At 38.5% G+C, this 58,183-nt stretch overlaps 4 protein-coding genes across 12 annotated transcripts; 2 read left to right on the forward strand and 2 right to left on the reverse strand.

Annotated features, from left to right (window-relative positions):
• The first annotated feature begins 6,717 nt into the window (after positions 1 to 6,717).
• LOC141908930 (uncharacterized) lies at positions 6,718 to 9,209 on the forward strand. The gene is made up of 2 exons (XM_074799225.1): positions 6,718 to 6,808; positions 7,203 to 9,209. Exons 1-2 carry the CDS (start codon positions 6,806 to 6,808, stop codon positions 8,865 to 8,867), a joined length of 1,668 nt encoding a protein of 555 aa, XP_074655326.1. The 5' UTR covers positions 6,718 to 6,805; the 3' UTR covers positions 8,868 to 9,209.
• An 882-nt stretch (positions 9,210 to 10,091) lies between these two features.
• On the reverse strand, positions 10,092 to 33,013 carry LOC141909344 (band 7 protein AGAP004871-like). 6 transcript variants are annotated; one of them, XM_074799759.1, is made up of 8 exons: positions 32,811 to 33,013; positions 27,378 to 27,660; positions 16,019 to 16,119; positions 15,380 to 15,535; positions 14,514 to 14,717; positions 14,004 to 14,059; positions 12,825 to 12,903; positions 10,092 to 12,521 (listed from the first exon to the last, which is right to left on the reverse strand). In XM_074799759.1, exons 2-8 carry the CDS (start codon positions 27,628 to 27,630, stop codon positions 12,330 to 12,332), a joined length of 1,041 nt encoding a protein of 346 aa, XP_074655860.1. In that variant the 5' UTR covers positions 27,631 to 27,660; positions 32,811 to 33,013; the 3' UTR covers positions 10,092 to 12,329. The 6 variants fall into 6 exon arrangements, with proteins under 6 accessions (XP_074655860.1, XP_074655861.1, XP_074655865.1 ...); XM_074799760.1 differs by lacking the exon at positions 32,811 to 33,013 and adding an exon at positions 28,612 to 28,711; XM_074799764.1 differs by lacking the exons at positions 27,378 to 27,660; positions 32,811 to 33,013 and adding exons at positions 19,113 to 19,357; positions 19,465 to 19,634.
• Positions 33,014 to 34,274: 1,261 nt separating this feature from the next.
• Positions 34,275 to 56,764, reverse strand: LOC141908406 (coiled-coil domain-containing protein 180-like). The gene is made up of 33 exons (XM_074798446.1): positions 56,690 to 56,764; positions 55,638 to 55,924; positions 55,100 to 55,188; positions 54,487 to 54,544; positions 54,351 to 54,402; positions 54,010 to 54,114; positions 53,749 to 53,883; positions 53,477 to 53,572; positions 53,164 to 53,327; positions 52,653 to 52,772; positions 52,190 to 52,358; positions 51,990 to 52,112; positions 51,522 to 51,695; positions 51,074 to 51,189; positions 50,826 to 50,949; positions 50,349 to 50,468; positions 41,357 to 41,604; positions 40,810 to 40,985; positions 39,979 to 40,159; positions 39,704 to 39,850; positions 39,195 to 39,371; positions 38,932 to 39,115; positions 38,428 to 38,566; positions 38,225 to 38,324; positions 37,910 to 37,977; positions 37,645 to 37,774; positions 37,327 to 37,474; positions 36,962 to 37,106; positions 36,233 to 36,393; positions 36,014 to 36,151; positions 35,685 to 35,796; positions 35,171 to 35,287; positions 34,275 to 34,756 (listed from the first exon to the last, which is right to left on the reverse strand). The coding sequence occupies exons 2-33, from the start codon at positions 55,901 to 55,903 to the stop codon at positions 34,500 to 34,502; spliced, it is 4,539 nt and encodes a 1,512-aa protein (XP_074654547.1). The 5' UTR covers positions 55,904 to 55,924; positions 56,690 to 56,764; the 3' UTR covers positions 34,275 to 34,499.
• LOC141908407 (arrestin domain-containing protein 3-like) lies at positions 43,726 to 49,355 on the forward strand. Of its 4 annotated transcripts, none has more exons than XM_074798451.1 (2): positions 43,726 to 43,783; positions 47,101 to 49,355. In XM_074798451.1, the coding sequence occupies exon 2, from the start codon at positions 47,166 to 47,168 to the stop codon at positions 48,330 to 48,332; it is 1,167 nt and encodes a 388-aa protein (XP_074654552.1). In that variant the 5' UTR covers positions 43,726 to 43,783; positions 47,101 to 47,165; the 3' UTR covers positions 48,333 to 49,355. The 4 variants fall into 4 exon arrangements, with proteins under 4 accessions (XP_074654552.1, XP_074654550.1, XP_074654548.1 ...); XM_074798449.1 differs by lacking the exon at positions 43,726 to 43,783 and adding an exon at positions 44,457 to 44,530; XM_074798447.1 differs by lacking the exon at positions 43,726 to 43,783 and adding an exon at positions 45,220 to 45,359.
• Positions 56,765 to 58,183: the final 1,419 nt, after the last annotated feature.

Below are 58,183 nucleotides of genomic sequence, written 5' to 3' on the forward strand. Positions count from 1 at the left end.
AAAATGCCAGGATTGCTCGAGGAATTATAACGTAAGCTCCTCAAACACGTGGACTTTTAAAAAAAACAACTACTCCAACCACCATAGGCGTATAAACTGTAAATGAGTGTTTATACGCCCCTTGGTCCAAACATACTCTCTAAAACAAAAAAGTCTATGGCCCAACCATGCACTCAATTGTCCATGGCCCCCGCACTAAAACCAGAGATAAACCTGGCCAAATACTATGGAAAGCGTAGGATTAATCACTCTGATTTACATTCTTTACATCATTTTATTTTCACATATCAAATTATTAACTTTTAGCTTATTTTCTCAAATTTTGATAGCAATTTTATTTCTATTACTATGTATGAAATTGTACTAACTTTAAAATCACAAAAGTTACATGTAGGGTATTTATAAGTCTTTATATATGATACATTTCCACTACAGTTGATTCATACAAAATGCATCAATGGGAAAATAACAAAAATACACAAAGAGTTGTAAACTTTGATCCATAAAACACCGAAAAAAGGACTAGTCTGAAAGTCTAAGATTATGAATTTGACAATTCATGAGGTCAATATAACCGACACTTTGTTATATTTCATGAAATATGAATCTATCATCGTCAACTTTTCAAATGACATCTAGATTGAGGACATCTTAATTATCAAGAAAAAACATTAAACCTACAAATTCACTCACTCTGGAAAGCGTAAGGTCAACTAATTAATCTTAATTATTACAAGAAAACTAAAAACATTGCCAAATTTTCCTCTTTAAGAGATTTCTTCAAACATTATCAACTACTTTTTTCACAAATTTTACATTTGTAACAAAGCAGGGTCTGATTTAAGCACTAGTCGAATTGCCCGGGACAAGTATATTTTCATTAGGGCATGAAGGTTATCATAATCACTCATCCACCGGGCTTGTGTAATTCTATGTCTCAAAGCTTTTATACCACTCGATGCAAGGGATTATTGTGTCACAATCAGACTATTCATGTAGAGCAAGTTGATTTTTGAGGGGGCAAGTGATATTACATATATGCTTGCCCCAAGGTCAAGTGGCATTTATTCCTCAGATCAAACCCTGCAAACTATTATAAAGGTTTTTCTTCGTGATAATTTAAGATAAATCAAGTATTTTCAAATAAATATGGTTTGATTGACGAAGCTGCGGTAACTTCAATTGTTTTATTCAACTTGATAGTAGATATAAATACAACTCTATATAAAGATCAGAAATTCTTCTTGTCCAGATATTACAGGCCCCACACAGACGCGGTTAAACTGATAATCAAAACAAAGCTAGGACAATTATTCTATGCTCTCGCTATTTTCGACAGGGCCTTGATTAGATCAGTATTTTATGAACCACTGAAAAGCACCAAAGTGAAATTTTTGCTATAAGACTTAACAATGAAAAGTTTTAACATGTATTATATATACTCCTCTATCTACAACTGCAGGCATTTTTTCACTGTAATGTTCTGGGCCCATTTTAAGAAAGCGCTACTGATTCACTGTCACTCCTTAATAATCATTATACACCCCATTTGAAGCTAAGTGATTATTCACGAGAGCCATCTCGTGATATGGATTTACCCATTACAATAAAAGAAGTTCAAACAGTTATAAACAATGTTAAAACGTTAAAAATTAGTCCTAGCTATAACTTTATGCCTTGTTATTCCTAGCTTTACCTCTCAAATGTAAATAATGGTCTCCTTTCAGATTAAGCTTTCTAAGTTTTCAAGTACGTAGATATGATCATCAAACAGATTGATGGAGGCTTAAATCGAAATCTACGATTCGTTTAAAATTTTTCAAATTGGTAACCTTCGAAAATATCAATGCCATCAAATTTGTACATCTACAATTCAGCAAATAGTTAATATTTGTACATCAACACTGGTCTAATGTTATGTTCTATGTTTCCTAACTATGTGATATCTACACGGACAAATAGCCATAGTTGACTATGTTTAACTATGGTAAGTTGGAAGATTAAACTCACAATTCATGTTGAAACTATATCTCAGTTTAGGAGTTAACTCAACGACCTACGAGTCAAAACTAGGCACTCAACACGACCATTTACCCTAGTGACTAACTTAACTTATCTATCAACCATGGATCGAAGACCAATATCGTGAATTAATGGAGCTTAGCTTTTATTAGACTCTCACATTGCATAAACATTATCAAATAGTTTCCTCGAAAACACTATATCATTCATCAGATTGGTTTGAAAAAAGTGATAAGCGAAAAAAACAATACTTTACTACAGAAGTCCGCTATTGTCTTCGCCACTCCTGGATTTCAGTGTTTATAACATGCACTATTATCTATGCTGCTGCTAATAAGATACACTATAGTCTTTGCTGCTTTTAAAACAGTGTTTATCCTGAATCAGTATTTATGAGATAATCCATTAGCTTTGTCCCTTGAATCAGTGTTTTTAAGATTCACTATTGTCTCTGCTGCTCCTGATATTTAATGTTTTATAGAAATCAACCGCCGATTGTAGAAGAATCCATCATTGAGTGATTAATCCGTTGCTGGTTCCTCAACTTTTCATCTGGGCTTCTGCAGTTTTCATCAGCAAATGGGTCGATCAGTATTCATCTACTTGTGAGTGTCTTCTTCAGGCCAATTTTTCCGAGATGTAGTTTGGCTGAAACAAAGTGAAGAAAGCAAAACATTTCAGACAGATTTATCATAATTTACGTGTCATTTCAAATTACCACCAATTTCAAAGCCACCCTGTTTTTCACAAAGTAAAATTCATTGACATCAATTGCTGATTTAAACCCCAATAATTAATTGCAGTAGTAGGACTAGTTCATCACTGTTTAAGACTAGTGAAGATAAAAGTTCAGCCATGTGGACCGGTAAATAGATTTTTATGATAGCCACTTATGGAATGATATTCATATGAGGACTGAAATGTCTATATACAGGTAATTTCATGTATATCAATTTACCTTTAAAGATTGCTGGGTTCAGTTCTGGCTTTTTCTGTGCACCGTTCCAGTTTGTAGATTTTGGACGAGTAGTTGATCTCAAGCTGGGCTTTTTCTTATAGTTGAAATTCAGCTGCAATGATTGAAAGAAGATATCCTGTAATGACAAAATATTTCACTCAGAATTTATCATAATAATTTCCATAAAAAATCAACTTACATTTCAAGTTTGCTGGGTTCAGTATCGGTTAAAACAATTGGTTGATGCATTTGATTCAATTTGACTATCTATATTACAAGATTAACTTTTTTTCTGCCTAATTTAATACATTAAGATTTTGGATATCTATATTACAAGCTAAACTTTTTTTCTGCCTGATTTATTACATCGAAATTTTGGATATCTATATTACAAGGTTAATTTTTTTTTTCTGGCTTATTTTATTACATTAGGATTTTGGATATCTATATAACAAGGTTAACTTTTTTTCTGCCTAATTTATTACATCGAGATTTTGGATATTCATATTACATGTTACCTATCAGTCTGGTTTGTAAAAAGGTAATACGCAAAATAAGTCAATACTTTACATTTTCTATTGTCTCTGCTGCTCCTGAATAAGTGTTTATAAGATACGCATTGTCTCTGCTGCTCCTGAATAATGTTTATAAGATACACATTGTCTCGGCTGCTCCTGAATAAGTGTTAATAAGATACGCACTGTCTCTGCTGCTCCTGAATAAATGTTTTTAAGATACGCATTGTCTCTGCTGCTTAAAAATAACTGTACATAATATACACTTGGTCTCAGTTGCTGCTGATTAGTTGTTTATACATCTGGATATACCGTATCTATATTATAAGGTTAACTTTTTTCTGCCTAATTCATTACAAAGATTTTGGATATCTATATTACAAGATTAAATTCTTTTCCGCCTATTTTAATGCCGGTACATCAAGATTTTGGATATTTATATTACAAGGTTAACTTTTTTTTCTGCCTAATTTATTACATCGAGATTTTGGATATCTATATTACAAGATTAACTTTTTTCTGCCTATTTTAATACCGGTACATCAAGATTTTGGATATCTACATTACAAGGTTAACTTTTTTTTCTGCCTAACTTATTCCATCGAGATTTTGGATATCTATATTACAAGATTAACTTTTTTTCTGCCTAATTTATTACATCAAGATTTTGGATATCTATATTACAAGATTAACTTTTTTTCTGCCTATTTTGATACCGGTACATCAAGATTTTGGATATCTATATTACAAGGTTAACTTTTTTTCTCCCTATTTATTACATCAAGATTTTGGATATTTATATTACAAGATTAACTTTTTTTACTCCTATTTTGATACCAGTACATCAAGATTTTGGATATCTATATTATAACGTATTATAAGTAGTTTAGCTGAAAAAAAGAAAATCCTTTCTAATATCATGGATCATAATTAACATATAAAAGATCAGCAATGTGGACCGATACGCAGATTTTGATAATAGTCAATTATTAAACGATATGAATCAGAAACGACAGAAGTATGATGATTATTGGGTTGAAAGGAGAGAGAACTCGGGAGGGGGCGTTAGATCTTTTAGACTCCAGTGTTTGGTGTAGACAGTTACTACAAACCCACCACACCAATTGAGAGTGAAACGAGGTTTGACTTCGAAAAATCGGAAATCGAAGTACAGATATAGTTGTGTGATAGGCGGTCGATTTTAAATAAATTTTTTTTTCTTTAAATCCAAGCACATAATTGGGAATTTTGGTTCCGGTTCATTCAATTAATCTTCCAACCAGTTTGAACCGGCAAGCGACTGATTGGGGTCAATTAAGTTGACTGCCTATTTTAATACATCGAGATTTGGAATATATATATTACAAGGTTGAAGAACAGGTGGGTAGATTTTAGATTTTAGGTTTATATCAAGCTGGGCCTTTCCGGATTAAGCTTAGCTGAAATGAATAACGGAACGATATTCTGTAGTTACACAATCCTTTCTGTATCATAGATCGTAATTTACATGTATATCAACTTAACTTTCAACATTGCCAAGTTCAGTGGCGACTAGGATTTTCTTGACGGCTGTACATCTTTGTCTTCGTGAGTTTTGTCGAAGCTGAAATTGAGTAAAAGAAAAACATTTAGTAGTCACACATTTCTTCATCATTAATCCTAATTTACATGTGAATCAACTTAACTTTAAAGATTGCGGACTTCACTATTCTTTTTTCGGCATCATCTGTAGTCGCCTTCTACCATCTTCTTCTTCAACTTCTTGGGAGTCCTGAAATGAAAAAAAGAGAAGAGCGATGAAAACCTGGTACGGAACAAAACTAATGTTCGAAAGCTTTTCAGCTCTCCGTCGCCGGTCACATGCCAAGAACACCAGACAATGAGCCAGCCAGGAATATACTGCCCTCTACACGCCCTCACACAGAACACGAAAACCAGAATGACAACCCCTCACATTCCCCATCTAACTGCAGGATGCACTTGGCGACGTCAGTAACTGACACACCTGTAAAATTGCTCGAAACACAAATAGCGCAGTACAACCAGCTTGACCGGGATTCAGGATCCCAACTAGCACTCAAAGGCGTGACAAGAGACTTCATCCACTGCCCGAGGTAGTCACAAGGACTCAATGAAACTAGCACTCACAAGCCGACTAGAGACTTCATCTCTGCCCGAGGTTGTCACAAGGACACAATGAAAACTAGCACTCAAACTAGAAATCAAAGGGCGTGACAGTAGAATCATCCCTCAGCCGACTCAGAATACCAGAAACAAAGGGCGTGACAGTAGAATCATCCCTCATCCGGGTGGTCACAAGGACCAATGAATGCTAGTGGCGTGACAATCCAGTATAACCACTCCATTTGTATCCCGCGCAATCCCACAGATATGCCCGTCATTGACATCACCCAGCACACTTTGTAGATAGGTGGGGGCAGTGAGGCCTCGTCATCCTAGTTTTCGTGTTCCGTATGAGGGCGTGTAGAGGGCAGAATTTCCTGACCGACTCTTTGTCTGACATCCTCGACACATAACCGGCGAAGTAGAGCTGACGCTTTCGGACATTAGTTTTGTTCCAGCAAACGTTGAAATTCGACAGAGAAATTGGCCCTGAAAAATAAAACGGGTTAATTGCTGAAAAATAGAACGGATTAATAAACACGGAACAGTACAGGACAGCACGGAGACGAACAGTAACACATAAAACATAAAGACGTCGTTCCTCAGGAAGCAGGAACAGAAGCAGGAGCGGGAGCGCAGTGAAAATCGCCAGGAGGAGAATCCACGGTAGCAATTTCGTGTTAATTAAGTCGAATTTCGACTTAATAAGTCGAAATTCGACATCGAAAATAAAACTCGAAATTCGACTTAATTAACACGAAATTCAACTTATTATGTCGAAATTGGACTTAATTAACACGAAATTCGACTAAAAACTGTGAAAAAATTTTCTCGTATGTCACCTAGGGGCTTCCGTAGAAATAAGTCATTTTACACATAAATATTTTCTTCTTATAAATCAACCTTTCAAATGAATTAATAGTCAGAACATTTCCCTTATCGTTATTGTTGAATCATTTTCGATATTTACGACGGATCAGAATATTCATTCAACTCAAAATGTTCTTCCATTCGTCTAGCACATGCCTAGATATTTCGCCGTTTCGTCAAACATTGTTGTGAGTTTGGGTTATTTTCGGGACCTGACATGACAGGTTCTGGAAACTCTGCTGACAGACATCGTTCAATGTGGTGATGGTTGACGACATTTTCACGGACAGTGTGTGTGATTTTTGGCATTGAGATAATGGTAAGTATTGATGGTTTAATATAGGGATAAATGTGAAATATCCAATTTGTGAAACCTATCACCCGCATTTCGCTCATGAAGTTGGCGCAACATTCTCTACGGATCAAATCGGACGTTCATCTTTCTTTCTTACACAGTACACAGCGTCCATTTATTTTCAATCAAAGGGCCAACGCGTTTACCCAACTCGCCCAAAATACTCCAACGCTTTGATTAGCTTTACAAGATAGCGCCTGTGACTGTGTGACAATAGCGATCGTCGATGGATTAAAAAGAAAATGGTGGCATTTTTAACTGGAGATAGGGCCTAATTCAGATTCTGGGTTCTAGAGGGCATCATTCATTGTTTTTTTTTTTGAAAACCTTTCATGTTCAACTTTCATTCATTTTTCAGGCTGACCATGACTACTATCACACGTCGAAAAAACCGAAAAAGGCGAAAAAATGTATCGGTCGACGAAACTGTTGCGTGCCATACTGTACGAAATCCGGCTACTACGAGATCGAAGGGCACGGTACCGTATCGTATTTCAAGTTTCCCTCGGACCCCGTTCTGCGTCGGAGCTGGCTGTCGAACGTACGCCGAGAGGAGGGCGAGTTCTTCAAAATAACGGAACATACAAGAGTTTGTTCGCAGCATTTCGTCGACGCGGACTACCGCGACGTATCGAACTACTCCGGGCGTCGGTATCTAAAACCGGACGCCGTGCCGTCGGTGTTTCAGTGCTTCGAAGGTAAAGATTTCGCGTCGACGAGAAAAACCGGACAAACGTCGCTTAAAAACGGCGGCCCGAAGGTGGGGTCGGCGATCGCGTCGGAAACTAGAGGACGTACCGTACAAAATGAACGGCCGGAGAATGAAGTAAGCGTTGAACCGTTTTCGGAAAATGATGTCGTGTCTCCGATACTAAACGGAGCTGCCGATGGAAGCTACGAAGGTAAACTCGAACAATCGACATCGACGGACGTTCGAAATCGTCGCGAACTTTTACGAAAAGTAACCGAACTCGAAAGAGAAAACCGCGACCTAAAGTATCGGTTAAAGAATTGTCGTTGCGAAAGTTCGTTCTGCGCGGATGGATTATCCGAAGATTCGGACGTGTACTTGTACACGGGTTTTCCCGACAAAAAGGTTTTCGAATCGGTTTTGAGTTTTTTGAATCCCGGATCGAGCGGCGAGAATCTGATGGCCGGTTGTAGCGGCGCGTCGACCGACGGCGGTAAACACGGCGGTTTATCCCCGCGCGATCAGTTCTTAGCGTTTCTATGCCGAGTCCACCTCGGCTTATCGGAGCTTGACCTAGCCGGTCGGTTCGGCGTGTCGGTATCGAGCGTCACTTCGATCGTTGTAACCTGGGCGAATTTTATTTCTTTCCGATTGGGCGGCTTGTCGATATGGCCGACGAAGCAGCAAGTTGTCGATTCCATGCCGCGCGCGTTTAGAGAAAATCTCCCGAACGCGCGGGTTATAATCAACTGTAAGGAGATTGCGTGCGAGTTGCCGCCGTCTCTCATTCAGAAATCGAAGAGTTACTCGAATTCCGACGACAATTCGAACGCGTTAAAGGGTCTCGTCGGTTTGACGCCGTCGGGTAATGTCTGTTTCGTATCGCAGCTCTACATCGGCGGGATCAGCGACCGAGAAATTACCGAACGCTGCGGTATTCTACAGCGACAGCATTTCGATCGCGGAGACGATGTCGTCGCTCGCGACAGTTTCGATATACAGTCATTACTCGACCCTCTCAGCCTTCGTCATATCACGATCTCGTCTGATGATCAGATCATACCCGTCGATCTAGCTTCCGGTGCTACAACGCGATCGGTCGCTTCTCGACGAATTTGCGTCGAGAGGCTCGTTAGTAAAATGGAACGTTTTCGCATTTTCGACCAGGTCATCCCGATCGCGTTACTTGGGTCGGTGAACGAAATCTGGACCTCTTGCGCGTTGCTAACGTTGTTTCAAAGCCCGATCGACCCTAAACGAGATTCTATTAACCGTAGCGATACCGAAGTCGAAGTAGGCCCACCGCGTGGTTCAACTGCAGCCACGATATGAATAGATGGATGAATTTTCTGCATTTATGAACTTCGATTTCAATCCATGACGATAATCATTTAAATCCATGACGATAATCATTTCTGTTTTTAGTCAGTTTTATTCCGGTGATTTTTGGAATACAGTAAATCTGTTAAATCATGTGTTCATTAGAAATACTGTAATCGTACTAGGCTCCCAAGTTTGGAGGTTTATCAGATATGTGTAAAATTTCGACAATGTGATTAATTTCCGACTATAGATCGAAACCTGATCTCTAGTCTGTTGTGACATGCAGAATGATATTTTGTATGTGTATTTAGTTGTATTTAGCGGTAAAATAAATGATTTATGAAATTAAAAGCCGAGTTTTGAGTCTGCTGGTAATCGATCTGGACGTATCGGCCCCACTCCACGCCGGATTTACGCGAAGCAGCATGTTTTGCAGACGAAACATGAAGCCTTAACGGCCGTTTAAAAAGAATTATACCAATCGCAATTGTGAAATAAAAATGAGATAGAACCTAAGTTAAAATTCTGGCCATTTCTAAAATTTTATTACTAATTTTTAGTCTGTGCGGAACGTTTAGTTTTCCAACAATAATGAGGGGTGGTAGGTAGTCATGCAATTCAAGCCATCATTTATTACACGTTACTTCCCTGTTGTTGAAAATCTTGCCAGTCCTGGACCAAACCCCAATGAACGATGTGATCTGTGTGCTGGCCACAAATGCACACAGATCGCTCTACACTACCCATTACACACCCCAGTACCCACAGCTAGCTTTCATATATCCATCCAAATATTTAGTGTCTTTCTTCCTGGATTGGTGTTACCTGTCACACGTACAGTTCTATCCAGTTGTACCTCGTATTTCCAGCATTCCCAGTTAACTTATTAGTATCAATCAAGAATCGTAAATTGAACTGTTAAGACATTTCATTTCAACACCAAATTACGGGATGGATGATCATAACTACATTGGTGCAGGCCCTATGCTTATATCGTAATAAAACCTCAACATCAACCAAAGAGTCACTAAAAAGTTGCTTGGTTGATTAGTCGCAGTATATGATGATTGATTTGAGGAGGAATAGGAAACAAGTTTCCGATCAGATAGAACCGCATGTCAGATCGACTATCCTGGTGTTGGTGAAAGTTCTGTGGCCTCTCCTTGAACTGTAATGTCCTGAGGCTAAAGCGTTCAGAGGGATAAAAATAATTCAATGAACTCGTTTTCTATGACAATTCATTTTATTTTCGAAATTCATGTTGTTTTTTTTTCACCAGCCAGAGTTTCAGCTATATATGAATAACTTTTGGTCAAACATTAATATTGGGTATCAATATATACATGCTACTAGTACAGCAAATAAACATTGAAAAACGCTAAGTGAAAAACAAAACATGAGAAACTTGATTTTTGAACATATGAAGCTTTACTAATATGTGCAAAAGATACATAATAAAGTAATTTCAAGGTACGCCATGTTCTTCCTTCAAATATCTATGATCTATTCTTCTAAAACTTAACAAACAAACCTATAAATTCAAGGCCACACTCATACATAAGAACAAATCAAAATCAACAATATAAAATTAACTTTCGAGGTTCAATGTTTCAACAAAACCACTGTCTTGACTACGTAAAGTGGAACCTGGTCTATGACGAACTGAATTTTGCCCTAAGTCGGACAATTTAATCAATTTCCCACTCTCGATACAAAGAACTATCGGTTAGAGCGAATAGCTTTTCTGGTCCCCTGAAGTTGGTTGTAACAAGGTTCCACCGTATGTATGTCTGCTTAACCAGAAGCGGATCTAGGAGGCAAATTTCGAAAGACTTGTTGCATCCCATAAGGACACCTTGTCCACTAGGGGCACTACTGCACCGAAATGCACCAATTATCTTTGTTGACAATAGAAAAGGGCACTCCAAAAAATTTGCTGGACTTGTACAAGTCTCACAAGCTCCCCCGGATCTGCCCCTGTTAACTGATCTGAGGCATTTTTCAAAAGGTTACACAAGACCGAGAGAAATAGCGAAATTAAAAAGAAATTACAATCCGTTATAAAAATTGTAATACTTTAAGGTCTAGGCTTTAGATTTACATACATCTAACAATCATTAGAAAAATCCTTTGGGTGAATATTTTATGATCAGTCAAGACCAAAATTTAGTCCTTGTATGAAGCGTACAGCAATTTGGCACAAAAATGATTATCTAAGATATTTTCCCATCATCATCATGGATACTTATCATGAGCATTTTTCGATAAATGCACATAGGTAAAATTACATTTTTCAAACCTCCCCAAAGGATCTTTTTTTTTTCTTGGAGAATTTTTTCGAACGTTTTCTTTCTAATCTTTTTCGTAAAAAATCTTCAAAGCATGAAAAGCGACGTGAAAAATTTAATTTCATTTCATGATCGAGTTGTTCATAAATATACCGATTATGTATTTACGAGATGTGATATAGATGACACATAAATATACAGTAAACCGATTCATTTTAGCTGCTCTGAAATATCTGCTGTCCAGAAAGTGTATTTCCATTTGCTTGTCTCTTTTATTGAAACAATTTTCTGTCTTTCCTCCGTGCCATAATCTTCACCTCAAAATGATGCATATATTCTCATGCATGTAAGATGATCGTGCAGAAAAATCTCTGCACAACCAAAAATGTATTTTCAGTATGACATATCTACCAGCATGTCATCCAGACCTGGAACCTCTCATTTTTGTACTAAAGACTAATAAAATTGATCTCAGCAATGCGGTCTTCAATTGCTCATAGCACCTTTCAATATGCGTCGTAGACCAAAGAGTTGTAACTCTAATTTAGCTTATTAGTCAATTAAGGGGTGAATAGTGCATTTGGTCTATCAAACCTACCCCAGATTTTACAAACAAGTTTCAAGTTTAACACTGGGGTTATTCAAATCACTTTCAATTGAGTTACTTCCAGGTTTCGGATAACCATTATCTGAACAATTTGCATCATTTTGAGATGAAGTCCGAAATCAAGCTTTTTATTCGTCATCAGCACCATCAGTGATTAAACCTTTCTTACCATTATGTCAATTTTGAATTTGGTAATTACAAATCTTCGTATTAAAAATATTTAAATTTCTATATAATCCATACAGGCAAGTCCATCACATCAACAACTCACGCAATTAAGTACACGTAGCTTCAGATGCCAGTCCCTTTTTAACGCTAACGATATTCAAGGTTTTTTCATGCGCTTCGCTAACGCCAAAATGTCGCGGTTTAAAGCGACGCGTTTCGTTGCTAGTGCAAATCACAAAAAGTTTCGTCCACTCGAAATAAATCGATCGTGCGTTCCGGTTTGTGACGTTCATTATTTTTTCAAACATGTTGTTAAGTCGTGACATCGATTATAGACGGTTATAAATAGGTATTTGATGATTAATTTCTTGGCGGCGGCGGCGGCGAAGAAGCGACCGGTCGATGAGATCACTTCTTATCGATGAAAGCTCTGACCAGGTCAATCGGCAGCGGGAATACGATCGTAGAATTCTTCTCAGCGGAGATAGTGTTGAGGGTTTGCAGGTAACGCAGTTGTAAGGCGGCCGGCGATTCGGCGATGACGTCGGCGGCTTCTTTCAGCGCGCGCGATGCTTTCTGTTCACCTTCGGCAGCGATAACCTACAAATTAATCGTCGACGATATACTAGAAAGAACCTCAGGGCACTTTCTTAATGAGGTGAGGGTTCACTCCTCGTAAAAAATATTTCTTTTTTATGACCGGTAAACTGAATCTCGGCATTCAGAGTTGAAACCCACAGTCCATGATTAAAACATTTTTTGGCTGTTAGTTTCGGAGTTAACACTACACTCCACCATCAGAGAAACCGAGTAACATGATTAATTATGAAACCGTCAGAAAATAAATGGTTTAACCATGGACTGCGGGTTTTTCTTTTTTTTTTTAATGCAAGATATACTGACCTTAGCGCGAGCTTCTCTGGCAGCTTCAGCTTCTGCAGCCATAGCTCTCTGTAACTGTACCGGCAAGCGGACATCTTTACTATAAAATAGAATTCAGCCGTTAATATACAAAGAATGTCATCATAATATCTTCGATCAAATAAGGCAGACAACACAATTTCTGTTTCAAGTTTCTATTGGTATTGACATGTTTTCGAGATGGAAAATTCCAGAAGCTTTACAACAGCTCTGGGCTACACCTACCCAAGTTTGAAAAAAAAAAATCTTGCACATTTTCGTTTTGTCATGCGATGATATATATTGATTTGGAAGCCTTAAGTTGATCAAAAATGAATGAATGACTGAGCGCTCATCATGCCTGCACTATGGCTCGCGATTGAAAAAATGTTCCCGCAGAAAATACCTATTGTCTCTCTATTTTAGAACATGACGGTATATTTTCGACAGAATTTCATAACAACTGCTCACGCTCAGCTTGGCAAAATGACAAACTGGATAAACAAACGACATTCCGAGCTTGTAAAAGAATACAAACATCAATACTAATCAATACAGATGAATGTGCGTCAACTGCGATGTTGATCTCTCGCCACATTGATGTGATGTGCTCTTCTGCTCGAGGGCTGAAAATATTGAGCTTTGAAGTGTCGGAAACACATAGACAAAATAAAGGGTTAGTGGCGCCTATACGCTATATTTGATCTAACCCTGAAGTAAAACTCCTCACTTCAGCTGTGGTTATTAATGATTTGGTAACTATTTATTACTCCACAGAGTTAATCTGTGTCTTGTTTCCAGATTTTTTAAGGTGGCCATTTTTATTTTACTATTCCTTGACGTGCATGTTGTTTTCTTTGACTTGAGTTGCTAAGAATCCGATCAATTTACACAGTCAAATACGTAAGACATAGGTGGTAACTATTTTTGGGCGGTACCAATGTCAACAGATTTCCCTGATTTTAGCTTTTTTACAAAATTCCCTGATTTAAAAAAAAAAGAAGAAAATTTCCTGACATTCCCTGATTTCCAAGTAAGTCGCCCCCCCCGTTTTTCTAGCTGTGTACACTAAAAGCTTAAAGCATGATGCCAATACGTATGTGTAATGGTTAACGCCAGGGATCTCAAGTTTATTATTGCCTAAGAATGTCAACGTAAAGATTTTGTCATAATTTCACTTACATTTCGACACGTTCAACCTTCACTCCCCAGTTATCCGTAGCTTCATCAAGATTCGACTGTGGAATAAATATTAAAAAATCAAATGAATATTGGTTACACTTTATATTCAATCCTGAAGGCTAGATTAGATTCCGAAAACAAACATTGATGATAGGAAAAAGAAGCCTATAACTTTGTGGATGTGGGAAAGACTGTTATAACGCCATCTCTTGAATGCTTAAATCATCTCTTCGTCTCTTTATTACCTTAATATAGTCAACCACCGATATACCGCCCTCCCATATACCACCACCCCACCTACCGCACCCCACCTACTGCCAGGTGGTATATCAGGGGTTGACTGTACATGTATATACATGTGTGATGCCAAAATTTCTTGAATAAGCCAAATCTCATTCATATTCAATGAAAATAGCATTTTTCATCTATAAAGCCATGTATTGCTGCTTGGTCCCGGTGCTTGAACAGACTTTTGGCCATAACATGTCATTTTCAGGTGATCACACTGACCTGCATCTGGTGGCTGATGTTTTCACGGTCGGACAACAGTTCACTGAGGTTCTTCATACCGAGCACGTTACGTAATGTAGTCGCCGATAATAATCGCGTCGATCGACTCGCGTCTTCCACATTCGTTACGGACATAGTTGCGTTATAAATACGATAATAAACAACAGCATCGACGGCGACTGTCACAGAATCTTTAGACAGAATCTGAATTTCGAATGGAATATTCGTTAACATCTCATTACTGAGGCCCAACGCGGGCAACGAAACAGGAGACGGAAACATGTTTCGGAGTGTTTCCCTGCGTTGTCTGTATTTACGACAAGAAACCTGGTTTTGGGAAACAATGTTTCTAACATCAACCATATCTGATTCAGTGTTTCTGTTTTCATAGTGCTAACAGGGGTGGATCAAGTTTTTGGAAAGAGGGGTGAACATGAAATATTGGGACACTATTTACATAAGTTTTTGGCCCATAAAGGGTCCTCCACCAGACTAATTAGAAAAATTTGATGCATTAAGGTGGATTCTGAGCACTTTCCTGGTTGAAATTAGGAATGAAATATGGGCACAATTTTACCAGTTTCTAAATAACTTGGGGAGGAAATTCCAAGGTCACTCCGCCGAAAAAAGGGGTGCACCCGTAGATCTGCCACTGTTTTGATACAACTTACTTGCCTCCCAGATGCTCTAGAAGTCTTTTACTAATTTCTTCAGTATTCGTAGATTAGATAGAATTGGAAGGCAACAGAGGTAAAGGTTTCTGACCGAATGAAAAGAGCATCCGTGCTACAACCTGGCACAATTTGCTTTTTATAGATTTCTCAAAAAACCATTGGTAATTCCCATAATCTTCAAATCAGACTTACCTCTTGTGGAGGTACGTCGAATGAAACGGTCCTGAGGTCGATCTTAAAGTATTGATCGGTACACGGTATGATGAAAAAGAGACCGGGTCCTTTAGCGCCTCCCGACAGCAAACGACCGAGACGGAATATGACAGCTCTTTCGTATTCTTGTACAACCTAAAAACGACATATGTAGGCGATTGCTTGGGCAGTCGGAAGTATAGTCCGGAAATAGTTCGGAAATTAAGCGCATTCGGTTATTAGTTCCGACCAGTCGACTAGATAAGAAAACCGAATTCGGCACTGGCTGCGATCAGGGGTGAGTCCAGGGGCAGACTTTGACAAGAGCACTCAGAAATTATTAAAAGGGTATATATACTGAAAAAGGGAAGTTAAGTATCCAAGCAGCCAAAACAAGGGTCTGAAAAATTTTAAAATTTCAGTGCATTTTCATACAATTTCTAGGCACTCAAGGGATATTCAAGAGAGAATATAGGCTATATCTTGCGCTGCAGACTGCTGTCTTATTAGTTGTCGATGGAAAAAGTGCACTGAAAAATATTGCATCTTCAAAATGAGCTCGGAAAATTGCGACGGGAGCACTATGCTCCTTGTGCTCCTGTCCGGATCTGACCCTGAGGCTGGAATACATATACATACCTTCAAACAGAAGGCTAAAGAGAATGGTATAGTACACAGGATGAGCAACCACGACAACGCTGTCAGGAAGTAACTACAGCATCCCATCTTTTCGTCCGTGGCTGAAATGAAAACATCGAAACATTTAGAATAACATCGTCAGGACAGCGATGATTCCGGTATAGTACACAGGATGAGCAACCACGACAACGCTGTCAGGAAGTAACTACAGCATCCCATCTTTTCGTCCGTGGCTGAAATGAAAACATCGAAACATTTAGAATAACATCGTCAGGACAGCGATGATTCCAGCGCTCTTAACTTCCGCGCGGCCGTGAGTGGAGAGTGAAGCTATAAATAGCACATTGTAATAGCATGCTAATCAATAGATTCACACAGCGAAGCGCTAATACTGGAAGGATTGGGTGACATTACACATTGCCAACTGCTTTTCCATTTGATGCGATAATCAAAACTACTAAACAGTAGTTTAACAAAATCAGATTAAGTTTAACGCAGCTGTAAGCCGCGATCACACGAGCATTTTTGTCCCGTGCCGAATTAAGCCAGGAACAACCATTCACACAGGTGTCAAATAGGCGTACATTGCCAATTAGGCTGATAAAAAATATAGGACCAGGCCCGAGCCAAACTTATTGAATTGCAACTGGTTCCACAAGTGATTCACTTCGCTATGTCGTGGCCGTTTAGTATATGGTTTACATGTGAACTCGCTCCCAAGTAAGCCATGGGCCAAATTTGACTTGAGCCTGATCTGGGTTAAATTGTCCTGCGTGATCAAAGGCTCGATGTAATTTTTTCATTTTCTATGTTGTATTATTACCCGCTAGCTGAATTTAGTTTTATATCCATATCCTCATGTGCATGATACGCAGGCAGCGCTGGTCGCGGATTTGAAAACAAAATGTTATAAGCAAATTTTCATTGTAAGCTGAATTACGTTAATCCCATCAAACTTCGATTCAGAGATACCTACATCATCTGATAGAATCTGCCGGACAAAAAGCGGACCGGCATAGCACTAGCTTACCTTTGAGAAATATTTCAAGTCAAATAAAAAAAAAACTGTTTTACATTCCTACGGACTGAAAAGCATTCCTTTTACAAATCGATGTGATCATTTTTTTCGAACTCAGTATAGATAGATAATGAAACAGTTCTAACAATAAACCCAATTTACCGGAACTCCCGTATGTCGCCTCAGAGCTGGAATGTCAAATCCCGGATGTCAACTCTATACCGTGTAACTAATATTGGTCGCGTTACAGAGCAGGCGTAAATTTACCTACAAAACATTGACTACCTCCATCTAAACACCATCGTCACTTTGTTTGAGAAAAATTTCAACTGTCATCAAGCAAAATTAGTGAAATGATCTTTTCTATCTTAACCCATAAACATTGATCTCTAATGTAATGATTGATCTCAGTGCATCACCCCTGCCATCAGTATCCACCATACTATGCATTATTGACCGGCTACGATGATATCTACTCGTCCTTCTCATTCACTTTCACAATTCATACCTTCTATCGACAAACTGTTACTCGGACGATCGGCGATTTTTGAATGCGAACTTTCATCATCATCGCGCTGCTGCTGCTGTGTATATATCATATTCCTGCTACCGTTTTCGATCACAGACGCTTGCATGATTACAAATCGGCGCACACACTGCCGAGCAGTGACAGTGTATCGGTTACGCCGATGCTATACATACCCATACGACGATGACGGAGAGGCAGAGAGAGTGTGAGGAGAGAGAGGCAGAGCAGAAAGAGACGTTAAGAGACCTGCCACCATCCACTCTACATGCATATTCCCGATAATGAGAGTGGATGGCGTTAACCAACGCTATTCGGAATAACAGATTTGGAATAACGGATAGCTGGGGATGCTGCAGAAATCGATGCTAAATTTCTAGATACTGTCCATAGTTATCAGGTTTACTTTTGACTAGGAATTAGGAATTATGAATTCACTTACGCTCCAACCCTTTCCATGGTATATAGAGCGAGACTATATACAATATTTACAAAACAACAGAAAATATAAACTCTTAACAAAATATAACAAAGTTATTAACAATACATAGATACACTATCTAAAATATAATAATTCAATGATCTATACAAATCTAAGCCTATTTTGATGAATTTAGCTAACCGGGTTGTTAGAGTTCAAGACTATCAAGGTTTCCAAAAGTAAAGTACAAGCTAATAAAACTAATTCATCACCTAAAATATTACAAAATGATTCTATCTAACTGAAGGTTTGATAATCTATTCGCAGGTAAAAGATAAGACTCAATCCAAAAATTTGAATTAACTGATTACTTAATCATCTGATTGTGTCATGCAACGCCCCCTGATGAACATACTCAGAAACAGATGACATTGAAACGCGGCACGAGTTACACGTCAACGTGTAACAGCTGAGCAATTTTTAGCTGAAAAGCGAAGTGAAAATACGCTTTTGCCACTCAACTATTCAATATGAAAATTCTAAAAAATAACCATATGAAATGAGATGGGAAACAGTCAGATATTTCAATACGTACGAAAATTGCGTAAGGTTCTACCATACATGTACTTCAAACGTTGGCACTTTTACAAATTTGATCTCGTGGGCGGACTATTGTATTCGCTATGGGCTCGAATTCTACTGTCTCAAGATGAATTAGTAGATCGCAATATGCATGACGAAATGACAAATGTAAATTCCAACAATTGTTGCCGGGCTTTTTTAGACTGAAGAAAGGTAGTTCCCCGAAATAATTCTAGTATTTTCAGATAAACTTATTAAACTCAACAGTTGTGGGATTTGACATTTCTTTTCCAAGTCTAAAATTGACGCCTAGATTTTGTTGATTTGGATGTTTTGACTACCGTATGATACAACAGTTATCAAAAGCAAACAGTTAGGATAATAAAACAGCCCGTAAACTACATAAAAATCCGATAAAATGTAAAAATTGTATCTATCCAGAACGAACTTCCTACAAAGTATTTTTTATCACGATTCAGTCGTTCTCGTGAAAAAAAGACAATCAAAACACTTCAAAAATTTAAAAAAAAAATACCAACAAACCTACCATCTTCTAAATCATCTTTATTTTTTGACTTGAACGTCGTTGATGGGCCCGGATCGGCGTAGCCACCATCATCTCGATTATTATGATAAGCGGGACCGACTTTTGATTCCATGTCGATGAATTCGCGATCACGACAACGATATCCTCAAAAATACGACGCGGTTTTTTAAATATTCTATCGCTCTTTCCGAACGCCAATGCTCGTCCCCGAGACCGACCGACGAGGAGCTCCGTCGTTACACTAACTATATAAAACAACAGGGAACTCCATATATGTATAATTCTAATTATCCAATGAGGCTTTAATCCACGTAGGTACAAATGATACACAACCTGTTGTGGTCATTATTACCTCTACATCATCAATTATCATACACAACAATAGCGCACTGTATCATCAACTGCTGGTTACCAGCAATCAATGGAATAGTTTGTGCATAGCTTAACAGTGGTGTCGCAATAATGCGCAGACCGTATCCGTTGTGGTGCTGTAACCAGTATGGACATCTATATACTCGCGTGCCATATTTTCTAAAAGATGGATTCATCAAGCGGAATGAGCTCGATGAGAGAAAAGATAAATTAGGGGCCATCCGATGAAGTTTGTGCCTAAGAAGATTTGTACGGAAGTCTATGAAAAAGCTTGGGAAGGAGGAGAGGTCGATGGACCTAGAGACTTAGTCGAACTGGACCAAGACCCACCCCCCACCCCCCCCACCGGGGCTGGCTGAGGGACAGTGTGTACTAATAATGATAATATATAAGTGTAGTTTAAGTATATTACGAAAAAGTTTATGTTTGCTTATGGAGAAAGGTGAGGTTGATGGACATTGAGACTACATTGAGAAAATCACAGAAATTACAAACAGTTTGGGGAATGAACATGAGCCCCCTCCCTAGACCAGGCTGGGGACAGCGTACTAATTTATCAAGTAGGATTGTCTTTATTTTTATGAACTCTAAATAAACACATCACACATTTGTGCTTGAATATAATCTAAAATTCAGAATTACGCCACAGGATTTTTCGAAAGTTGAAATGAGATCATATTCAAAAAATAAAACGTTCGTTTGATGAAGGCATCATTTGAAGGTTTGTATCGGAAAGTCTAAATCGCGAACGGAACATACAGCAGTATGAAAAATGTCTAATGAAAACATACTGAACTTTTAAAACATTTATTACTACCGGTACGCAACTGGAATGTCTTACGGAAATTGCATCTAAACATTTCATGTTAGATCGGTCGAGTTTTAAATGTCCCTAATCCCCACAAGGAAAAATAAATATGCGCCATTTTGTTAGCAAGTTATCTGCAGATTTCAGATATAAGATTTTTCTGAACGTTGAATGCAATAAATAACCATATTGTTGTTCTCATAATCTATAATGAATGACTCAATGGAATACCAGGGATGCCCATACATCTACATACTTGCGTGCCATATTTTCTAAAAGATTGATTCATCAAGCGGAATGAGCTTGATGAGAGATGAAGAGAAATTAGGGGCAATTCGATGAAGTTTGATACTTAATAAATGCAACATCAGATGAGAATACAGAACTAATAGTGACCACACCCGATTAAACATCAGTACTTGACACAAGACTTACGTTTCTACTAATCAAACTCCAGACACCCATCAAGATCTGCATGGGTGAGTTGGGTGTAACTATGATAGGTTATGAAATTTATAATACGCGCTCGAGAAAGCAGCTTCTTAAACCTAGTTCTGTGAAATATTCATATTCAGTGCACATAATTTAGCAAACAATTCCAGACAATTTTAAATAAACCTTTTTCAAATTTTTGATAACAAAAACTGCGCAAAGAAATTCAGAAACGCGAGAAAACAAACACTACCACCATAAAATGAAAATTTTGCTAAATACTTTTATTCGCACCGGCACCAAAACAAAAACAAAAACGTTCCTTCTAATTTCCCCACCAAAACATATATCAACGCAACGAAACAAATATTGAGGGTGAGAAAACAAAAATTTGTTTTCTCAAAATAAAATTTTTTTTTGCGGTCAAAAAAATCCGGCATGGCCCGAATGAGCCACCATAAATAATCAATTGTCTATGGAAATATTTGGCTTTGCAGGTTTAACCAAGCATTGACAATGGGAATGTCCTTAACATAAATGAATTGACATACTTTATAGGATCATAAACTTAACTAAGCTTCCTTTATTTTCAATGACTAGGTTCGTACATCAATATAATTTAGGTTCCTGCTTATAATAATGAAAGCAAATTTTTCTCTTTCAAAACTTAACGATTCCACATGGAAGTAATCTATTTTCTCCCTCCCCTGAGCATAAAAGGACAGTTCTGCCGAGACTATATAACATATAAATAATTTACTGATTTTATGTAACGAGCTATGAATGAATAAACTAGGTTTAGCCGAATGAATGCCTCTTGAATATAGGACAAACTGTATCAGTTTGCTTTAGTTGTTCTTAGTTCCGATAGCTGAACGAGAAATCGATAACGACAGAACTGTTTATTCATTTGTCCGCGAGATAACATATGATTCGATTGATCGACCGACCGATCGTAACAATGATCATCGTCGCCGTATCAACATCCATTTATTATTCGCGCGACGACGAATAAAATACGTACGTAAGGAAAGTAAGGAAAATCGATTTCGTTTCGGATAACGATTAGATCAGGTCACGAAAATAGTTCACAGACGCGAAACCAATAGATATCCAAATGACAATACAGTCAACCCCCGATATACCACTTACATCGGTGCAGAACGATTTTGGCGGTATACAAAGTGTGGCTGTATATCGGGGGTATTTTTGCTACGTATTTGTATAGATTTGCTACGTATTTGTATAGAGATGTATGTTGAGAAAACCTGGCGGTAGGCGGCAGTGGCGGTATATGGAAGGGCGGTATATCGGGGGTTGACTGTATATAGGCATATAGGCTCTACTACTTGAGGCAGATCCATTTGAATTGGATATCTATTAAACAACAACATTTTCAATGCCATATTTGAAGTCATCAGTGGAGATATTCATATCTTTAATCTCTTATTTATTTGACTGGTAATTATCAAAACTGTTGCGATTAGATTTCGTTTCGATTCGTTTTGATTACGAACCCACCACACCTGCCGGGTACGAAACGGAGCGCTAGATTTGGAAATCGGAAACCGAAGTACAAAATCTATATTCTTGACCCAAAAAAAGGATCAGACACCTTGCACTGAATTTCATGATTCCCTTTTAGGAACATGCCACCCCCTCCACCCAACAAGTGATGAATTCTGGTAACGCCAACAAATTACTAGTACTGAATAGATATTACACTGATAATTATAAGGATTTGTAGGAGCTTACATACTGCATGTATGGCGTATACAACAATGATCCCGATAAAGAATTGGCAAAATATTTGTCGTTATTATTGATTTTCCGTTTATGCAATAACACGAACAGGATATTTCTATTTGAGTTCGGAGCGTATCAATACACCACCCGTGTGGAGGCATCGGTACTACCACTCCGCCTACCTGTACCAAAACTAAACCCACTTCTTGCCCTAACAAAGGAACATAATTTCTGAACGCTCCCCTACAATTCCTATATACTACAAAGAGAAAGCCTTACTTCGAGATGCATCGTCGATGTGATCTCCCGTATAATGAGAAGTCGAAGTGGAAGTCTTCACTGGTTACTCCTGTACCAAAATCTAAACCCAACTCCCTCCCCTAACAGTTCCGAACGCCCTCTAACATGAATTCAAATATACTACGAATAGAAAGCCTTACTTCGAGTTGCATCGTCGATGTGATCTCCCGTATAATGAGAAGTTGAAGTAGAAGGCTTCACTGGGTTCCCTTGCTTATCCATCGGGTAAATACGTTCTCTACTGTCTGACATGACGCACTAAAATTGCCGGTGCTCGAATATCACACTCTATTCGTACGCTATTTACGACCTGTTTACCGGCAGCCCTTAGCGCGTTATCTGTCATATGACTTTTAATCATATGCAAATGCGTCGTTATGCTGCATATTTCAATCGAACACACGTAAAATCATTTAGCATGAAGGCAAACTAATACCATGAATAACGGTCGGTTTATTTTTGTTTCTGCGTGTGATCAACACGACTGAACACTCTGATTGGCTACGCGTCTGTCACTACATATCCTGTTTTAGTCCTGTATAGAATAGCAATAGGCCGTTGATATATACCGGTTATGCAATTTGTCAGAAAACCGAAAAAATATATGGAGGCAAATAACAATTGTCGTTCACTTACATTTCAATAGGTCATCGTCCTTATTATCATCGAGCATTAATACATCGTCACGGCCAGAATTGACCGCCGTTAAGCCGAAATCTGCATCCGTATTTTCCATAGTCTCCTTAAAATTCTGGAGTTTACTTCCTTTACTCTTTAAGACTTTACGTCGCGTTTTTAAACTTATCTTACATATCACATGACTAGGGTAGCATATTTCGATTGAAGTCGATGACTTATCTACAGTTTGATTTCGCTTTTTTTTAACCTGACACTACAGTGCTTGCAACACAATCTAAGTGTGGACCAGCTCACAAAGCTGAGTTTTCAGGTTAGTTTTCGCGTGGTTACCCCCTTATCCCGGAAAGGTAGATCCGATTTTTTCGGGACGCTATAGGCGTATAGGCGGGTGCACCGGCAACTAGTGAAGCCCCTCGATCTGACCCTGCCGCATACTTTACAGCATCTAAAGCCTAGCGCACATCGACACTGCGATTGGAGACAACTAGTTGCCAGGTAGTTTTCGGCGCATGAGAGCAACTGGCTGGATACAATCAGTTGCTCGAATTTGTCGATGTGAGCGAGCTTACGACTGGTTAGCGTCCATCTATCTCCAGTTCCACCCAGTTGCTCATGTTCTACTTTTGAGCAACTAGTTGTACTCAGTTGCTCTCATATCCGTCGATGTGAGCGCTCCATATTCAAAAACACATGGTTGTAACTGACTAAAACAAAGCGATTTGTCACGTGACTTGTGATACCCTCAAGAATATTTGCTAAACCACATCTCAGTTGCTGTCGATGTGTGCGCTATGGACCTAGCGACTGGCATGAGCCACGCAGTTGCTGGTTTTTACTAAATTTTCGATGTGCGCGGGGTACTCGCTCACTAACAACTAGTTGTCTCCAGTCGCTTTGTCGATGTGCGCTAGGCTTAACTCATCAGTTGTCTCTCCAGAATACCGATGATACTTGTTAGAGGATTGCCATCGATTCGATCAATAACACCAAGCACGGATCTATAGGCATGGACATATTTCTATTCCACGCTGTATATTTCATCTGTGCGCGTGCTAGAACAAAAACCCCTCCAGATTAAGAAGCAATGAACGAGTCCCAGAGTCAATCTCAAGAGGTAAAGAAATACCAAAGAACAGTCAGTCGAAGATCAAAGATTTGAACCGATGAACCCATAATCGATGGCCGACGAGTGACCGCTTGACTACTGGTTAAAAAACGTTTTTACTCACATTTCTGCAGATCGTCATAATTGCTTTTTGAGTTCGACACAATATTTGACATTTCCATGATGATTTGATTCGATGTATCGAGAACATAGATCTACGTTATATTCAACATTTGCCGAACAGAACTTCCTGTTCATTTTTTATCGTTATATGATTTCATTCCTTTAATCTTCAATTCAGTTTTAGGACATGAATTAATACATGTCAACAAATAAATCAATATCAATGGGCACAATTTAATTCATTTAATCTCCATATCAGTCCTATGATACATTTAATGAGTCGTTAAATGTCTGAAATAAATCAATATCAATGGGCATTGAAATGGGTTTTTCTGTGGCATCTGGGATTCCTCCCGGAGAAGACAGGTTCCCTTTTGTAGTTAACGCTTCAAATTCGCTTACGAGAAATCAAAATTTATCCCCACGCATATTTGATAAGTGTAAGAGACGATTTAGGCAATAATAAATATATTTCGTCATGATTTACCGGTATTTAGAAATGCTTGTAAAACTTTAACGCATAAGCATCTGCCAACATACGCATGATCAGCCATGAATCCTGGTTATCGAATTCAAATTCTAAAGCAATCAAATCAGAATTTAGCTAAACAGATTTTGTCGAATTCAAATATGCGATCAGAAGATTTTGCAAGATCAAAACTCAACATTTCGATTCCGTTTTCCATTTAAGCCGCTTTAGGGCTCCTAATGAAGGGTCCAGATGTCTCATGCGTGGAACTACCTTTCGAAAGGAGACAATCATACATTTCTACTCATTCAGACTATCAAAATATTACGACTTAGGTGATTTTCCTAATTGAGAAAATCTTTTCTCTGAACATTTCCTTTAAATTAAGCATCTATCCAACTTATGGATACTGACTGAGAAATCGGCGACTGGTTGCCGACTCCTTACGACGCTCGGTTGGACCTTACGCGACCCGAATCAGGCTTTAACCCTTTCAGTGCTGACTAATTAATACCCTATAGTGCTGGAGATAATTTGAAAATTTTTAAAAATTCCACTCTAGTGTGTTGAATAACGGGAATACCACTATAATGGATCTACACCACGGCGCGGTGTATCATTAGTTACTAGTATTTCACTATGTCTGACAAGTGCTGCCATCTTTCAAGGGAGATAATTACTAATTACATTAATACACATAGTGCGGTGTACTAGCAAAATCTATCACTGATTTATACACCGCACTGCGGTGTAGATGCACTGAAAGGGATAAGCCGATAGCCAAACACAGCAAGAAACAACAACGAAACGCGAAAAACATTAGTGTTTCAACGATTCATTCGGCCGCCAAATTTTACAAAATGAGAGGACAACGTTATACACATTATAGCCTACCATCGTGAGCGTCGTCTACGGCTCGTTTGCCGTCGGCGGACGCGCGTTGGCGCGATAAATCAGCCGTCGGAGCGCCTCCGTTCACCGCGCTCGCGTCCGGAACGTTCGAATCGGTTTCGCTCATCTTTAATCTAAGGTGTTTTACTCGCCGGAATAACGAACGACGATCTCGTCTCACGTACAACGCGTTATATAATGGTGTCTAGCGAGAGCGCGTGCGATGTGAACTCAAGGATGTTCGGTACCAGAGGCAGCTGCGACTGATTCTACGGTGATCTGGGTGTGGTGTCGTATATACGCGCCCCACCCCTTTTCAATTACGCCCGCCGGCAATTAAAGCGAGCAGAAACACGAACGATCAATCGCTCGAGTCTCGAAATCGACAATTCATCTATTATGACGGTTTTCCATTTAAATTTTAAATATTAATTGCAAAATTATTATTATTACCATTTTTACGTTCTCTGTCTCCCACGAGAGAGAGTTGTCTAATCATGTACGAGGCCAGTTAGCAGCAGTAGCAGCGACGGCGGTGACGTGCCTCGTTTGAAATTTTCAACTGCCACGCCCGGTTAAAATTAGAAAATTACCTCATTTCATAAATTTCGTCTCAGCCTACTGAATATGCAACAAAAATATTTACTTATCGGCTTATTTCTTTTAAAGAACGCATACGCCCTCCAGTTACAGCTCTGAGGGCCCAGAGAAAGGGGGGCGGGGGTTTGTCTTCCTCAAATATGTGAATTTTCAATTAACATGTAATTGATCATTATTATTTTTTTGACGCTGTATAAACTGTTATAATAATCTTCATATACATTTATTACTACGTGTTATTTAAGGGAGTTTGGTGTGAGGCGATGTGCACTTCATCAAGATTGGCTAACATAACTTTAATGATCCTTCATATCATATAATTTATATCATAATAATTATCGTCAACAATATTAAGCAATATATGTATTATTTTTGAGGCGTCAACAAACTTTCAAGTTAGTTTTTTTGTTTATATATATTTATATATATAGTTATGTTTATATATTTGAGAAATAAATAAATCAATCGATCAATCAATTCATTGATTCATTCATTGTTGTTATAACTAGTTGTTATAACCGAAGTGTTTTTAACGAATGAAGTTCAACTGTATCATCAGGGAGAGAGGTATCCTCCCCATCATCTAAATAAAAGTGAAATAGCCCTGGCAATAATGGCCCACGTAACTTTCGAGCCCACCACTACCAATTTTCTAACATGAAAAAACCCTAAAATAAACTGTACTTCTTATTTCGATCAAAATCAGGCCATTCAGACTATTAAATATTTTTCTGTCGATTAAGCGCTTGGTTAAAAAAACCTAAAACAGTTAAGACGTACTATCAGCCGCGTCGTCTTTATGGCGTGGTCTTTCGTTGGTTGACTCGTATTCCGGAGGAGGCTGTTGCGGGGGAGGCCGCTTCGGAGGATCCGCGTCCGAATTCGCTGATGTTTCGGGTCGACCCGACGAATTCGTATTCAAATCGGTACGCTGTCTCCATTGACCCGGCGTCTCGTAATGGGCGGGATTACCCGCCGTCCCGTCTGGTTGAAACTGTTCCATGTCTTCGTGTCCGATCTTATGTCCGTACATTTAACGCGATGACGATAACTAGTCCCAGATCTACGGTGGAAAATGAAAAAAAAGAAAGAAATAGACATTCGTTACCCGTCTGACGCGCGAATCAATAGCAGCGATCACACGGAGACGATTTTGCCCGGGCAAACTTGGCACGGATCAGGCTCGGGCCAAATTTGGCCCGCGCCTAATTAGAGAGCGCATTCACACGCAAACCATTCCCTCGATACTCAGCAATGCTAAAACAAAGCGAAGTGGATCATTTCCGGTGCCAGTCAAACGCAATCATTTGTCTGGTGCTAAAATTTGGCTTGGGCCCATTTGGCACCCGTGTGAACATTTGTTCCGGGCCAAATTTGGCCTGGGCCAAAAACGCTTGTGTGATCGCGGCTAATATTAATAGCATCATGCGACTATCCACTGACTAGATTTTCAGACAAGTCTACGAAATGGAATATGTTCTTAGAAGCCTGATACAAAATAAGCCATCTTCGCATGAGTTCCGGTGGAGAAAAATTTTCAAGGCCTTCGCCCAGAGTGGTCTCCAAAATTGCAATGTCGTGTTATTTGTTTTTGATTGATTAATGATTAATTTCTTCAAAAATCTTTTGATTTTTATTTTCTGAACTTATCATCGATCCTCCACGTCGTGTCTGAAGTGGAGCTATTCTACCAATGTCCCAGCTATTCGAGTAGGTGAAAAAATAAACAATTCATTTACAAGTTATTATAAAAAACAGTTATTATTCATCATAATATTTTATGCCACAATTAGACCCTATTAACGAATTATTTCAATTCTACTATTTCCAAAAATGATCGGTTGCTAGGGTGTTAGGTAGATAAATGAAAGGTAATCTTACTACACAAAATCTTTTCAAGCCAATTAAAGACTTAGGTATTTGAAAATGAAAATTTTCTAAAGAATCAAAAATTTCGAAAAACAAATCTAAGCGCGACTTTGGAAATATTCACTAATTTCAAAGATAGCCTTACCAGTTGAGGTGATCGATTCCCCGCGCAGAATGAGTATAGAAGTATACTGCGAGTGCACGTATTCAAACCGGCAAACCAGTTGGCATTACCAGTACGTAGTATAAAAACATATACACAGCGCAATGGGACATTGTGTGACGACTGAGCTAGACAACAGCACCGTCACAATACGACAGAATAAGCGTCCGAGTCCAATCATAATGCCATTAGAACGAAATAATGCGTATTTATTGATATTCATTATGTTGGCGTTGGTTTTGGTTGATTGAATTTTAAAAACCGGGTTGCCATTAGCGTCGCTAAAAACAAGAAATCTAATTTGAACTATTTACTGGTTCGAGTTCTACTTATAAATACGAAGAATACACTAGGGCTAAAAAAGGATACAAATATTATAGCACCTTCTTTATGAACTCGAATCGCTATTGAGTGATTTTAGACTTATATAATATATATATATATCTTTCATTCAGGTCAAATCCTATGATTAATGGAAATATCATAAACAGTAAAAACTCTCTGTATAGTGAACGCCAGTGGTACCGAGCTAAAAGTGTTTACTATTCTGTGTGTTCACTGTTCACTACTATAGGGAGGTACTGATGTATGTTTTTTAGATATAGCTTTCCATAGCCATAGCTTTTCCTAGGCCAGGAAAAAATTCATATGGAATGACTATTTCCATTAGTAAACGTGACAACACCCGTGAAGACCACATCAAAAGGACCTCAAACAGGGGCGGGTCGTGGATCCAAGGGGTTTAAGCGGCCCTTTTTGCAAGCATCATCTTTTCATTACTTTTTGATACTTAATCACTGTTCAAAAGATGCTAGGAAATCTCTTCTAGAGGGCCTTTAGTTCAACATTTTCTTGGGGAGGATCTTCAGAGACCCCTGCAAAAATGCTTCATGCCGTTGACGCTCTTGTTGTACAAGGCACATAGCCAGTAAATTTATAAATAAGGCCACCCTATATGAAATTCCTAGATCCCGCTGATAAAGGGTGAAAAATCAATCACTTTTGCTCTTTATTTTTGTAGAGCGTGATGATACTGCCAAAACATGCATATCCAAAAGTTCACAGGGATACGGGAACGATCAGCTTCGCGGAAAACGCATTTAAAACCACTCAGAATTCTCGCCGGGGACATACAGCGGTTTTCATGCATCGCGCACTCCGGCAGTGACAGCAAACCAAACAACTCACTAAATCGTTGCCATGGTTACAGCCACAGAATCAACGTCGTCGTCGTGGCGATGTGTTTATCATCGATAAATCCGACGACCCTGGATTCCGCCAAAAATGTCACCATCTATAAATATCGTCATTCCCAAGGTTAATCGATACCGTTAGTGATCTAGTGTAGAGATGCGCACTCGGGGATGATCGCAGTTATCCATACGTGCATGCTTCATTTCATCGACCATCAACACTTCCGTCTATACCGACCGGTACACGCTTTTATTAGCCGCGATCGCAATTTATGGCCTGAGCCAATTTAGGCCCGGAACAACTGAAAACACTGGTGTCACAGGCATGGGCCCATGCCTGGATCAAATAATTGCATATGAATTTCAACTGGGTCGGAAATGACTCAAACGCGCTCTTTAATCACGGGCCAAATTTGACTCGGGCCTGATCTGCGCCAGGTCAAATCGTCTCTGGGGCACTCAAGTGCCATCTGATGGCATCGAAATTTCAAAAATTTTCCAAATCCTTTAATTTCAGCTTCCTCTACATCGTTAGCTCTGTGTGGAATGACAACACTACGCCATTTTCGTCTCCAAGTGCCTTCTCCTGGATCTGCCCCTAGTATCTGTTCAGAGAACTTTCATACGCCACCTGGCCCTTTTGATTCTTAAATAAGATCAAATATCACTGCATCTTACTCGTTCATTACCCAGCGATCTATGTATGATATATATAGCAGGAGTATAGATTTAAAATGGCTACCCGTACCGGCATCCACCTCGTCTGAGGCTTTTGAAAAAAATTGATAACTTGTTTCTCATTTCATTATCTACCCCGTACATAACTTTTTTTTTTCAAATCAGGACCAAACTTATCATAACAGACACCCGGCAGCTGTAGAAATGAACTGATAGCAAATCTTATTGCAGTTTACTAAACTCGCCGATTAGGAGAAACTAGGCATCAGTAGAAGAGGTAGTACTCCAAAGTAGAAGAGATCCGGTTTTGACCTCCTGCCCCATGGTTGTGTTGGTGGTAAGCTTGCATAAAGTGGTAAGCTTGACGTGCACAGGATTTTCTTCAAAAATCAAATAAAATTTGTAAAAGCCTTTTCAGCTAAATATTTCGAAAAGGCGCCCATTTTTGAATGGTGAGGCAGTCAAATTGGATCATTCTCGACCCCGTGCTTATGCCTCTAAGGTGCCCCTCATCCATTTTTCGTGATATTTGCCCTATCTGAGCAGAAGCATGTTTTGCCTGTCAAACTTGAAGTTCCTAAAATTTGCTTTAAAAATTACTCACTATAGATTAAAAAGGGGATTCAATCGCACACCCCTTGAAACCCCTGCGTTCAGCCATGCCCGAATAATTAGGTAGGCTTATAGCAAGCAGTAAACTTAGAGCCCGCTAAAGCCCCACTAATAATTGTAGTAGCATTTGATTACCGACATGCATTAAGAATCCTCACCGCTTATCTACCCTTGAAAACGACCCTGGATATCTTATAAATAGCAGAGATCATTGACTCACTAAACGAAAATAGATCGTTCTACCTCCGCTGCATTACAGTAATAAACTTAACACGTAAAAATATACATAATACTACAGAAATACATCTCATAGGCTAACAATGTATGTACAAACGATGGTAGGCCAGTGTGCATGCATCCCCGATGAGCCACACAGGGCGCACACACCTCGCCGATTTTGTAACAAAACATTTTTTGGAAAACGTGTTATGAAAGTTCCGTCTGGAAGCATCTAAATCCATTGAATTCTCCAGGGAAATGGCTCCAGAAGCCATGCATAACACCTGACTTGTACGTTATATAGTTTGAAAACTGCGGTTTCTGTAAACGATGCCCCCCTTCCAAAAAGGCTGACAGGAATACACTTTCACATGGTTGATGAAATGCTTGATTTAATTTAAGTCATACAGGTCATGCAAGTTGCCAAGTAGCCGAGAACTGGCTGGGTGCAGTCGAGGATTCATTAAAAACATCAAACATCTCTTTGTGCTACAGTAAACCTTGCCCTACTCGGACACGGCCAACTCGGACTTCCGACTTACTCGCGCAAAAACGAAATCATTTTTGTGAATTCCTAACGTATTTTCCTATCCTTAACTTGGACTTTGTTTACCACGGACCAATTTTGCTGGTTTGTCCGAGATGGGCAAGGTTTACCAGCCAGTACCAATAGGGGGAAATCGTGAAATGAATACCGTATTCTTAATTTCACTGAAGCGCTACAAATGATTCCAATCACTGTGTCCACTGACATTACTGGGCAACAGTTAAATATTGCCAATCATTGGCGAGAATGGTATCAATGTCTGACTTAAGGCTAGTCTAGTATCTAGCTGCTGTTCATCAGACAAGTTGCAGGGGGGCCGCGTAAACTTCTGGTATTCAGACTAACTTAAGGCAATTGTGATCTCAAAGATTCATGGATTTAGATTAGAAGCAACTTCCAAATTTGTCACCATCTTCAGCTCGCTCAAAGAGTCGTCTCAAGGCAATGAAAAAGAGCATTCATTGGTCTCAGCAACCACACGGGCCCGACCCTAAAAGTTTTTGACCCCAGTATCCTAGGTACTATATACTGGGGTCAAAAACTTTTTGTGTCAGGCTCCTGTGTTAGCAACGGTAAATTCAGATCGAGCGCAAGTCAGAAAAACAGCATCAGAAAAATAGCCATCCCGGCCACAACACAAGGACTTGTATCAGAGTTGTAGGTAAAAACGATAATCTGTTAATCCAATGTCTGTTATCTTATATATGCCATAGACATTGGATTAACAGATTATCGTTTTTGTATTACCAGTTGGTACATACAACTCTGATACGAGCCGCTGTGATCCCGGCTTGAAATTTTGGAGGGCAAATGATTTTGACGCGTGCCACTCTGTCGATTGTCTGCGTAGATGAGGATGAAAGTAAGGTATTGCACGATATAAAAAGTGGAGGGCAAGTTAATACAGTTAAATAGAGTTTTTCGATTTTTACCTGCACCGGATTCATCAGAAGGCGCCGCATCATCTTGACCAACTCTATGAAAACTAGTACCCCCACGATCTTTTGCACCATCAGCCATCGAATGCAGACACTTAAGACTTTAATCTCGGGAGCTGGCCGACTCACTCGCACCACTGGAAGACGGTGGATTTTTTGAAGAATTAGGGAAGAAAAAATGATACGGAGATGCTTTCTTTAATCCATCAAATAGTGGCTGTTGATTTTGCCTCCCACCAGATCGAATCTTTCCAGTCATTTTCATCGTTTTTCTTTCCGAGCAATCAACCGATATTGTATTAGATTTTCTTCAGATAAAGAATACTTAAATGTTTTTTTGAATATGCAACGAAAATTGGTGATGAATGATGCATTTCAGGGCCATTTAACTTTAGTTGAGACGAACGATATCGAATCGTGTTAATATGCAGTGGGAGTTAGAGTGAAGTGTGATGGCAGCACTTGGTGGCTTTATGTGTGTATACAACCATCCAGTGGCTCGAAATTTGAATAGTAGCTTAGACCCTCCCCAATACCTAGGGAAGGGAAATGTTTACCTTTTTTTTTAAAAGTATTTTTCTGCGGCTTTACTTTTTCCAAAACAATTTTTCTGTGACTTCATTTTCTTATGTCAATTTTTCTGCGACTTAATTTTTTTCAAAACAATTTTTCTGGATTTCTCTGTCCATTTTTCAGCGACTTTATTTTTTCCAAAACGATTTTGTTATGACTATATCTTTTTCCTGGGTTTATATATGAACTGAGCAGTTCGGAGGAAAATTTAAGTTGTAGAAAAATCGTTTTGAAAAAATCTGAAGTTGCCGAAAATGATTTTGAAAAAACTAAAGCTAAGAAAAATTGGAAGAAAAAAATAGAAGTTGCAGAAAAATCGGAAGAAAAAAATTTGATTGCAGAAAAATTGTTTCGAAAAATCATGTTCTAGTCACATCCCTAAGACTAAACCAGTAATCCCATCTATTTTTAGTAGAACTTTGCTGAGATATTGGTCAATCGGAGCAGGGAAGTTCAATGAGATTACATTATACTTCCCTGATAAGCTTCTATTCAACTACAAGCCTCTGTGTATCATTCTTGATGAAAACTTTCATGAAAGGTGTACTGGTAGCCTAATTCACAAAAAATACAGGCTCCTTACACAAGATATTATTTACCATAATAAAAGTTTGAAATATTTGTCGTTTCATTAACATATTCTCGGTCCATCCTTCAGCAACCCATGATATTCTCGACTCTTCTATTCCAAATTTATGAATAAAGGCGAATGAATGGTGAATTAATTAATTCATAAATAAATTATCCATGTTCAATTGTGATCACAAAGTTTATTTCAACGTTATCAATTAACAAACTAATCATATAGATAATATATATGTATATATATAAATATTAACATAAATTCACTAAGACTTATAATGAATTTTCTTATATTAATCACAGGTGAAAGATACATGAAATGAGTCACGTAAGACATACGTAGCCTAATCAAAATAATCAAAAACAGTACCAGCAGTTAGTCCATGTAAATAAAGATAAATTTTCTAAATGGACGGAAAAGGTCAATATACAATGAGGCAAGTCAAAACAAGATTTATACACACTGGTAGCCTCATTTATCTTTTTATCTGATGGACGGATTTTGCAACGGAAATTAGTCGACACGTTTCAGTAAAGTTTTTTCACTTTATCTACGGATTCAGCCCAGCTGTCGGTCCAGCGTTTTTCTTCGATCAAAAACAGATTTTTCTCATTTTCGATGTCAAGCAGCATTTTTTCGAAGAAACTCTTATAGTCCTCGTAACACTTTTTCCTCGCCGTTATCAAAGCGTTGTGACCCATTGTTGTTTTACAGGTAGTAACGGACGCAGTGTGTTTCAGTTGATCGGAGTTCTCCACGACGGTCATCTCGTTTTGTGGAATTCCTAAAATGCAGCATAACATGATTGTCGACTGACATTGAATTCAATAGTTTAAACAAGGGGTGTAACCATCAGTCTAACATGCCTCAAGCTTAACCGCGTTATAACACACCTCAGGGGACTTTTTTCAGAGAAGACACCTTTCATTGACCTTTATATCGGTAAGAGGGCAGGGCAGTGCCTGCTCTCCAAATCTACACTGATTATCTTGTATAGTATATGCACAATTTGAGTTGAGTAGGCCGCTTTCAACAAATTAACAAAATAAATCAGCAGATGGTTAAGCCTATACCTATATACCGGTACATGAAATATAATGTTTAATCAGGATTTTTAAAACTGAATAATTTTTCTTAGCTGGATGATCAGGGATCAAGTGGGGGTCTAATGTATGTAGTTCATTCTAAGTATATTCACCTGGCCATTTATTCTTTCCACGCGGAATTAGTGTTTTAGATTCATCATCCTCGAGTGGTAGACCGGCTTGTTTACGTCGGATTAGTTCAGATGTCGGAAATTTCTTCGCTTCCGTTCCTTAAAATGGAAAAAGAAAAAATATATCAAGAAATCTTTCTTCCAGGTGGGACGTCATAGATACTGGTTCAATCTTAACTGCAATCTGAGCCAATCTATTTAGCAGGACAATTCACAATTCATATTGAATTCAGCAATAATTTGTTCCCATTTTATGGTTTCATCTTAAAAAAAAATAGCTAAAAAAATGTTCTGGTGAATTGGCAATAAAGTTACTCTGAGTATTAAGGTATATAGAAGAGCCTAAACCAGATCAAGAGAAAATTGATAGAATAGATAGATTTTTGGAGATATCAAGAAATCCATAATCAAAAGACATTTTGACAATCCGGATGACACATAGTGGAATTTTCTGCTGGGCAATAATTGCTAATTATTCCTTTTTATCAACACGTACTTCCTTTGTTCACATCATCAATTGTTAAAAGATTGTCGAACTGAAGCAATAGTTGTTCACTGGTACCGGATAGGTGGCGCACAAAGTCAGACGCTAGTTCTTCAGCGCAGTCCTGTCATCAAAAGCACCGACATAAATGAAATAAAAACAATACAAAGATAAACACGTGTACGTAATCGAAACAGTCATTCAGTGAAATAGCTTCCTAGCTCAACAGTTCTGAGTTAAGATTTAACTTGAGGTCATCGCAAATGAACATCTGACTCCTTGGATTGTGAAACTTGGTTTTGTGCCATTTACTGTAAATGTTTCAGGGCGCTATAACTTACATGACGTTGAGTGATGTATTGCTCAACTCCTTGTAGATAATCCTCATGCCTTTCACCTTCTAAATTACACAGTTCTAACATATCTGCGTATTGTTGAGGATGTCCCAGTGTCGGACGTAACAGATTTTTATACTCGAACTATAATAAAAAGTAACAAACATTATTCAAGCACTAATATCACGTTAACCTTATTCAATATTTCTCTGAATTTAAACAGACCTTTTTCGTTTCCCAGTCAGTACTCTTGATTTCAAATTCTTTTTGACGTTGCTGTTGAGCATTCTTCGACTTCTGTATTTGAATACTAACGACTTCCTCCACGATCAACGCAGGAACGCGAGCAATCAATCGTTCCAACTTCTCCAGTTGAACGCGGAATTCTGTAGCAAAGAAAGCGAATAAGATATCTGACAAATGCTGCATCTGAATTCAAAGCTGTCCAACATTGTAATAAGTTCCTACATAATGGCTATATGCACAAAAATATTCAGTCTCCTCAGGCTATGAATATGCGAATTGCAAGGGGTCGAGGCCCTCTTTATCTCCTTCACAGTTCTTTGTAAAGCAAGAGTACAAGAGGAATGAAACATGTGTAGGACAGAGTCGAGGATAGGGAGTACACTACGTACCAACTGGAGTACTTTATATAGATTTCTAACCTTTACATTAAGAAATATAGTTAGAAGTTACAGTTAAAGGGAGGCTGCAATACTGGTACATCAAAACTGGGGATTTTTTCAGCCCAAAGGACTATGGAGGCAATATGAGACATCCTGCGAGGAGGAATGGAAACCGCTGCCCTCAGTCGAAGTGGTCATGGGCCAAAGCAGAAAAGCATGGAAGACCACCATGAAAAGGTTTTTACTAACGGTTCTCAAATGTTATAGTTTCTTGAAGTTTCTCTTCCATTGTGGTTTATATTCCAATGCAATGTTCTGGTATATTTACCTTGTAGACACTGATTCAGATATTCATCTGATTGATTATTATAAGACTGAAGTTTTTGTACGATCACTGTGGCGCATTCGTCGAACGTTTCCTGTAAAACTTGTGGTCGTGTGACGGCCCGATGACTCTTCTGTCGGTAATAGGCCTGAAATAAAGTAAGCATCTAAAATGATCTGAAATGATACACATTGTTAGTACCAATCAACAGCTCTAATCTTAATTCTTAACTCTAATGCATTTTAGGCATTCACCAATGTAGGGTGATAAAATTTGTGATATGGTTTCTGGCATTCGTAGTTCATTCATTAGTAATTCTGGAGTGAGGTTCAGAACAACGGGGACGCTAGTAGTTCAGTTTTCTTTACCTCCGCTGCAGTAAGCATTCCTTCAAGGGCTTTCTTCACTACCGATCTAATGGCACCCATAAAATGGCTTTCATCGTCTTCATCATCCCAGTCTCCAAATACAAGCCATTTCTTGTCGATTTTAGCTCGGCCACCTCGTACTCGAGACCTAGAAACAAGATCGCATATAGCATAACAATAAGGTACTTCGAGTGAGAAGATCTTTTCTTGTATTCAGTAGGATATTGATTACATTTTCTTAAATGATATAGTACAAAATCTTCAGTTCGTCATATCCAAGTTTATTATAACAAGGTTCACTGTGCGAAGTAAACATACCCTGCAGCTTGTCTTTTTGATGGTGTATCTGAGGTAATAGATCCAGTTCCACTCCTGCGTGCTGAAGATTTTACATCAGTCGTTGATGCTCGTGACGTCAGCGATTTTCGTCGTTCAAAACTCTTATTGGCTGGAAATATTTTATACATCGTCATTGTACAGGATTGTCATTCATTTTTAAAGAGATGCTTACGGATATTAAAACAAGTTGCAATAACTTTCATTTGTTTTTTGTAAATACAAGACCTCGCTGAATCTAACTTACTTGGTACTTGGAGCATGCCGTCCAATTCAGCTTCCAAACCAAATCTTAACTTACTCGTTTTCTGTGTCCTGAAATTATCGATTCAAATGATTAGCAATTTTTTCTTTTTTAAGTATCATGAATGAGGCCTCTTTAACATAGCATAGTAAGCATAGATCCACTAGAACTTTCTCTCTGCTTGCCGGACAAAATCACATATGTTATGATATGATATGTTGGATAACCAAATCCCAGCAATGATGCTAAGCTAGTAAAAGAGAAGTCTACTGAGCTAGGTGAATGTCCTGAAACTCAAGACAGATACTCAGTACATACTTAAGAATATTTTTGATGACTCCAATAGATGGGTCTTCGACAGGCTGTTTTCCAGCTTTACTAATCGGTGCTATGTCAGTAGAAAAACCTACACGGACACCTGAAAATTAGAATCATACATTATATGCTGAAAGTCTTCATTACGCTTAAGAGCCAGAAATTTGATTACATGTTGAATCAATGGAAATAAGATGTATTTCTACCTTGCGCCGGTGCCCCTTGCATCGTTCCCGAGGATGGACGCATTTCTTGATCTTTCAAACTTTTCAAGTACAATCCGCGATTCATGAATGCTTCAAAAATCTCTTTCAAACTGTCATTCAACTCTGTTGGCGTAATTTGCTGGAGGAGAAATAGAGTACAGACGCATGAAATCTACGTTGAATTACTACTTAAATTTTTAAACCACCTAACAGGGCTGCGGACCTCTGAAAAGTGCTATGAGTAACAAATTGAATTTTTTTCAGTAACATTTCATTGAAAAATGAAAGAAAATGTTCAATTAATCAGTTAAAAATAGTAAGACCTTCAGTAACATCTCTCATATTTCTGTATACATCAAACAAATCAAATCAGTATTTCTAAAGACAAAAAAGTACCAAATACTGAAAAGCAGGAACAGTTGGCAGCTCCATGTCTAATATTTTCAATGAGCTATATGGTTGAAATAAAAAAAATATTCAAATCAAAAATTCTTTTAGGTTTACCTCTTTGTCCAAGTTCGGGCGTTCGCAAGCGTCAATCCTAGTTTCCAACTGATCGATGTATTGAGCAAGCCGTTTTGCCATCGAATTACTGGCGGCGACTTCGGCTTTGATTCTCACTTGTGTATTCGTCAAAAAGCTGCTGATTTTCTCCATGAAAACCAAATCAATCATATGATGCTTAAACCTATTCAAATGATAATGAAAGTCCGAATCAAATCTTACTCACAACCGTGCAACTGGGTTAGCTTGAATATGAGACCTACCTGTCTTCGAATTCATGAGAAACTTTAGTCGCTTGTTCGAGCCTTTTCGATTCCATGCCTTCTAAGTCAGTCATTATGACCCCTTCCATCGCGTCGATTTTGTGCGACATTTTCTCCAGCAACTTTCGATAATCTTCGATCTCTTCCGGGCAAAAATTTCCGCCATCAGAAAAAATTCTGCAAAGAAATGAAATTATTCAGTAACATTCAATGATTAACACTGAAATGATAAACATGAAGGTTTTATCCAACATTCTTTGACATATTGATCAATTTTTGATTTTGTCTTAGTTTAATTTCGCAATTGAGTAATGAAAAAGTGACCACGGAAAAAGGAAAACATAGTATAAAATGTGAAAAACTAAACACGAAATATATAATGAGCACTACTGATAGACCAGCTACACGCTGATGAAGCACCAGTATTTCTACGTGAACAAATGACTAACGTGATAATTTTCTGATATGACGACTGAATGAAAATGGAGGAAAAAACTGAGAATACTTACTTGAAAGATTTAATGAACCGTGCGTTTGAATCCCGTAACATCTGCAATGTGTCGTCGATGTGTTGTCTGAAGTTGCGCAATGACGAACGGATCGTCGTCATGAAATTCTCCAACTCTTCGGCGAGTTTATGCTGTAAACTAACCAACCTGAGAAAAATCATAACATCAAAAAACAATTGAATTAAACAATTATAGTAATAGTAATATAATTTCTGTAATGAAAAGTGGACTCAATCATCCGCTGAGTTTCGCTCCAAGCGGGCTAGAAATGCTACCTAGAAGATTTTGTCGCCGTGATGAAAATCGTTTCCAGATTTTCGATATCTTCGCGGAATTTCAGCAGCAGTTTGTCGTGATCTTTCGACATGTCGTTGAATCTCTGTTTCAGATCATTCAGCGCTTGTGAGATACCTTTACAATGTCGCTGTACGCGTTCGGAATGCATTACCAATTCAGCTACAACAGAAATACATATCTTAAGACCTTAAATAGTCAGATCATTAGTTAGGACATGTCGAGAGGCAGGCTGCACCTCATCCTCCCCTGGCAGGGATTCGAACCTGATGGCATTGAGATTGCCACGGTACGAAACCCTGCCACACTAGACCAAAGTGCGCATGTACCTGCGCACCTGGTCTACTGTGGCAGGGGTTTGTGCCATGGCTGAGTGTAGCGATGCCATCAGGTTCGAATCCCTGCCGACGCAGGATGGCTGCACATTGAAGTACACTATTTGGTATTTTTTACAAGTTTCATGAGGCAGGTTCATGGTGGAAATTGAACAATTGAACCTTCGCTGCCACCATTATAATACGGTGCTGCTCCCAATCACCATTACGAGTATACTTGTAGGTTGGCACTGGAGCTGTTTTTGAATATCAAAGTGATAGCAGTGATAGTAATTAATTCAATTTCTATTGTGCCCTTTCCACTGATACAATGTTCAAAGGTGCTCTCTATTAAATCGTTATCATTACCCCAAGCCTATAACTCTAATGCTAACCATGTATCAGTCATCTCTCCGCATATAACACGGATATGTCCAGTTCCTTGTTGTTGAACTGAATCCAGGGTCATGAACTAACTGATATCGCCGGTACACATACCTGCTCGCACGTTATGAACATCCATTTCAGCCCGCCGGGCGCGCGGTTGATGTAAGTGCATACGCAATTCCAATTCACTGACCAGTTCTTCAGACTTCGCCGTTACAACCAATCGACCTCGATCCATAGCCTCATCCACCCACTTATCCAAATGATTCAGAAAGTTTAATCGAATCCTAAAAAATTGAAACGAGTTTATAGATTTTTCAGATTTAGCTTTTTAACATTCCAAATCGGCACCATAGAGAAAATAAGTGCAGGTTGACCACTTTTATTTGACTTGGTTTGACTACTGACTGACTATTCCCTGATATGCACATTGTTTTTTTTTCAGACTCGATCGCCTAAGAATCCAATCAATTACCACAGTCAAATACGTAAGACATAGACGGAAACTGTATCATTTTTTATGCGCCATCTAGCAATCTCAACAAATTCACCTGACTTTTCCATGATTTAAGCTTTTTACAAAATTCCCCAACTTTTTCCTGATTTCCAGGTAAGTGGCGCCACCCTGTAGTGTGGTTTGTAAGGTGTTTCATCTTACCTTTTCTTGATATCAATGAATAGGTCGTGCGACATCGTTATACTCTGTAAGTACGGCGGGAGTGTTTCGGAATTTTCGCAAACCTCTCCATCTTCTTTATCCGCCTCTTCCTCTTTCGACGGTGGTAACTGCTTCTGAGATTCTGGAGGGATTCCATGCTCTCCGGCGACATTCAGAACATAAAACGCTGTTCCTCCAGTAGTTGACAGGATTTCTGCCATGGCTGCTGGGATCGGTGTTCCTCTTATCTATAAAATCGACAAAATTAGTGTAAACAACTATGGTGAACCTAGAATGAAGGTTTTACTGCAGTTTCTGTTTCAAAGAACGAATTAAAGTTTTGGTAATGGTGAGGCGAAGGTGATCGGTAAAGGGAGTTTTCGATTCAGGGATTTTCATGAGTGAAAAATAAATCAACCTTCCTCACAATCCAAACCCATTCTACATAAATCCAGATGGAAATGGTTGAAATCATTGATTACAAAAATCTTGTCATAGAAATTACCCTTACAAAGGGTTCTTACGGGTTTCCCAATTTCATTTTCCATTCCTATTCTATAACCAGATTATGAATTTTCCATACCCATAAGTAACACATTGCCAACCTAGAACAGGTACAATGTAGACCCATTAAAAGGATATAAGTGTCAATTATCAATACCATCGACAAACCTTTTCCATAAAGAACTAAAATATCCATACCTTTTCCAGGGACTGGAAAAAATTCCCATTTTCCAAAAATTTCCAAAACCCGGAAGAACCCTGCTTACAGGTATTACAATAATGTATATCGTAGAGTAACCCAAAAAGTATAGATGTAGTCTATTTTTGTATTCTGTGAACATTAAGCTGAATAAACAAATGCTTGAAGTAGAGTTATTTTACGAATGACATTTCCAGAGAACTACCTTCCATGAATACAGCAATCATTACATCACTGAGGCCCCGTACTCAATAACAAATAGTAACCATAGATTCTTTACATTTCATCACAACCCTCACTCAACATCAAACATTGACTTTACTTAATACTAAATCAACATCACATTCTGATTCAGTCAGTGAAATAATTGCGTTAACATAAACAAGCCCAACTATGTTGATAATTATGGGCCCTACAGGTTTTTTAGCCGTCACACATTACTAATGCTACCTCCAATTAGGCAGTTAATAGTATTTTCATACGAAATGAAACATAATTGAGGTGTATACTTGAGTGCATACGAACGCACAGCAGGAGAATCACAGTTACAGAAATATCGAGACTAATGAATGTTCTAAATTGAAGAAAAGAGTACCCGAATACACTTTAAGCTGGCATATTTCTGTAGGCCACCACGACAAACTATTTGGCTACTCTTTTGTTCGATTTCTACCATTTAAAACAATTCAGAATTAACGAAGGTTTATTCACGATTCTTTTAATTGTATCAAAAAGCTTATCATTTCAACCTCATCAGTTCGGTTGAAAAGGGTCGCCAGAATGACATTTTTGTTATAATTTAGTTCTTGATGAATTGGTAGAGACTCAGATGTTGCCTGTGGATTCACTTCTGATATTCATTAAGTAAAAGTTAAGGTCCAGGGACACCATGCCCACCACTGGTCTGATATTCATAATTGATCGAAGCGTCTTCAAAATTTCCCACGAAAACTTGATGGCCATTTTGATTTCGATCAGGCCAATTTCTGGGCTACAGATGCAGCTAGGGTAGATTCATATATAAAACAAATATTGAGACCATACGACAAAGCGTATCAGAAATTTCCTAAGAAAACAAGAATCTGTCTGCAGACGGAGGGACAGACGATGGACGGAAAGTGAACGCAATAGCCGACTGGAACTAAAATCCCAAGTGGGCAAAAAAAACCAGCACTCATACGCAAACCACACTAGTAATTATCATAATAGCAACGGAAATAGCGTGCCGTACAATCATTTCAAAGAGTAGAAGAGAAAGTTAAATATTTGATGTGCCAGATGTGTGTACATATACACTGCCTACAAATACATAGTTATTAGATAGAATCGTCCAACAGTATACATATATATATATATATAGCGGTGAAAATTAATTAATAAACGCAAAAACTGAATTATATCGATATAACGCGAACATTGCACGGGAATGATTCATGCGTCCCTTTCTGTACGGGGAGTTAACGCGGAATTATTAGAAAAAAACTCGCCCGGCCGCCTCCCCGAGGCAAAGTAAAAGAATGTAAGGTGGGTTTCCATATCGAATGCGAATTCGGTATCGAATTCAACTTTCATATTAATAAGACCGCAGGCGAATCTACCGTTTTATAAAGTCTCATTGTCTACGAATCTAAACGATAACCATGGTAACTGAAAAATCGGCGAATACACCTCGATTATGATCGAGGAAAGTGGAGCATAGAACAGGAAACTCAAGAGAAATATCGGTAAGCATCACGAGTATGTAAGTAAATAAAAGCAGTCGCTAAGTCGTGATTTGACTTGAGTATATAGATGGGTAAGAGGTCTGAATTCATTAGATTAGGCTTAAATGAAACGATTGATACCTTGTTTCTCATAAATGGCTGAGTTTTTTAAACTGCGATAAAATTTGTAATCAGTTCATTTCTATAACTGTCGGGTGTCTGTTACGCTAAGCTTGATAATGATTTTCGAATAAGAAGCAATGTCCAGGGTAGATAGCCGGCCGGGTCAATTTTTAATCCTACAGACAAAATGAGAAACAAGGTATCAATATTTTAGCCTTAGATATTGAACTGAAATTTTAACTGAAATTAGCGCCATAGACTGATATCAGAGTTAAATTCGCGACTTCGAAACAGATCCTTCACATTCCTGTTTTCATTCCCAACTCAATAAGTCAGTACTTCGTGCAGACTTCGAATAGGGGAGGATATCATTGAGTAAAAGGTCGCGCTGAATTTCAACGGATTTAAGAATGGAAATCTTAACGACGTAGGAAAACACTTTTTCGTGCGTGATAAAAGATAACAACATCTATCATCATCGCACGTTTGCTTGATAAACACAGCGGAAAGGCAGCGCGGGTAACTATTGGATACTACTCATTCACAGTGAAACAGTAGGAAGATCGAGTGCACATAATTCCACAATCTCCATCATCACGCGGATCATGGATCACTATCGACACCGACGACATAGTTTCATACTTTGTAAGTTTTTCATTTGACGCAGGAGTTAATAAATAAGTTCGAATAATTCTGGATACAATACCGATCACGGTAAGTTGCAAATTTGATAATATAGGGAGTCGAAATTATTGACTGCGGGAGTTCCACCGTTTGATCTGTGTATGAACACAATTCAACAGTTGTGGAAAGCATTAGCCGGGATCATACAGAGATGATTTTGCCTGTATCAAATTTGGCCTGTGCCTAATAAGCGAGGGCATTCACACGTAATCCAATCACTCAAATACTCAATAGTGCTTAAACCGTGGAGTGAATCTCTTCCAGAACCTGGAACCTGTGGCAATTCACACGCAATAATTTGGCCCGTGCTAAAATTTGGCTTGAGCCTGGTCCAATGTTTCTGGTTTGGCCTTGATGCAGTCTGAATGTGGTACTGCCTGAATGTCCTTATCAAATTGAATTGCCCTGAATAATTTGTAAGACCCTCAGATCTCGTCTTGCCAAACCCTGAATTACTGCCGTGCCTCCAATTGTCGTATTACATGTACTGGCAACCGATTAATATCACGTCTCTGTCACCAAACCAGTTTTTTTTTGATGTTGTGAATTTTTTCACAAACAGGTTTTCAGTATACTATATTAGGCCATATAAGACAATAAGTGGTATTTTTATATCATTTGTCGTATGACGATATGTTTAAGCATTCTCCACACACTAATGTTTGGAGTAAGTCGGCAAGTATACTATACTATACATTCATATATACGTACTATTGTGTATGGAGACAAGACGTTCAGCAAATATCAATTGGGCAATTTGATATTTGGAGACTCTACAGCGAAGGTAATGGTCAGTATTCAAGAATAATCCACATTTACTAGCTTTGTAAAAAGCAATTCAACGTTTGAATTACACGTAATACTAGCAAGCTATCTACTAGAAATATTCTAACCCTTTCAGTGCTGACTAATTAATACCCTATAGTGCCGGAGATAATTTGAAAATTCTAAAAAATTCCACCCTAGTGAGTTGAACTACGGGAATAACACTACAGTGCGTCTACACTGGGGTGCGGTGTATCGTTAGTTACTAGTATTTCACTATGTTTGACACGTGCTGCCATTTTTCAAGAGGGATGCATACTAATTACTAATTACATCAATACACCGCAGTGCGGTGTACTAGCAAAATCTATCACCGATTTATACATTGCACTACGGTGTAGACGCACTAAAAGGGTTAAGCATTTTCCTCTGTATACGAGAATCATGTTTTCAACTTTGAAATACAAACGATCGATTTCTAAAAATGATTTTTTAAATAAACAAATCAAATGCGACTTCCTCAAATGTACGATTAATGCTCCTCAAAATTAAAATCTATTCTCGATAGAACTTTAGCCAGAGGGCCTTCCTTTGGACTCTGCGTTAACTCTAAAAAAATCTCATTTTCAATCGAATAGTAAACTAGCAATATCAAGGGAAACTACCAGGGTCCAGTTCCAAAGTTAAGATTTGACTCTGGGTTAAAACATTGAAAATGAACTAACTTAAACTCAGAGTTAACTCTAACTCACAACTGTGGAACTGGGTCCAGTACGTTATTTTCAATGCATGTACGCCTAATTCACGTAAAAAGTCTGGTACATATTTATAAGTGTATATAATTATACCGGGTTCAACCTGTCTTGACATTATATTTGAATCGAAAAGAGGAAACAGTTTCTCTCTTATTTCTATAGAACGACTAGAATTCAACCGTCGCAAATCGATTCATAGCTGCTAATATCGAGTAACTATTTGATTTGTCACTCCTTACATAATGTACATATGTCCATATTGATCAAAACAATGTTGCTACATATGTACCACGACACATATGACGCTAGACTCTTCAATATATGGATCACTTAAAAACGCCATCCGGGGGTGCTTTAAACTCAACTAGCGGCTTCATTTTTCAATAAATTTCTTAGTTGAAATGGGACCTGTATACCACCGCATAAATAAAATGCCTGTGCATATCTAGTGCGATTATTAATGCATGGCTTTCTGCGATACAACAAACTAGAATACATATGTTGTTATAGATACAGTCAATCCCGTTTAATCCAGATCAGTTTAATCTGGATTTCGATCTAATCCGGATATTATCTACGATCCAACTATACTCTAAACACTTATGCAGATTTCTTATAAACTGGATGAATTTTCATGGACGGATTTGGGGCGTACCAGGTAGACTAGAACAGCCCCCTCAATTCAAATGTGCCTTCCAAAAAAGCGGGATTGATAAATTCTTTTTTGCACAGAAAATTTTCAAAAGATGGAAAATAAATCCAAATGGCCCCTGTTAAAGCCCGGAAATGGTCCAAAATTTCCTGTGGGAGGGCCACCAGAACCCCACCACAATTTTTCTCATTTGCAGCCCTCGCATTGCCAAATTTGCCCTTTTCAAATTGAGTGCCTGTTCCATCTTTCAGGTCGACCCCTTCCAAACAAAAGATCCGCCCTTGATTTCATAGATCCAACATGATCGGAATTAAGTTGGGTTCTACTGTCTGTGTACTGTATTTACGTTTATTTTTCAGCCAACGATATCAAAATGAGCGACGAATAACGGTTCGAAAAAAGCCTTGAATTCCGAGAATACGAGATGGGAAAAATATCGAAATTAGAAATACAACTGTCGCACGATATCGACGAGCATTATCATTATAACCCGGGCGAACAGATCGAAGGATGCATCCTACTGGGAATAACCGATTTGTTTCACTTGAAATCGCTGAGCGTCACGGTAACCGGCATGGGATCGGTCAGTTGGACGGACAGCGAACAAAACACCTACCAGGCTCAGGAGAACTACGTCGATAATACGATACAGGTGGCGCCGGTGGTCGATTACGGCGTAACGGAACTATCCGTCGGAATACACGAATTCAAGTTCGCGTACGAGCTGCAAACCGATTTGCCGTCGTCGTTCATCGGCAAATTCGGCAGCATCACGTACGTTCTGAAAGTCTCCGTGAAAGAGGACTCGAAGTACGGCATCGCGTCGATACTGACGAGCGAACCGTTCCTCGTGTTGAACCGTCAGAGTCTGTCGGCGTTCATCGACAACAAGTCGTTGACGTCGAAGTTTGAACGGCGGCTGTGGTCGAAGTCGCTGCGCAGCGGCAAAATCTCCGTCATTTTGACCGTCGACAAAAGCGTCTACAGCCCCGGCGAGGAGATCGTCATGAACGCCGAAATTCTCAACCGCAGCCCGAAACTCATTCACGGCTTGACGGCGATGCTCCTCATGCACAGCACGTTCTCCGCCCAGAATCATAAACACACGCATATACAAGTAGTCAGTAAACGGCGCGACAACTGGCAGCTGTCGCACGGCGAGGGCCGGCGCTGGAAAGACGCGGCGATCACGATACCGACGTACGCGCCCGAATCGCGACTAGACGGCTGCGACATCATCGACGTGTCGTACGAACTGATCCTACGCGTCGACACCGCCGAGAAAAAAGAGATCAAAGTCGTCGTTCCGATCGCGATCTTTCCGAAAGAGGGCACGAAAATAACGAACGGCGACGCGGCGATGGTCGACTTCGGCGATACGTTCAAAAGCGGCGCGACGAGCCATTTGACGTTGGATCGCGCGACGCTGCAGAAAATACCGCTCGATAAACTGTTACAATTACAATGCGACGATAACGAGTTGAGTTACGAACGTCCGATCGATGACGGAACGCTACGTATAAATCCGTTATATAATTCATTACTACCCGAACAAGCCGTTAATAAAGAAGATGCCGTTACACCTCTATAGAGTTCTTGAAGCCGCGAGCTTCATCCCCGTCACATCCCTGTGACTACGCCATATCGGTGGTCAACAAGTGAAGATCCAGCCTGTTACCGCTTGAGTTAGCGATACTCACAGATTTTTCGACATGTTTTAAGAACGAGATTATTTTCAAACTTCAAACACCGGAGATGATCTTATTTTCAAAATGCATGTAATAAACTTTGTCTATGTTCTTTTATTGTAAGTCGTTCAACTTTTTGGATAAGTTGGAACGATTCGTGGAAAATTTAATCTAACGTGTACACGAATTCTCAGAAAAGAAAAACATGAATTAGAATAATATTGGTCATTATGATATAATTGATGTAATATGGGCATTTTGGGATTTTTTAACACTGATAATGTTTGCCAAAACCTTTGAATGTAACTAAATACAACATTTGCCAATTGAACCAATAAGGAATTAACATAGCTATGTTCAAATCCAATCCGTAATATGACAAATATAGCTTCAACCAAATAATTTGGTAAGTGGATTTCTGTCCGGTATCCCAAAAATGTGAACTGGGTCAAGGATCTGGAATCATTGTAACCTATTTCTCAAAAGAAGTAAAAAGCTGTCAAACCTTACAAGGTGCGTAATACTAGCGATATCGATATTTCATGCATGAGTCGTGCTTCAGAATGTTTACTTAAAATTTAATGGGATGTCAGTCAATTTTATGCCAAGAAATCAGTCAAGTTGTACTATTAATAGGGTTTTACATCAGTTGCATATACCGGGAACGATTACTGTTATGATACTTCAGGTAATAACACAAGGCACTGGGTGGGAATACTGAAATAATCATTATATGGTTATTACTAAGTGCTCATTATAGAACTAATAGCATGACATTTCTGGTAGCAGATACTAAGACTGTCCCCGTAACCTGTTCAAAAAATGCGAACATAGAATTTGATAAGTTAAAACTGACTACATACAAAGTTTAAATAATCAAAAGCAAAATTTATTTATCAAAAATTAAAATCATAAGACACAACGTTTTGAACGTCACTAAAGATCATCGTCAGGTGCGACGTGATATTTCCCCTGTCAATAATCTCTAGCGAGAATTCGAAACCTTGTATCTTGTGATTTTAATTTTTGATGAATAAAATTCGCTTTTAATCTTTTAAACTTTGTAGATAGTGGGTTTTAAACTGATTATCTATTCTCCACGTCTGAGTCTACGGGACTATTGTACTAATATGGGATTTAATCTAACAAAGAAAACATATGGATACAGGATGCCCACCCCCAAATAATGCCCCTTAGTCCTTTTTGCCTCGGCTATCTTCCATAATACAAGATGAGCTAACATTAATGTTAGGCTGTTGTTTCAATGGCATATTGTATTGTAAATTGTATTCATTATAAGTGATGATTGTTATAAACTGCTATCATTCTTTAGAATTGTGATATCATTTTCATTGAATAAATCGATTTTGTCAATTAATAGAAATAAAGCTATTTCGATAAAAAAATATCTCTGTTTCCCAACCAAATCTTATAGATAGATGTGTCAGAATTGAACATCATCCCACAACTCATGGCATTATTAGCAGGTTCCAGGATTTTTTCCCTCATGGGAAAAAAGAACTGTCGACTAAGCCTTGCAAGATATTTGAAATCCTAAATTGCCTAATCTGTAGGATCCCTGCCAAGAAACTCTGCCGTCACAAGGATTAGAACCAATCCAACCAGACAAGTGAAATGAGAATATGAAAGCATAAGGATTTTGCGTGAAACTCAATATCCAAGCAAATGGCGAAAAAACAAAAAGCGTGAACACAAATTTATGAAATAAACGTGATCAACAGTGAAACCTCTAAAGCTAAATCAAACCGATAATACTCACAATATCTGCATACTAATAAAAAAGTAAAATGACGCACATTGGAACAATGTTACTCTTGGAAATTAATTCTTTCAAGTAGCCAAGCAATAGGTTCTAAGAGGCAGGATTTATGAAAATTTGGAAATTCAACAGTACTTACTGCATCTTCTTCAGCTACTTTCTTCTTTTTCTTTTTCTTGGAATGTGGAGTTGGGCTGGTTGGTTCTCCAGTGTCTGACAGGTCGCTCGTCTGCTGTTTCAGATCATTCACTTTTAAACGCTAGAAATAACAATAATCATTTTCTAGAACAGGATTTTAGATGATGCTATTCATGAGATACTTTCCCAGTAGGTTCTGGTATTTGGGGCCATACATAGCGAGGGTCATTTCACTACCAGTAATGACGGATTGTGGCGCTTATTTGAAATATGCTGACCTTAAATGTTGACCAAACTAAAAATTTCACATGCCATATTTGCCACCCTGACCACGTCAATTGCATGCATTGCCATACCTCACTCAATATTTAGAAATTTGGAACCTATTTGGCCGAAAGAATCTCTCTGGCTCAAGGGCTAAAAATTTCTTTTTCAGTTCATCGCTCCAAAAACATATCAAACGAGCTATATATTTTACCTGTTCAACTCGGTCTACGCCGAAAAATCGACAGGTGGCGTTGTCGTACTTATCAATTTCATTCGCTACCATTCCTGGATATCCGCGTACAATATGCAACTGTTCCTGATGAAACTGTTCGTAACTTTAAAAAGAAAATTCAGACAAACTTGAATATGAAGTTGATGTGATATCTTTTAGGTACAGGATCTTTAGACTCCTCCGTGATGTTATCGTTAGAAGTTTTGCTTCGGTTGCAAATTACTAACCCCATTTTGATTTTATCTAACATATCAAGCGCTCTCTTCAGGCTGTCTTTAAGTCCTTGTTCGTTTGCTTCTTGTCTCAATTTATCCATCATCATATCTAACACGGCCTCTCGCTCCTAACAATGAGAAATGCACTAGATCAACATTGGAAGGCTGGGGTCCAGAAGAAAAGGCATTTTTCCTTTAACAGTTAAAGGCCACTAGCGGGCTCCTTCCCTATATTTCAAGATATTTCTAAAGATATACGTCCTAAAAGATGCAAATTTTGAGAGCGTCAGATTTGCAGGTTTTAAACTATGTCTTGACGAAAAGACCAACCTTAGTGGGAAGGCAGGGGTCTGGACCACAGGACCACCCCCTAAATAAATCATTTATTGTCTAGTTGAATATTCATTGACAAAGTAAAAATATTTGAATCCCACTGTAGTACCGTATTTGAGCATCATACCTGATTTTCATTGTCATGCTTTTTTCGGCAGTTTTCAAGTCTCTCCAGCAGGTTGCGCTCTTGCTTGGCTAAGCCTATTTCGTGGACATCCCAGATGTGCGCCGAACCTTGCGCGAACTTAAACAGCGACTTAAGCTGCTGCATAACTTCACGATTTTGATTCTCCAATGATTTCTGCAATTCAGAAAAGTCAGAAACAAGATTTCACTGAAAAGTGGAATTGAGTATTTTGCCACTTCCAACATGTGCAAGTTTTGCCACTTCCATTGCTTTTAGGTGCTATACTTTAGCTTCATACTGATAGACTTTCACACCTCAGAACCTCCACTAAAAAAACGCGAATATTTGCAATTTGTATCCAAAGAGTTCAGTAAGACATCATACAGAATATCTTATCTACAAGTCTGCTCCGATGCATAACAATGCCATCCAGAATATAGGCCTACAAGGAGGAGCATATCAACTTACATCCATTTTTTCAAGAGTCGCTTCAAATATGCGTTGACGTTCACCAATCTGAGGCAAAAAATGTTGTGTTACGACAACATTTGCTTGTTTCTCAGTAGAAATTCCTTTCCTGATCAAGTCATCCTGAAAAACAACAACAAAAATTCAGTAACCTTTCAGTAACCTTTTATGCGTTCAGCAACCTTTCCGTTACTTTTTACCTTTGTATTTTCGACGACTTCCAAACACTGCTGGCAAACGTGTTCATATTCGATGTAAAGTTTCTGCAAGTATTCCTGGTTGACTTGATCGATCTGCTTTGTGACTTCTACGATGCTTTGATTCCATTTGTAAACTGATGATTTGGTCGACGTCGGCGGACCCATTTCACTAGAATTAGACATGCACAGTATATAGGCCCCTATATAATATAGTTATATCCATCAACAGAATTAGTAACAGTTAACCTCGCCTTACTCAGACATGTCCAATTCAGACTTTCGACTAATTCCGACAAAAACAGAATAATTTTTTGTGATTTCCAAATTTATCCTCCCTATCTTTAACTCGACTTCGCTTACCTCTGACCCATTTTACCAGTCTCAGTTTGTCCAAGTTGGACGAGGTTTACTGTATTATTATCAAACATGGAACATGGAAATTATGAATGATGAAAATATTTACAGTAATGTTTCAACGAAGTCGATTCTTTTTTTGTTCAATGTTTCTTGTTCTGCAATCAATAGTTTCATAATGCTCTCTACTTTCTCTGGTTTAGTCACCAAATCACTCTCCATATATTTGCTAGAAAAGAATTAAAACAATAATTCATAGATTAATTATAAGTAGACCCCCGGTAATGGCTAACAATTTGTAGCATTTTTTTACCACTGAGTATTCAATTAGGTCTTAGTTATTTACCCTTTCGATGAGTATGGCCAATAAGGATAAAATTACAGCCACAGGACTTTCTCAAGCAGTTCTTTATTCCGAAAAGAAAAATTATTCTACCAAAAAAGCATATTTATGTTGGCTTGTCCTAAGCAGAACATAGAATTTTGGACAAGGGCAATAAAGAGCCAGAATGCCAAAACAGTACTATTGCCTCAAATTTCCTTTTGACACTCTAACATGATTCCTAGCAACCCTGCCTGTCTGCCTGCTTCATATTTGAGCGGCCTACATCTCTACGTACGTGAATTGTTTAATGGCGGCTTCTGTGTTCAGGTTTTTCCAATCTTCAAAACGCGACGTCCAGTACGTATGCTGCTTACGTTCTCGGTCTATATCTGCAGTCATTAATCGTTTGTATAGATCAGCGTACGCTCGTTTGTTGCTCAAAACTGTCTGGTTTATCGCCTATAAAAGTATAGAAGATACAAACTCATATATCGGTAACTGACTTTATACGATTAACCTTAGAGGTCTTAGTTGGGACCATTACATTGTATTATGCAGATGAATTAAAATTGCAATGGATAAGGCTATGTATTTCGAATGTTTTTCACCTGTGACTCTGTATCGAGATATCTCTGTAGGTCAGGAGCCATCAAATGGGCGATGTGGCGCAAAGTTTCCGAATATGATGAAAATATCGAACGGATCTGAAACATGAGCGAAAAATTATGAAAATTTGAAATTATGTTCATGAAAAAAGTTACTCATACTTCTTCACCAATAAAGTTGCCATGACCAACAAATCCGATGACACCATAACTTCATAAAGTGAATTTCCACATACAATATTTTGGTCAACGAAGGTATTTCATGATTATCTTACCATTTGGATGCGATCAGCTTCTAACTGTGTCGTAGTTTTATCGAGTTCATTGATCCAATCTTGTCTGATCTCGGATTGTTCTTGGATTTGACTCCACAGATTGTGCAACTGATCCTGAGAAAACTCAATGATATCCTGTAAATGAAAAATATGGCGTTATGTACCCATAACCACAGAATAAACTAATACAGAATAAAACAGGCTTCCGAAGCCTATTTTATTCTGTATTAATTCATTTCCACTTTGAATCGTAAATGTTACCTCATCTTTCTCAATTTGAGCCAGTAAGCGCTCTATTTCACGATCACTTTCAGATAAACAACTCAATAAATGTTCACTGGCATCAACGATACGGGGCTCCAATTCCTTAAGTAAGAAAACCAATAAATAGTAATTTTTCCATGCACTGGTACTTATTCATCACAGACTCTTTGGATCCATATCTGTATTTTCGTTTGTCTTATGATGTATTGACAGAATACATATCACATACATGCACATACCACATGAACATGAGATGTACCCCGTACTTAGTAATGATAAAATATGACTAATTTTAGGGCATTATATTGGTAAAATGTAAGGCCAGGGTATTCACTTACCAGACTGACCAGACCCAATTCCTGGTTCATATCTTCAACAGTAGATTCATGTCTGAAAAAAAATAAACAATTTTGATGAAAATAATGCGAGAAAATCAGCAACAAAACAGAATAATACGACCAACATCTTACACACCGTTCTCTCCTGCATTCAGCAATACGGTCAATGATATCCGATCCAACTTTCGAGGGTACTACAGTTACGAAATACAAAGCACTTAAAATGACGTGATTTGGATATTTCTTTTTTGTACAAAATGATTTGACTTCTGTCAATCGTTCTGAAGACAACTGTAACTTTCTTAAGACGAGAAGATACACAATATCCGTGTATGATGATAACGAGAGAAATCCTACAATAATGAAGCCATTGAGTACTACGCCTGATGATGGCTAATAGCATTTAGCCGAAACGTTGCTCTTAATATAATCATTTTGATATAGAACTTTTCATTTGCGGCTTCATTATTGTGGGATTTCTCTCATTGTAACTTTCTCGTTACACTACTGATGTTAGTATGAACTCAGTCTAAACAATATTCAAATATGCAAAATAATGTGACCATGAAATGACGCCTTCAAAGACGCTTTTGACTGAATCGCATTAAGCGCAATATGATTATATGGTCAGAGCTCAGTTTCTCAAAAAGAGTAACTCCTAAATCAATTAAATGTAGAGTTACTGATTGATACTTTTTTTTTATATTTAGGTCATGGGGAAATCAATTTCTTTGAATCGTTAAACTTACCAACAACGTCGGGCAAATTTTCAACCTCTCGTCCCACAACTGAACTTTCCGGTTCTCGTGTTTGTACTTTTACGAACTCCGTAACTTGCCTAGGAAAATTCAACACAAGATTGACAAGTTGAGCATTGATAACGAAGTAGGCAGCAGAATTTATTATAACGTTTTATCGGAAAATTTGCGATTCGGAAACAAAACCTTCTTTCAACCCTTTCAGTGTGTCTACACTGCAGTGTGATGTATAAATCGGCGATGACTATGCTAATACACCGCATCACGGTGTATTGATGTAGTCTGTAATTAGTTTTTATCTATATCGAAAGATGGCAGCGCTGGTGAAACATAAGTAACTAACGATACACCGCACTACAGTGTAGACTCGTTAAAGCCGTATGCCTGTTAGTCAACACACTGGAGAGGAAAAATTTTCATAATATTATCTCCAGCACTTTCAGGGGTTAGCCTTATTAGTCAGCACTGAAAAGGTTAATTGTCAAACCATAGAGGGAGAAATGGCAGCAGACTAGATGACTTGACTAACTTTATGAGGACGGGATTTTCGATGAAATGATCATTCGGGAAACTTTCCACCCAGGCTTTCTGTCTACTGTTGAGTAAGCCATTCAGCGGTTCTCGGTGAACAATCGGAATTCCTCCCTCCGGCACGACGACCTTGACGCCTCCTTTCCGTTTACGTTTTTCCTGCGCTTCATTCAACGTATTTACGAGTTGGACTTCGGCGTCGAATATTTGTCTGTAGACTTTACCGCTTTGCACCGGACGAACTGGTAATTCCGCTTGGGCCATAATTCATATCATCTCCTTCAACTGGAAATAAAACGTATATAGAAGCAATCGGGTGTTTGTGAGGTCTCGTGCAACAGTGCGCAAGTGCATGCCGGGTTAACAATTGCTGATAAATGATAACTTAAACAATTTTTGGAAAAATCATAGTTTATTTCTGGGTAAAAGTGCAGATCCGCAACTCTTGCAATAGTTCAATCAATCATATTAAAGATCACTGTTTCAGACCCAGAATGTCATCAGCAATCCAATGCAGTGGTTTATTTTATCATAGTAAGTAGGTTTTTGCAATCAAACCCTGGAAAGCGAGGATGAGAGACCATACAATACAATCCAAATCCAAAGGGATTTGTTATTTACTAGATTGCATCAATCATGAGAGGTGCGGATCTGCGCTCTTACTACTTTTAGGCCCTATTCATTTCTCAAATTTCTGAAACAGAAAGTTTTTCATGACAAAAACTGATTAGCCTACCAATGAATTGAAAACATCGCAAGGCCAAGGGGATGTGTAACAACAGACACTAGAAGCCATTGTGCGTGAAACAAGCGAACCACATGGATTTCCTAGAATTATTTACTTTTCGATGTATACAAATTTAATCAGCAATAAATTCAATTTGAATTTGATGTAAAGTACTGTGTAGCTGTTGTTAAAATTATTACGCTACTGAGATTGGAGAAGATTCTATAGGACTGAATCACAAAATATAGCAATAACTGTATATAATGGTAGACTTAGTATCTATTTTTCTATTAGCTATAGGAACTAATCGCAATTAAACTTACAAAATGCAAATAAAAACGTAAACGACTTTAACGTTCCCAAAGCAACATATAAACACTTCCGGGTTTTACGAAAATATGCAATCCTTCATGGGACGAAATTAGCGGTTACGACCTTGACAGTCTCGGAATAAATGACCGCAAAAAGGAATGAACCGAGAATATCCAGATAGCGATCTCCAGTTCCGTCAATAGCCAAAGTTGGGCCCGGCCGGTCAAATTAAAAGGGCCTTAATATCCCTGATAGTAGAACATCAGTATCCGAAGTACTATAAGCTTAACTTTTTCCATTTTGTCGACAAATATGATTGGTGCATTTCAGGGGGAAATACGCCAAATATTGGACAGATCAAAATGCCCGGCCTATTTGGACTTGTAGTCCTGGCTTCAAAATTGGCATCTGGATCAACCCAGCATAATGGTTAAGTCAAATAGTTTGAAATTGCATTGGATTAGAAATAAAGGGCCGGCGGTAGAAATTGGCCCGGGACGGCACGAGGCGTTAACCGCGGCGGAATCGGGCTTGATTCAGAAATGAAATTAACGAAGGGCAAATGAAAAGTGTCTTAGGTTTAAATCAACAAATGTCACGTCTAATTCTGAAGCAGATTCGGGTTGACTGAGCGATGCCAAGTCTCGTCTGCCTCTTTCAGTTATCACGCTATGACAGAATATTCCAAGTTTCGCTGTTACTGATTTCAATGAGTGATGATGCATATCAAATATGATTCTGGCTCTAGTAGGCCTACTATGTTTATATTCGCCTCGTTGGCAATTTTTACTGGCTTCGTTGTATTTGAGCATATTGCGTGCATGCGATGGAGACATCGGATATGTGCTGAGTCGTGTTTGTAGCAGCTGAACGCAATGAACAACAGTAGTACTGCTGCTAATGTTAGCCTTGCCACCCGCTTTCATGGACTGGACCATGTACGTGAAGCCACCGTTTTTCTGGAGCGATTTGTGTATCTGCCCATGCTCTTGTTTGGTTTGATCAATAATGCATTGATAGTGGTGGTTTTTTTGCGTCACCGCGAATTCACCAAACCAGGCATCATCTATCTTTGTTATCTGGCGTGCATCGACTGGATGATTATATTTATAAACGTTATGTTCTGGTTTGATCGTGGTCTATCGTCTTTTGGTTGGAACAGCTTTGACTTCGCTGGTTTGAATAACTTCACTTGTAAACTCACATTTTATGTGTACTATTTTTGTTTATCTCTGTCCGCATTTGTAACAATGGCGATGACTTTCGAGCGATTTATTGCAATAAAATTCCCATTATTCACGAAACGTCATTTAGGCCGGACACGATCACGGCTGAAGTATTTAACTGGCTTCAGTTTATTTTTGGGTATTCTAAGTATCAGAGAAATCTTCCTGTATGAAGTAGCTCCCGAGTTTGATACAGCAGGAAATAAATTAGTTTGTACTGAAAGTCGCTCAGTAGATTTAGATCTACTTTATGCCGTGACATTCATGGTTCCTCTTATT

Source organism: Tubulanus polymorphus, chromosome 7 (genome assembly GCF_964204645.1).
Source record: "Tubulanus polymorphus chromosome 7, tnTubPoly1.2, whole genome shotgun sequence".
Taxonomy (NCBI): Eukaryota; Metazoa; Nemertea; class Palaeonemertea; order Tubulaniformes; family Tubulanidae; genus Tubulanus; species Tubulanus polymorphus.

Excerpts from the sequence above, each read along its gene's own strand:
- LOC141909344 (XM_074799759.1), bottom strand. The coding sequence starts at position 27,630 with ATGTACGGACATAAGATCGGACACGAAGACATGGAACAGTTTCAACCA. Across the intron at positions 15,536-16,018 it reads CTTTAGCCTTCTGTTTGAAG|GTTGTACAAGAATACGAAAG; the intron begins GTATGTATATGT and ends TGTCGTTTTTAG. Across the intron at positions 12,522-12,824 it reads CCAGAGAAGCTCGCGCTAAG|GTTATCGCTGCCGAAGGTGA; the intron begins GTCAGTATATCT and ends ATTAATTTGTAG.
- LOC141908407 (XM_074798451.1), top strand. The coding sequence starts at position 47,166 with ATGGGAAAAATATCGAAATTAGAAATACAACTGTCGCACGATATCGAC.
- LOC141908406 (XM_074798446.1), bottom strand. The coding sequence starts at position 55,903 with ATGGCCCAAGCGGAATTACCAGTTCGTCCGGTGCAAAGCGGTAAAGTC. Across the intron at positions 41,605-50,348 it reads AAGTAGCTGAAGAAGATGCA|ATAAGAGGAACACCGATCCC; the intron begins GTAAGTACTGTT and ends TCGATTTTATAG. Across the intron at positions 36,152-36,232 it reads CTGACTGGGAAACGAAAAAG|TTCGAGTATAAAAATCTGTT; the intron begins GTCTGTTTAAAT and ends TTTTTATTATAG.